This window comes from Oncorhynchus tshawytscha, unplaced genomic scaffold (assembly GCF_018296145.1).
Source record: "Oncorhynchus tshawytscha isolate Ot180627B unplaced genomic scaffold, Otsh_v2.0 Un_contig_11576_pilon_pilon, whole genome shotgun sequence".
Lineage (NCBI taxonomy): Eukaryota > Metazoa > Chordata > Actinopteri > Salmoniformes > Salmonidae > Oncorhynchus > Oncorhynchus tshawytscha.
This window is the reverse complement of record NW_024609616.1, coordinates 3,667-74,152: the sequence shown is the minus strand read 5'-3', so window position 1 is coordinate 74,152 and position 70,486 is coordinate 3,667. Positions and strand designations below refer to the sequence as shown.

Here is a 70,486-nt window from a genome sequence, read left to right as displayed (position 1 = left end):
CACGGAAACCGAAATGTATTTGTCATGTTATTCCATTACGAGCTCATAGCTCATGCTGCCAAACATACCCTTGTAAAACTGACCATCCTACCAATCCTCGACTTTGGCGATGTCATTTACAAAATAGCCTCCAATACCCTACTCAATAAATCAAGCAGACTACAAAACTACGACAGACGAGCAACATTGATTCGCTATAGAGATAATAGATCCAATATGAATCCAGACACAACTGTCTTCACCGGAGTAAGGAATGAGACACCAAAACATTCTGGACATTCCTCAGGAACACCTTTTTTTCATCACCTGGGCTGTTGTAGCATGACATAGGCTATCACAACAGCTGTTCATCACCTGGGCTGTTGTAGCATGACATAGGCTATCACAACAGCTGTTCATCACCTGGGCTGTTGTAGCATGACATAGGCTATCACAACAGCTGTTCATCACCTGGGCTGTAGTAGCATGGCATAGGCTATCACAACAGCTGTTCATCACCTGTGCTGTTGTAGCATGACATAGGCTATCACAACAGCTGTTCATCACCTGGGTTGTTGTAGCATGGCATAGGCTATCACAACAGCTGTTCATCACCTGGGCTGTTGTAGCATGGCATAGGCTATCACAACAGCTGTTCATCACCTGGGCTGTAGTAGCATAGTAGCATGGCATAGGCTATCACAACAGCTGTTCATCACCTGGGCTGTTGTAGCATGGCATAGGCTATCACAACAGCTGTTCATCACCTGGGCTGTAGTAGCATGGCATAGGCTATCACAACAGCTGTTCATCACCTGGGCTGTTGTAGCATGGCATAGGCTATCACAACAGCTGTTCATCACCTGGGCTGTAGTAGCATGGCATAGGCTATCACAACAGCTGTTCATCACCTGGGCTGTTGTAGCATGACATAGGCTATCACAACAGCTGTTCATCACCTGGGCTGTTGTAGCATGACATAGGCTATCACAACAGCTGTTCATCACCTGGGCTGTTGTAGCATGACATAGGCTATCACAACAGCTGTTCATCACCTGGGCTGTTGTAGCATGACATAGGCTATCACAACAGCTGTTCATCACCTGACTGTCATTCGGAATATTCCTTCCTGGATCAGATGATGATGTGTGAAATGATCACGGCGTAATTAAACAGCTCAACACCAAATGCGCATCCAACAAGTATTATACATAATTATTGAAGAACCATGTTAATGACAGCCTCAATTTAGGTTTGAAGCATCAAGGTATGATTATTCTTTCAGTTAGGAGCATTCTATGTGGGATTTGTTGAGCCCATGAAAACAGTTTTCACCCTGTAACATAAGGAGACACACAATGTGATGTAGTTGCAGTGCATTTCTGAGATCACTATACAAAAACCAGTTTGACAGCTAGATCCAGGACTCTTACAGGGTTCAAGTTCAATGTCTAATTGAACTGATTAATGGTTAATACGTGATATAAGGACAACTTAGACTGACATTAACGCAAGGACAGAAAAGTCATGTTTTATGTCACACCATTTAGGACAAATCCATCAAGACGACAACCATGAGAAAGGGATAAACATAGGTTTTAAATCAACTGGTGAATTGTATAGCTATGATCCCCCCCCCCTTATATCTTAATGTAATGACAAGAAAAACATTGTCAGATTATTACAATGACTTATCAACAGCTGTAACAACTCGTCCAGTGTAGGAACTCCTCACTGGTGCCCTAGTTTACACTGGTGCCCCCCCACACACACACACACACAAAGACACACACGCACTTTTACACTCATAAATGGTTGCAGCTACTCTGTTATTTATTTGACTCTTATCATTATCTATCCTCATGCCTAGTCACTTTACCCATGTACATACAGTTGAAGTCAGAAGTTTACATACACTTTAGGTTGGAGTCATTAAAACTCGTTTTTCAACCACTCCACAAATTTCTTGTTAACAAACTATAGTTTTGGCAAGTCGGTTAGGACATCTACTTTGTGCATGACACAAGTCATTTTTCCAACAATTGTTTACAGACAGATTATTTCACTTATAATTCAATGTATCACAATTCCAGTGACTGTGCCTTTAAACAGCTTGGAAAATTCCAGAAAATGATGTCATGTCTTTAGAAGCTTCTGATAGGCTAATTGACATAATTTGAATCAATTGGAGATGTACCTGTGGATGTTTTTCAAGGCCTACCTTCAAACTCAGTGCCTCTTTTCTTGACACCATCGGACAATCAAAAGAAATCAGACAAGACCTCAGAAAATAAATTGTAGACCTCCACAAGTCTGGTTCATCCTTGGGAGCAATTTCCAAACACCTGAAGGTATCACGTTCATCTGTACAAACAATAGTACGCAACTATAAACACCATGGGACCACGCAGCCATCATACCACTCAGGACGGAGATGCGTTCTGTCTCCTAGACATGAACGTACTTTGGTGCGAAAAGTGCAAATCAATCCCAAAACAGCAGCAAAGGACCTTGTGAAGATGCTGGAGGAAACAGGTACAAAATTATCTATATCCACAGTAAAACGAGTCTTATATCATCATAACCTGAAAGGCCGCTCAGCAAGGAAGAAGCCACTGCTCAAAAACTGCCATAAAAAAAGCCAGACTACGGTTTGCAACTGCACATGGGGACAAAGATCGTACTTTTTGGAGAAAAGTCCTCTGGTCTGATGAAACAAAAATAGAACTGTTTGGCCATAATGACCATCTGGAGGAAAAAGGGGGACGCTTGCAAGCCGAAGAACACCATCCCAACCGTGAAGCACGTGGGTGGCAGCATCATGTTGTGGGGGTGCTTTGCTGCAGGAGGGACTGGTGCACATCACAAAATAGATGGCATCATGAGGTAGGAAAATTATGTGGATATATTGAAGCAACATCTCAAGACATCAGTCAGGAAGTTAAAGCTTGGTCGCAAATGGGTCTTCCAAATGGACAATGACCCCAAGCATACTTCCAAAGTTGTGGCAAAATGGCTTAAGGGCAACAAAGTCAAGGTATTGGAGTGGCCATCACGAAGCCCTGACCTCAAATCCTATAGAAAATGTGTGGGCAGAACTGAAAAAGTGTGTGCGAGCAAGGGTCCTACAAACCTGACTAAGTTACACCAGCTCTGTCAGGAGAAATGGGCCAAAATTCACCCAACTTACTGTGGGAAGCTTGTGGAAGGCTACCCAAAACATTTGACCCAAGTTAAACAATTTAAAGGCAATGCTACCAAATACTAATTGAGTGTATGTAAACTTCTGAACCACTGGGAATGTGATGAAAGAAATAAAAGCTGAAATAAATCATTCTCTCTACTATTATTCTGAGATTTCACATTTTGTAAATAAAGTGGTGATCCTAACTGACCTAAGACAGGGAATTTTTGCAAGGATTACATTTTAGGAATTGTGAAAAACTGAGTTTAAATGTATTTGGCTAAGGTGTATGTAAACCGACTTCAGCTGTATCTACCTCAAATACCTGATACCTCTGCACATTGATCTGGTACTAATACTCCCTGTATAAAACTCCATTCTAGTGGATTTAACTCCTTGTGTTACTATTATTATTACATTGTATTTCACTTTCTTTTTTTTTACTCTGCATCGTTGGGATGAGCATTTCACAGTAAAGTCTACAAAAGTTGTATTCGGCGCATGTGACAAATAAAATGTGATTTGATTTGTCTCTGTTCACTTAGACCGGTGTGTCACAACGCACACACTCACACCAGTGCGTTGTTGTTATGCAGTGTGTGTGGTCAATGAGTCATGTCATAGCTGACAACCCATCATTTCTGCAGACATCATTGAATCATAATTCTGAGCAGATATTTAACAGTTTTTGGAATATCAACACAGTTCTTCCAGTAAATGTGTTTTGGTAAAATGTTCAGTGCATATTGTTAAAAGTAGTCCTTGTGCATAGAGTTGTATGATTTGTTAAACTTTGAAATCAATGGTTTTTGTTTGGCATACATTTTAAGTGAAGAATCTGAGTTGGCAAGAGCACAAACAAACAGTTCTGGGAGACCAGGCTAGAGAGAGGCCAGTGTGTGTGTGTGTGTGTGTCTCAAAGTTATTTTCTCACCATACTGTAGTTCTTCTGGAAGTGTGCACCATCACTCCGGAACATCTGAGAGAGAGCACTTTTCCCCACTGCTGGATCTCCTGAAGAGGGGAAGGGTGGCAAGAGAGAGAGACAGAGAGATGAACAAACACCATTGTAAATACAACCTATATTTATGTTTATTTATTTTCCCCTTTTGTACTTGAACTATTTGCACATCATTTCAACACTGTATTTAGACATAATATGACATTTGACATGGAATTTTCATAAGTGTAATGTTAACTGTAAATGTTTTATTGTTTATTTAACTTTTGTTTATGATCTATTTCACTTGCTTTGGCAATGTAAATATGTTTCCCATGACAATAAAGCCCCTTGAATTTAAATCGAATTGATAGACTTACATACGTCTCTTCCATGTTTACCCTACTCAAACGTGTAATCCTAGAGTTATGTAACTTGTAAATGCTTGTAAAACTGTGAGCTATCTAGGGCCTTTTCTAATTTAGCTAGTTAGCTACTCTGTCCTATCCAAAGTTTTGCAAGCTAGCCTAACTCTCAGCTACTTTCTTTACAGTACAGACGTTGTCATTCCCAAATCAACTTCTTAGCAACGAATACATTTCTAAATCTTACCTACAAGAAGGCACCTTGCTCTTAATTTCACCATGGCAGCGTACAAACAAATAAATATATTAGCAGAATGTTCAAAACTGCTTTGTGTTTTTAATTTTACGCTACAGAATCTTCCTTCCGCCTCGGCAACATGGACACGACGCGTTTCCTAGCAACCTGAGCAGAAACGCTCTCACTGATCCAACCAACAAGCACGTATCGATATCTGCGCTGTCATTGGCCAGCTGTGTTAACGTAAGAGAGTTGACGTCAACTTGAGCCCAACGTGACTGTTCCCTTAATTGCCGCTAGATGGAAGCGTTCATTGACTGTAGACCATTATTCTAGCAATTAGCCTACTGAATTTTATTCCCTTGTTAGAAAAAAAAAAGTATTAAGAATTGTTTTATGTACTGCCTCAGTGATATTTTCAATGGATGCATGCATCCCACATGCATCCCATCTTTTAGAATAGCTAATCAACATAATTTGAATACACACAGGTATATTCATATCTATAAAATATGCAATGCTTGACAGGCCATCATTTCTATCATAATTGTCTATAGTAGGTAGGCCTAAATTCTATCTCCTAAATGCCATCCCTGTTGTGTCCTAAGATTATTAGAAGCAAAAATGAGGCTGCCAAAGTCTATGTAAGTCTTCCCCTTCAACACAGTTTTCCCTCATTTTTTTGTGTACAATTTACATTAACAATCTAATTAGACAAAAAGAGACAACAGAAAAAACTGTCAATGTGAGAAAATGATGGTAACTAGTCTGGCCCTAATTCAGGTTAATGGTTGTTTTTTCCAGACCCCCCTCCACACACACAGGCTGTACTGGCTCACAGAAAGAGTGGGTCATTGTCTTTTTGGTCAAGGCTCTCTATGGCAGGTTCAGCAACTGAGGGAGCTGACTTAAATGAGTAAGCAGCTGATGAGCCAAAAAGATGCAAAACATTATCAGGCAGCTGGTGCTCATAGCAAGACTCACCAGACAGCTTCAGTCCATATCGAATGTACAGGATGGAGTTAAGGGTCTGCAAGGACATCCCATTTCTAAGTTGAATACTCTCTCGACTTCAGCATTCGAGTTTGGCAATGACATCACAGACACAGCAGCCATGGCAAGTCCTTGAAACGGGTTGATATCAGCTGCATCCCTGAACTTCCAAATCTCACTCCAGACGCTCTGTTTGTTTTTTGTCTCATTCCATTTACTAAGATGGATGGCACGCCATTGCTGGACAATCTTGTCTATCTCTGCAGGGGAGTAGCAAAGGAGCTTGGCTATGTTTTCTATTTCTCCAGGGCTCTTATTGTGCTTTAGGGTTTCCTCCACATTGAAAACTGACATGTACTGCAATGCTTCAATGTTGAGGGTGAGACTGCCGGACAACTCCTTAGTGAGGGAGATGGTGAAGGCTACACAATGCTTCGATGTTGTCCGGCAGTCTCACCCTCAACTCCGTAGTGAGGGAGATGGTGAAGGCTACACAATGCTTCGATGTTGTCCGGCAGTCTCACCCTCAACTCCTTAGTGAGGGAGATGGTGAAGGCTACACACCGCTTTCTGACATTGTTTTCATCCTCAGGCGCAAGGTGGAGCTCAGCTGCCTTTGACTCAAAAAGGTAACCAAGGTACGGGTTGGGACTGATGTATCCATCTATTGGCCCTTTGAGTACATCAACATTTGCCAGTGGATTCAGCACCCTGCTGGTCACAGACTTGAGCAGGCTGACCAAGCTGTCAAGAAGCTTAAGAGGATCTACTTGCTCTCACCCAGCACTACTGTACCTCACCCAGCACTACCGTACCACACCCAGCACTACTGTACCTCACCCAGCACTACTGTACCTCACCCAGCACTACTGTACCTCACCCAGCACTACCGTACCACACCCAGCACTACTGTACCTCACCCAGCATTACCGTACAACCCAGCACTACTGTACCTCACCCAGCATTACTGTACCTCACCCAGCACTACTGTACCTCACCCAGCACTACTGTACCTCACCCAGCACTACTGTACCTCACCCAGCACTACTGTACCTCACCCAGCATTACCGTACAACCCAGCACTACTGTACCTCACCCAGCATTACTGTACCTCACCCAGCACTACTGTACCTCACCCAGCACTACTGTACCTCACCCAGCACTACCGTACCACACCCAGCACTACTGTACCTCACCCAGCATTACCGTACAACCCAGCACTACTGTACCTCACCCAGCATTACTGTACCTCACCCAGCACTACTGTACCTCACCCAGCACTACTGTACCTCACCCAGCACTACTGTACCTCACCCAGCACTACTGTACCTCACCCAGCACTAGTGTACCTCACCCAGCACTGACTTCAAAAAAGTCAGATCCAATATGTTGAGGATCACTGTACACGGAGTATAAACCCTCAGCCATGTAGCAGTGTTCACTGTACATGGAGTATAAACCCTCAGCCATGTAGCAGTGTTCACTGTACATGGAGTATAAACCCTCAGCCATGTAGCAGTGTTCACTGTACATGGAGTATAAACCCTCAGCCATGTAGCAATGTTCACAGGACTTGGTGACTGTGAAATACAGTCTAATCTCCTCCCACTGGTCCAAAATGCGTGAAACCACGGATTCAATGGAGAGCCAACGTGTGGCACACACACCTTGGTTGTCTGTAAAGGTTTCTCCCCACAGTAGATGGTCTCATATATGGCCTTATAGGCCTCCCTGTGCTTTAGATACACAGGAAACCAGTTATAAGTCTCTCGTACCAAGTACTCCACACTACAGGGATGGTGTCATTGGTAGCATGACTTACAGCGAGCTGCAGAGAGTGGAACACAGCGAATAAGAACCAGATGAGGCCATACTCCTCCTTCAGCACTTTATGGACCCCATTGTTAATCCCTGTCATAACAGAGGCATTGTCAGTCCCTATCCCCAGGAGTTTCTCTTTAAGATAACACTGAGGAAAGCCACAACAGCACGGGCTATAGATTTGGCATCTCCTCCCTCCAACTCAACAAGCCCCTTAAATGTTGATACAATTGTCTGCTTGGTGTCACTAAAGTACCTTATCACAACCCCCAGGTACTTAGAGACACTTACAACCGTGGACTCATTGAGGAGGCTCGAAGCGGGTAACAGTGGAGTCTGAGAAAGCAGCTCTACATGCTTCTCCAATGTGATCACATGCCAGCATGGAACAGTGTTCAGCGATAGCGAATGCCATGGTAGCCTCAGCTTTATTGCAGAGTCAATTTTTTAAACCATAAATGGCAGATTGTTTTGGGTGGAACTGTTATTAGGCTTTGCCTTTTGAGTTTGTTTTTGAGTTGCCATGTGTTTTTTTACTAAGGTCGGGGTAGAAATCAGCCTTACAATACAAATCAAATCAATCTACAGGTGTAGACCTTACTTACAGGCTCTAACCAATGGTGTGGGAAAAAAAGAAAACAAAACGTGTGTGTGTGTGTGTGTGTGTGTGGTGTGTGTGTGTAGTTAAGTAAAGAAATAAAACAATAGTAGAAAGACATTTGAAAAAAGAGTAGCAAGGCTATATACAGACACCTGTTAGTCAGGCTTATTGAGATAGTATGTACATGTAGGTATTGTTAAAGTGACTATGCATATAATGAACAGAGAGTAGCAGAAGCGTAAAAAGAGGGGTTTGCGGGTGGTGGGACACAATGCAGATAGCCCGGTTAGCCAATGTGCGGGGCTCTGGTTGGTCGGGCCAATTTAGGTAGTATGTACATGAATGTATAGTTAAAGTGACTATGCATATAAGGTAAACAGAGAGTAGCAGCAGGGGTTGGGGGGGGGCACACAATGCAAATAGTCCGGATAGCCATTTTCAGGAGTCTTATGGCTTGGGGGTAAAAACTGTTGAGAAGCCTTTTTGTACTAGACTTGGCACTCCGGTACCGCTCGCCATGCGGTAGTAGAGAGAACAGTCTATGACTGGGGTGGCTGGGGTCTTTGACAATTTTTAGGGCCTTCCTCTGACACCGCTTGGTGTAGAGGTCCTGGATGGCAGGCAGATTTGCCCCAGTGATGTACTGGGCCGTACGCACTACCCTCTGAAGTACCTTGCGGTCGGAGGCCGAGCAATTGCAGTAACAGGCAGTGATGCAACCGCTCTCGATGTTGCAGCTGTAGAACCTTTTGAGGATCTCAGGACCCATGCCAAATCTTTTTAGTTTCCTGAGTGGGAATAGGCTTTGTCGTGCCCTCTTCACGACTGTCTTGGTGTGTTTGGACAAATCTAGTTTGTTGTTGATGTGGACACCAAGGATTTTGAAGCTCTCAACCTGCTCAACTACAGCCCCGTCGATGAGAATGGGGGCGTGCTCGGTGCTCCTTTTCCTGTAGTCCACAATCATCTCCTTAGTCTTGGTTACGTTGAGGGATAGGTTGTTATTCTGGCACCACCCGGTCAGGTCTCTGACCTCCTCCCTATAGGCTGTCTCGTCGTTGTCGGTGATCAGGCCTACCACTGTTGTGTCGTCAGCAAACTTAATGATGGTGTTGGAGTCGTGCCTGGCCATGCAGTTGTGGGTGAACAGGGAGTACAGGAGGGGACTGAGCATGCACCCCTGTGGAGCTCCAGTGTTGAGGATCAGTGTGGCAGATGTGTTGCTACCTACCCTCACCTCCTGGTGGCGGCCTGTCAGGAAGTCCAGGATCCAGTTGCAGAAGGAGGTGTTTAGTCCCCGGATCCTTATCTTGGTGATGAGCTTTGAGGGTAATATGGTGTTGAACGCTGAGCTGTAGTCAATGAACAGCATTCTCAAATAGGTGTTCCTTTTGTCCAGGTGGGAAAGGGCAGTGTGGAGTGCAATAGAGATTGCATCATCTGTGGATCTGTTTGGGCGGTATGCAAATTGGAGTGGGTCTAGGGTTTCTTGGATAAAGGTGTTGATGTGTGCCCTTACCAGCCTTTCAAAGCACTTCATTGGCTACGGATATGAGTGCTACGGGTCTGGAGTCATTTAGGCAGGTTGCCTTTGTGTTCTTGGGCACAGGGACTATGGTGGTCTGCTTGAAGCCTGTTGGTATTAGACTCAATCAGGGACATGTTGAAAATGTCAGTGAAGACTCCTGCCAGTTGGTCAGCACATGCCCGGAGCACACGTCCTGGTAATCCGTCTGGCCCCGCAGCCTTGTGCATGTTGACCTGTTTAAAGGTCTTACTCACGTCGGCTACGGAGAGCATGATCACACAGTCGTCCGGAACAGCTGATGCTCTCATGCATGCCTCAGTGTTGCTTGCCTCGAAGTGAGCATAGAAGTGATTTAGCTCGTCTGGTAGGCTCGTGTCACTGGGCAGCTCGCGGCTGTGCTTCCTTTTGTAGTCCGTAATAGTTTGCAAGCCCTGCCACATCCGACGAGCGTCGGAGCCAGTGTAGTATGATTCAATCTTAGCCCTGTATTTACGCTTTACCTGTTTGATGGTTCGTCGCAGGGCATAGAGGGATTTCTTGTAAGCTTTCTGGTTAAAGTCCCGCACCTTGAAAGCGACAGCTCTACCCTTTAGCTCAGTGCGAATGTTGCCTGTAATCCATGGCTTCTGGTTGGGGTATGTACATACAGTCACTGTGGGGACGACATCCTCAATGCACTTATTGATAAAGCCAGTGACTGATGTGGTGTATTCCTCAATGTCATCAGATGAATCCTGGAACATGTTCCAGTCTGTGCAAGCAAAGCAGTCCTGTAGTTTAGCATCTGCTTAATCTGACCATTTGTTTATAGACCGAGTCACTGGTGCTTCCTGCTTTAATTTTAGCTTGTAAGCAGGAATCAGGAGGATAGAGTTGTGGTCGGATTTACCAAATGGAGGGCGAGGGAGGGCTTTGTATGCGTCTCTGTGTGTGGAGAACAGGTGATCTAGAATTATTTTCCCTCTGGTTGCACATTTAACATGTTGATAGAGATTTGGTCGAACTGATTTAAGTTTCCCTGCATTAAAGTCTCCGGCCACTAGGAGCACCGCCTCTGGATGAGTGGTTTCCTGTTTGCTTATTTCCTTATACAGCTGACTGAGTGCGGTCTTAGTGCCAGCATCTGTCTGTGGTGGTAAATAAACAGCCACGAAAAGTATAGCTGAGAACTCTCTAGGCAAGTAGTGTGGCCTGCAGTTTATCACAATATACTCTACTTCAGGCGAGCAAAATCTAGAGACTTCCTTAGATTTCGTGCACCGGGCAGGATGCCCGTGTATCATCTCCAATAAATGGCTTCAACCAGCCTTTGAATTCAGGGTTTATTTCCCACTCCTTTCTGTATTTTTGAGTGTACAGTTTAGACTGAGACATGATGAGCTAGCCAGCTAGATGTTTAGCTTATGTCACAGAGCGGCACACACACACAGTGGACAAGGTGAGTAAGTGACTGAGGCTGAGTCAAATGCAGTGATTTATTTTTGTACAGTGATTTATTTTAGACAAAGAACATTTTACATTTACATCCCGCCCTGAATGTAAGCCAGGACGGGATCAGCCAGCGGCGGCTTCCCGCATGCGCGATTCATTTGTAGTCTGGACGGGAGGGGTGAACATCTCCTGCTGTGACTGCAGCTGGGAGGGACTGCTGCGCGAGGACTGGGCCTTCTGTGAGTGCTTTGGGACAGGCAGCATCCGCTGCTCGTTGAGAAGAGTAAGAACGAAATATGCTTCAACGTCAGTCTCCAAAAGTCTCCAATAACACCAGAAAAAGTCGCTAGTCGATTTTTTGAAAATGTGTGCTAGAGGGGTCTGAATACTCGCTAAATATAGGGACAAAGTCTCTAAGATGGCAACACTGTATATATACACATAATATGACATTTGAAATGTGTTTATTATTTTGGAACTTCTAGATTTGTGACCTGTTGCCACGAGAAAAGGGCAACCATTGAAGAACGAACTCATTGTAAATACAACCCATTTATGTTGATTTATTTCCACCTTTTGTACTTTAACTATTAGCACATCGTTACAACACTGTATATACACATAAAATGATATTTGAAATGTCTTTATTCTTTTGGAACTTCTGTGAGTGTAATGTTTACTGTTCATTTTTATTGTGTATTTCACTTTTGTTTATTATCTACCTCACTCGCTTTGGCAATGTTAACATATGTTTCCTATTCCAATAAAGCCCTTGAATTGAATTGAGCGAGAGAGAAAATCACAACACAGGCAGATAGACAGCAACAGACACGAAGCGGGGATTTGAGATAGGACCAAATAGACTGAAGAGGGAGTTGGCGATTGAGAAAGTGAGAGAGATAGGGTCAATACACCGGGCGAAACGGGGACATATTGATTTGATGAATATTGCGTCAAAATCGATTAGAATAGCTCTCTGTGTTCCCTGAGTGACGGGAAGAGAGATAACACACGCACGCACACACACCGTCCGGAGTCCGAAAATGGAGGGCATGGCATATGGAGCTGGGAAGGCTGGAGGTGCTTTCAACCCTATAACGTTCTTCCAGCAGCCACACACCATCCTCCGGATCCTCTCTTGGGTGAGTACCGTTACAGTTATATCGCCTATACGGTTACAGTAGCTACGTGCTGTTCATTTCAGGCTAATAACGGCGGCGGTCCCGAACGACGGTCGTTTGTTATGTGTGTTTGACTCAAAATGTGCGCCTCTCACTGGCTGCCTCCCCGTTTCTCAATTCTCACTTTCCCTCCAGTGCGTGCATGTGTACTTTAAGCATAACAGACCTGTCGTGTTAGCAACACTGTCCAAATATGTTGTAGTCTAGTTGGAACCTGAAACATGGTCAAGGTTTTGGGGATGCAAGCAACAAGGCGCACGACGCAAGTGGCCTACGATTTTGAAGCGGTTGTAGCTATTGAACCTAGAGAAATGCAGCCATAAGCACGGTGCCCACGTGTTTTGTTGTAGTGTGTGCTTTGCCCCCTGTTCGATCTGTTAAATCCGAGGGAGCGTCCCAATTGGCACCCTATTCTCTATAGTGCACTACTTTTGACCTGGGAAATAGGGTGACAACTGTAAATCAACTACAATTAGTTTTTCGTTATTCATAATTTTTTCTCAAATTCTTAACTATTTTGGCTATGCATAAAGAATACATGCCTGGGCCTCTCCAGTGGCTCAGCAGTCTAAGGCACTGCATCCCAGTGCTTGAGACATCACTACAGCCCCGGGTTCGATCTCAGGCTTTGTCCCAGCCGGCCGTGACCGGGAGACCCATGAGGACGCATAGCTCTCCTGGGTCCATACGGGAGTTGCAGCGATGGGACAAGACTGTAACTACCAATTGGGGTAAAAAAGTCCCAAAAATATACAAAGATTCATGCCTTTCTATTCCTTACTAAATTAACTTGCAACTAGTCCACATATAGTCTACATATTGTTTATTTATAGTGATCCAGTGGGCCTATAGTACAAGCAATAAACTGTCTGGCGTAGCAGCCTTCACAGGGGGGTGTGGGTGTGTTTTCAGAGGGTTATACATACCATTGAATGGTCACCTATAGGCCACAACAATGACAGAATAAGAAGTTTCACTGATAAGAAATACCCCTTTAGGAACAGACAGACAGACAGACGGAGAGACAGACAGACAGACAGACGGAGAGACAGACAGACAGACAGACGAGACAGACAGACAGAGAGACGGAGAGACAGAGACAGATGGGCAGAAAGACAGATCGACAGACAGACCGAGAGAGACTCAATGCCATGTAGTCTACTCATCCATTTCGTACCAATGCTACAGAACAGAAATAACAACTCATCCACTCCCTGTAGTTTATGTGATGGATAACCATAGAAATATAATCTATAGAAGGGACCTTAACATTCAAGGCAATTATGGTATAATGGGTGGTAGATTGTATTTCTATGGGATAACAGTGTTGAGGTCGCAGCTCAATGAATAGACTCTGATTAGAGATGACATGTTGTGGGAAGGGAAGTGTGTGTATGTGTGTTTACGTGTACGCGCACACATTTTTCACATTCACCATTAGTACAACTGTGTCACTTCCTGTTTTCACTTCGTGGATGATAATAATTTCCTGTGTAGACATCTGCAGCTCCGCCTCCAGGCGTGACCTCAGAGAAACACCTTGGTTACTGTACCTATGGTAACAGCAACAATTAGGACTAAACATATAAAGGTGTCAGTTGTTTTCATGTTTTCCCTCTTTCTTATTCTTTCTCTCAAATCTCTCTTCCTTTATTCTCTTTCTCCTTATTCTCTATCTATCGCACTCTTTCCCTCTCTCCTTATTCTGTCTGTTTCTACCTCTCTCTCTCTCTCTCCCTCTCTCTGGCTGGTGTTGAGTTACAGTATATACAGGTTAAGTAGCAATAATGTTGCAGAATCACACATAGGTAGCAGAGAGAGAGAGAGAAAGGGAGAGAGAAAGGGACAGCTCTCATCTAACATCTTTCTTTCTCGTTCTCTCTTGTTTTCTTTCTCTCTCCTCCTTCTGTAAAGTCATATGGACTGTGCATGTATATTAGCAGTATAGTACCTATATGTTCAGTAGTGGAGGCTTTGGTAGTGAGGCAACAGTGAAGAAATATAATCTCTAGAAGGGGCTTGGAACCTCTTGAATGGGCAGAAATCAGGATTCTATCTTCGGGGGCCTGTCAGTACCAATGTGCCCCACATTCTGACACCATTCTGCTAAACACATTAGGCTTAATGACTAGAGGTCAGAGTACTGTACACTCACTCACACACTGTCACACACACAGGCAGGCATGCTAATGCAGACACATACGCACACAATCTAAATTATTCTGGCAAATCTAATGCCTACTTTCAAAATGTCCCATCGGATTGTCACAAGATCAGGACCCCACGTGGTGACCTGCACAATGCCTGCTTTGATTTGGGCCTGGGGCCTTGAGATGAGAAGGCTACAGGACAGGGCCTTGAGATGAGAAGGCTACAGGACAGGGCCTTGAGATGAGAAGGCTACAGGACAGGGCCTTGAGATGAGAAGGCTTGAGATGAGAAGGCTAGGACAGGGCCTTGAGATGAGAAGGCTACAGGACAGGGCCTTGAGATGAGAAGGCTACAGGACAGGGCCTTGAGATGAGAAGGCTACAGGACAGGGCCTTGAGATGAGAAGGCTACAGGGCCTTGAGATGAGAAGGCTACAGGACAGGGCCTTGAGATGAGAAGGCTACAGGACAGGGCCTTGAGATGAGAAGGCTACAGGACAGGCTATGAGAAGGCTACAGGACAGGGCCTTGAGATGAGAAGGCTACAGGACAGGGCCTTGAGATGAGAAGGCTACAGGACAGGGCCTTGAGATGAGAAGGCTACAGGACAGGGCCTTGAGATGAGAAGGCTACAGGACAGGGCCTTGAGATGAGAAAACACTACATTTACCTACTAGGACAGGAGAGATGAGGGCTAAAGGGAGAGGGGACAGGGCCTTGAGATGAGAAGCTACAGGAGGGGAGAAGGGAGGGAAAGGGGGGGGTAGGGGCCTTGAGATGGAAAGGCTAGGACAGGGCCTTGAGATGGAAGGAGGGACAGGGGATGAGAAGGCTAGGAGGGAGGGAGAGAGGGAAAGGGAGGAGAAAGGGAGAGAGGGGTAGAGAGCGAGAGGAGAACGGAGGGAGGGAAAGGGAGGGAGGGAGGGAAAGGGAGGGAAAGTGAGAGGGGTAGAGAGCAAGAGGAGAATGGAGGGAGGGAAAGAGAAAGGGAGGGAGGGAGAGAGAACATTCCATGTGATGCCAAATACAATTCTGACCCAAGACCTTTTCTAACCCAATCAGCTACTAATTGTGAGTCCCAAATGGCACCCATTCTACCAAAAACAATACCAAAAGGTGTGCATGAACGCCTTTCATGTGTGTATGTTTGGTCTATTTTGACATTAGAATGATAGACAAGGATTGGAATGAGGTGTGTGTGTGCGTGTGCGTCTGTGTCTGTGTGTGTGTGTGCTTCCTTTCTCAAGAGGAGCAAGGGGAGATGAGAGATCAGTAGCATCCATCCCTATTCCCTAAATAGCATAGGGCAATGATCAAAAGTAGTGTACTATATAGGGAATAGGATACCATTTAATTTGTCTGTTGATCTGAAATGCAGTGTTGTGTGTGTAAGAGATCACTAAGTCCCAAGGGGGATGTTGATTCCCAAAGCATTGTGGGGGTTTTACTGGGGGAAACACCAGGGGGTTTTAATATAGAGAGTAAAAGGTCCAATTAATATGAAGGGAACTCCCCTATATACTGTATATACTCACACACACACTCTGATTTGAGTCTTCATGTGGAACGATATGCAACCTTTCAGCTCCAATGGCAGGTGTAATATTCAAATAAGGCATCAGAAACCATTCTACCAAAAACAATACCAAAAAGGTGTGCATGAACACCTTTCATGTGTGTACGTTTGGTCTATTTTGACATTAGAATGATAGACAAGGATTGGAATGAGGTGTGTGTGTGTGTGTGTGTGTGTGTCTGTGTGTGTGTGTGCTTCCTTTCTCAAGAGGAGCAAGGGGAGATGAGAGATCAGTAGCATCCATCCCTCCCTCTATCCCTCCCTCTCTATCTCTCTCTTTCTTCACAGATCACTTCAATTAGATGAGTGCTAAAGAGGGACCAGTGCTCAAGATAGAAGAAAATAAAGGCACCCAGAACAGGAAAGGGGGAGATTGACACTTTTTCTCTCAGTGGTTGAGATAGGATAGGACCTTTTCTCTCAGTGGTTGAGATAGATAGGACATTTTCTCTCAGTGGTTGAGATAGTTAGGACATTTTCTCTCAGTGGTTGAGATAGTTAGGACATTTCCTCTCAGTGGTTGAGATAGATAGGACATTTCCTCTCAGTGGTATGGTGAGATAGGACCTTTTCTCTCAGTGGTATGGTGAGATAGGACCTTTTCTCTCAGTGGTTGAGATAGATAGGACCTTTTCTCTCAGTGGTTGAGATAGATAGGACCTTTTCTCTCAGACTAAGCTAAGACTGCTTCCATTGGACTGGGAGCGTCAGACAACAACATTGACGAATACGCTGGCTAAGCGCCAGTACAGAGACAAAGTAGAATCTCAATTCAACGGCTCAGACACAAGAGGCATAGGGTCTACAGTCAATCACGGACTACAGGAAGAAACCCAGCCCAGTCACGGACCAGGATGTCTGAGTAAGACATTTAAACTGTTCCCGCAAGGCTGCAGGCCCAGAGCTCCCCAAGAGCATGCGCAACATATTCAATCAATCCCTATACCAGTCACTGAGCAGCGAGAGACTACAACACCAACCTGACACCCTTGACCCACTCCAATTTGCTTAGATAGATAGGACCTTTTCTCTCAGTGGTGTGAGATAGATAGGACCTTTTCTCTCAGTGGTTGAGATAGATAGGACCTTTTCTCTCAGTGGTTGAGATAGATAGGACCTTTTCTCTCAGTGGTTGAGATAGATAGGACCTTTTCTCTCAGTGGTGTTGAGATAGATAGGACCTTTTCTCTCAGTGGTGTTGAGATAGATAGGACCTTTTCTCTCAGTGGTGTTGAGATAGATAGGACCTTTTCTCTCAGTGGTGTTGAGATAGATAGGACCTTTTCTCTCAGTGGTGTTGAGATAGATAGGACCTTTTCTCTCAGTGGTGTTGAGATAGATAGGACCTTTTCTCTCAGTGGTGTTGAGATAGATAGGACCTTTTCTCTCAGTGGTGTTGAGATAGATAGGACCTTTTCTCTCAGTGGTGTTGAGATAGATAGGACCTTTTCTCTCAGTGGTGTTGAGATAGATAGGACCTTTTCTCTCAGTGGTGTTGAGATAGATAGGACCTTTTCTCTCAGTGGTGTTGTAGATAGGACCTTTTCTCTCAGTGGTTTAGATAGGACCTTTTCTCTCAGTGGTTTAGTTAGATAGATAGGACCTTTTCTCTTTTATCACCTAATGACTGTCTGGATTCTGGATGAAGGTATTTTGGACCATTCCTCCTTACAAAACATCTCCAGTTCAGATATGGTTTGATGGTTGCCGAGCACGGACAGCCCGCTTCAAAACATCCCACAGATTCTCAATGATATTCAGGTCTGGAGACTGGGATGGCCATTCCAGAACATTGTACTTGTTCCTCTGCATAAATGCCCGGGTAGATTTTGAGCAGTGTTTTGGGTCGTTATCTTGTTGAAATATCCAGCCCCAGCATAACTTCAACTTTGTGACTGATTCTAGAATCTGCTGATATTGAGTGGAATCCATGCGACCCTCAACTTTAACAAGATTCCCAGTACCGGCACTGGCCACACAGCCCCACAGCATGATGGAACCCCCACCAAATTTTACTGTGGGTAGCAAGTGTTTTTCTTGGAACGCTGTGTTCTTTTGCCGCCATGCATAACATCCCTTGTTATGACCAAATAACTCAGTCTTTGTTTCATCAGTCCACAGCACCTTATTCCAAAATGAAGCTGGCTTGTCCAAATGTGCGTTTGCATACCTCCAGCGACTCTGTTTGTGGCGTGTGCAGAAAAGGCTTCTTCCGCATCACTCTCCCATACAGCTTCTCCTTGTGCAAAGTGCACTGAATTGTTGAACGAGGCACAGTGACACCATCTGCAGCAAGATGATGTTGTAGGTCTTTGGAGGTGGTCTGTGGGCTGTTTTGGACCGTTCTCACCATCCTTTGCCTCTCGGATATTTTACTTGGCCTGACACTTCTGGCCTTAACAAGAACTGTGCCTGTGGTCTTCCATTTCCTCACAGTGGACACTGACAGCTTAAATCTCTGCGATAGCTTTTTGTAGCCATAATGTTGAACCATAATGTTGAAGAATCTTTGTTTTCAGGTCATTTGAGAGTTGTTTTGAGGCCCCCATGTTGCCACTCTTCAGAGGAGAGTCAAAGAGAACAACAACTTGCAATTGGCCAACTTAAATACCTTTTCTCATGATTGGATGCACTTGTCTATGAAGTTCAAGGCTTAATGAGCTCACCAAACCAATTGTGTGTTCCAATTAATCAGTGCTAAGTAGTTACAGGTATTCAAATCAACAGAATGACAAGGGTGCCCACATTTTTTGCATAGCCTATTTTTCACATCTGATTTAATTTCATACAACTTAATATTGCTACAGTAAAAATCTTTGTCTGGTTAATACCCCAGTACTCAGCTTTTATTAGAACATGAATGGCATGCCACTGTGATCATTTTCTGTGACGACAGAGTCAATTATTACGCCTCAGAGGGGCGTCCAAACGTTTTCATACGACTGTATATTCTGCCAGTGTTTATACTGTAGTGCTGTAGGTATATTCTGCCAGTGTTTATACTGTAGTGCTGTAGGTATATTCTGCCAGTGTTTATACTGTAGTGTAGTACTGTAGGTATATTCTGCCAGTGTTTATACTGTAGTGTAGTACTGTAGGTATATTCTGCCAGTGTTTATACTGTAGTGTAGTACTGTAGGTATATTCTGTCAGTGTTTATACTGTAGTGTAGTACTGTAGGTATATTCTGCCAGTGTTTATACTGTAGTGTAGTACTGTAGGTATATTCTGCCAGTATTTATACTGTAGTACTGTAGGTATATTCTGCCAGTGTTTATACTGTAGTGTAGTACTGTAGGTATATTCTGTCAGTGTTTATACTGTAGTGTAGTACTGTAGGTATATTCTGCCAGTATTTATACTGTAGTACTGTAGGTATATTCTGTCAGTGTTTATACTGTAGTGTAGTATTGTAGGTATATTCTGTCAGTGTTTATACTGTAGTGTAGTACTGTAGGTATATTCTGCCAGTATTTATACTGTTGTGAAGTACTGTAGGTATATTCTCTCTGTGTGTTTCAGTAGAGATATCAATCAAATGTATTTATAAAGCCCTTCTTACATCAGCTGATGTCACAAAGTGCTGTACATAAACCCATCCTAAAACCCCAAACAGCAAGCAATGCAGGTGTAGAAGCACGGTGGCTAGGAAAAACTCCCTAGAAAGGCCAAAACCTAGGAAGAAACCTAGAGAGGGACCCGGCTATGAGGGGTGGCCAGTCCTCTTCTGGCTGTGCCGGGTGGAGATTATAACAGAACATGGCCAAGATGTTCAAATGTTCATAAATGTAATAAAAATAATAATAATCACAGTGGTTGTAGAGGATGCAACAGGTCAGCACCTCAGGAGTAAATATCAGTTGGCTTTTCATAGCCGATCATTCAGAGTATCTCTACTGCTCCTGCTGTCTCTAGAGAGTTGAAAACAGCAGGTCTGGGACAGGTAGCACGTCCGGTGAACAGGTCAGGGTTCCATAGCCACAGGCAGAACAGTTGCAACTGGAGCAGCAGCACGGCCAGGTGGACTGGGGATAGCAAGGAGTCATCAGGCCAGGTAGTCCTGAGGCATGGTCCTAGGGCTAGTGAGTGTATAGTAGGAATAGACTATTATCTTGGTGTGTATGGCTGACACTCAACACACTTCTTTCTGATCCTTCCCTCCTCCCCTAATCTCTCCCTCCCATCTTCCCTCTCTCCCTCCTATCCTTCTCTCGTTACAGTTTTTCTCTATTGTGATCTTTGGTTCTATAGCCAACGAGGGTTACGTGAACCGACCGGACGAGGCCCAGGAGTTCTGTATTTTCAACAGGTGACACACACACACACACACTGTAGTAGTTACTGCTCCTCTTTTATGACTCTATCGGATCTCTTTGATATTCCATATGTGCATCTCATCTGTTATGGCTGTTATTACTTGTTGTTGCCCTACACATTTCCCCATTGGGACAATACAGATATTGATTGATTGATTGACAGGAACCAGAATGCGTGTAACTATGGACTGTTCATGGGAACCTTGGCCTTTCTCTGCTGTCTGGTCTTCCTGGCCCTGGATGTCTACTTCCCACAGATCAGCTCCGTCAAGGACCGCAAGAAGGCTGTACTGGCAGACGTAGGGGTTTCAGGTGAGTGGAAAGGGGGAGCAAGGAAGAGCGAGGGAGGAGATGTATGGAGAGGGAGTAAAGGGAAATGAGCGAGAGGTTGGATGGGGAGAGAGGGGATAGATGTGTGTGGAGGGAGAGGATGGAGAGGGGGAGAGATGTGTGTAGAGGATGGAGAGAGGGGAGAGATGTATGGGGAGAGGTGTGTAGAGAGATGGAGAGATGTGTGTAGAGAGATGGAGAGATGTGTGTAGAGGGAGAGGATGGGGGAGAGGTATGGAGAGAGGTGTGTAGAGAGATGGAGAGATGTGTGTAGAGAGATGGAGAGATGTGTGTAGAGAGATGGAGAGATGTGTGTAGAGGGAGAGGATGGGGGAGAGGTGTGTAGAGAGATGGAGAGAGGTGTGTAGAGAGATGGAGAGATGTGTGTAGAGGGAGAGGATGGATGGGGAGAGAGGGGAGAGATGTGTGTAGAGGGAGAAGAGAGCTGTGGGAGAGGATGGAGGGAGAAGAGAGATGTGGAAGAGGGTGGGTAATGTCTGTGTCCCACCTGCTCATTTAATGAGAAGGAGCTTAACAACAACAGAAAACAGAAAACAAAATGGTTGATCTTCAGTGGTTTTCAACTACTGGTTGTCTATTGTTGCTGCTCACTTCCTGTCATGGGAGAGAGAGAGAAAGACACATCCATTACTTTAGTTCTAGTGAGCTAACATGTAAGATTCAATGTGACCTTTCTAACTTCTGTTTTCTCCCTCCTTTCCTTCCTTTCTGCTCCCTCATCCTCCTTTCATCCCTCCCTTCCCTCTCTCACCCTGTCCCTCTACCTCCCTCTTTCCCTTTCATCCTTCTCCCTCTCTCTCTCTCCCTCCTTTCATCCCCTCTCCCTTCCTTTCCTCCCTCTCTCCCTCCTCCTTTTATATATATATATATATATATGTATCTCCCTGCAGCATTCTGGTCCTTCATGTGGTTCGTGGGGTTCTGTTTCCTGACCAACCAATGGCAGGTGGCGAAGCAGGAGGACAACCCCCTGAGGGAGGGAGGGGATGCCGCTCGTGCTGCTATCACCTTCGCCTTCTTCTCCATATTCACCTGGGTACGGTACACTTTACTCCTTTATAATACTATCACTTCATCCCTGTCTTCATTATACAGTATCTTCAAGGAAAATGTTCAGAAGAACAGCCACCAATGGGCCTAGACATCTAAGTATAGGACCCTCGTCATTTAGCAGGCACTTCTATCCAGAGCAACTTATTAAACTGTCAACACTGAAACATATTATTAGTACATGATCCATGTGGGAAGGGACCCCACAAAACTGTTGTTGCCAGCACCATGCTCAAGCCACTGAGCCATCGGGACCAACCAGCACCTCTGCCATGACCTTTGATCCCTAAGTCCTACCTGCTCTCTCTCTCCTCTAGGGTGGGCTGACTCTCTTCTCCATGGAGAGGCTAAAGAGTGTGTCCTTCCAAGAGGAATACCAGAAGCTGTTCACCCCTCAGCCCCCCATCCCACTAATATAATCTGTGTTCTTCTAATAACCTTCCAGCTCCCTTTGCTTTTAAAACTGCAGTCTGCAATTACAACGTTTCACCCCCAACTCCCCATCCCACTAATATAATATAATGTGTTGTTCTAGTAGGAAACCTATATCTCCAATCCCTCTGCAGCTAACCTCTTAATGCTTCTAGTCAGACGCTGCTGTGCCTGTGATATCTCTGTATCACACGCAGACACACACACACACACACACACATGCAGACACACACACACACACACAGCGTAGGCAGGCATCTACGGTAGGCTGCCTCCACCATTTTGTGAAAGGCTGGCAAATTAGTTTGGTGTCTTTATAACTCAAACGCCTTTAAAATGCTTTAGCTATTCAATAAATATGCACATTTAGTGAAAATACATTTTTATCACATTTTCTGCATATCTATCTTCTTGTGCTCTTGTCTTTTTTTTATCTGACGAGTGTGAATGATTGTTTGTTTTTACCAAACCAAAAGAGTGAGATGTGAATGGCTAAACGACTGCTTTGATAACTAACTAACCTGAGTGACTCAATCCTCGCATCTCAAAGGGCACCCTATTCCCTATGTAGTGCACTACTTTAGACCAGAGCCCTATTCTCTATGTAGTGCACTACTTTAGACCAGAGCCCTATTCCCTATGTAGTGCACTACTTTTAGACCAGAGCCCTATTCCCTATGTAGTGCACTACTTTTAGACCAGAGCCCTATTCCCTATGTAGTGCACTACTTTTAGACCAGAGCCCTATTCCCTATGTAGTGCACTACTTTTAGACCAGAGCCCTATTCCCTATGTAGTGCACTACTTTTAGACCAGAGCCCTATTCCCTATGTAGTGCACTACTTTTAGACCAGAGATATAAAGGGAAAAGGGTGCAATTTGGGACACAATCAAGCAATCTAATAAAGATTTAACCTGGCTTTCCAGACAACTAATTCAATTCACTTCCTTTTCTTTCTTTATTTCTTTCTTTCCTTCATTCTTTCTTTCTTTCAAACCTAATCCACAAATGCTGCATTTGTTTATCATCTCTTACACCTCTACCTAACCACACCCCATCCACCCCAAACCTCCACCCTCTACGATACCCATCCACCGTTCAACTACCCCCTCAAAACATCCCTTCCCTTCCCAACCTACCCACTCCTCTCTACCTTACCCCTTAGCCTCTTCCACCTTCTTCACCCTCCTCCCTTCTATTTACCTCCACCTCACCACCTAATCTACACACCTCTATCTCTCTCCACCTACCCCATCCCCACCCTAACCTCATCAACCCTCCCACCGCACCTTCTTCACCCCACCTCCCTCTCATTTCCCTTCATCTCACCCCCAACCTACACCCCTCTACCTCCGTCCCTCTTCCCTTCATCTCACCCCCAACCTACACCCCTCTACCTCCCCACCTCCTTCCCTCTTCACTTCATCTCACCCCCCAACCCCAACTATGCCCTCCCACACCACTCTCTTCACCCACCTCCTCCCTCCCCAAGGCGGCCCAGTCCTTCTTCGGCTATCAGAGGTACCAGCTGGGGGCAGACTCTGCTCTCTTCTCCCAGGACTACATAGACCCCAGCCTGGATGCTGGGGCGGCCGGGGACCCCTACACCTCCTTCACGGCCGGGGGGGACGATCTGGGACAAGGAGCCCCTGTGGGGGGGTCCTCCTATCAGGGGATGAACGGCGAGGGGGGGGGGGGGGTACCAGGAGTACTGAGGGAGGACAGTGGGGATGAAAGGAGGATGGGGGAGTAGAGGGGGGTGGGGCATTGGAGGGTTGAAGGGTAGGGAGCGGGAAGGAGTGAAAAATGAAGGAGGCGTGGAGGGGGAGGACCAGGGGGATGGAGGAAGGGGGAGTGGTTGGAGGGATGGATGGATGGAGAAGTGGAGGGGGAGGAGTCAGGATAAGTGCGTGTGTGGGGGGAGGGGGAGGGGGACGGGGACGACGACATTCAGTCATATAACTGACTTATAACAGACTTACATTCATTAGTTGGACCAAAGCATAGTTCTTAGGCTGTAGCGAGAAGGCAAAGCTATTGTGGTGTAGATAGTTCATCACAGCTACTACCAAAACAGATCTCTTCATCACATATATATTTTGTATAGTTAGAAAATTACAAATCCCAAGTTTCAATGTACATAAGAATGCTTAATAGATGTTAATGTTTTTCATGTATCATTGGACAAAACATGCCTCTAAGTATACTGTATATTGAAACTAATCTCTGACTGTAGTTTGACGTAGCCTATCGACCGACCAAATCTGTAATTTAATCTACCGATTTTGGGGTGTTCAAAAATAACATGACTATATTTAAGGGCATTACTATGTGCTTTCTGTAAAAAGTTTAACTTGGGCTACTCAGTCAGTATGCTGTGTTATTGTGCTCAGATACAAGGAGAGGAACTATTTTTATCTCTCCCTTGGCCTATTTCCTTTCAGGGTCCAGAGAATTCGTTTTTATTTTGGAATAAAAATAATTTCAGTTTTAGTACTCAAATGTTGTTATTTACCAAACTATGGGAAAAAAATGTTTGTTTTAATGTAACCTTTATTTAATTAGGCAAGTCCGTTAAAAACAAATTCTTATTTACAATGACCGCCTACACTGGCCAAACCTGGACGACGCTGGGCCAATTGTGCGCCGCCCTATGGGACTCCCAATCACGGCCGGATGTGATGTAGCTAGGAATGTGTGAACTTTCTCGGTGTTGCAATGAACTGCAACAAAACAAAAATATGGTGTTACATTTTTTTGTTCTTGATGTGATGCTTTTTAAACAAGAAAAGTAAATTAAATACAATACTGACAAACTTTACAGTGAATTCATTTCTGGTCTTGCTTGTCATGGTGGTGTTATATATTTTATGGATTAAGGTTGCCATCTGCTGGGCAAAGCTAACATTGCAGCCATAAACCAGTTTAGCATTTATATACGCTTACATTAATAAGCGAAACGACGTCAATAAAATCCCTACCACTGTCTGTATACCACTAGCATTACTACTAATAATACATTTTCCACATAATACGTTTGAAAATGTTACCATATCGACATAAATCTCGTGCTTCCAGCTCTGCTTTTGCATTTACGACCAGTTGGTAAACAACCTATCCTGCTTTACGGCAGAGCTTAATCTTTACGTTAGAGAGTGGCAACAGTACACATTGCGTCTAAACTGCTAACATACTGTCTAAAGGTAATTTTAGCTGGACAGTTTGAGTTGCTGTAGCATATAAATGTATTTGCTTTCCCGATATTGAAGAGCCTTTGCTTGACATGATTGTGTATTTTCGTATCGGAGGATTCTTTCGTTTCAAACAATTTTGCAAAACTCCTGTCCTGCATTTGTACGTGCCAAGTTACAGCGAGTTGAGCAAACACACAGTAAAGTCACACACAATTAGTCACTAGCTTCGTATTGTATGCTGTTTTTATCTAGTGCTAGTCCATAAGCAGAATTGTACTTTTCACTATTTGGACGTTTGCCTATGGCCGAACTTGTCATGCTATGAACTCATTGAACGTCATCTCTCTCGGGCTGCCATGTTTGATTGCTAATGCATGTATGTCACTTGCCCCTGCTGCAGAGTGCTGCATAGGCAATGCGCTTTGGACTGCCTACTACAGAAGGATTGCAGGCTGGTGGACCTCTGAGGGCATTCTTTGTGGTGAGTATGTGTCCCAAACCACAAGTAGTCAAGCTGTAGTCAAGTAGAATAGACACATTCAAGAAGTTGCTTAGCCGTCTGCAATCCAGTTCGTATGTGCTTGTTGTCTTACCAAATGTAACATACAGTGTAGCAAAATGTAGCCTCGTCCTAGCCATTGTAATATGCAGAAACAGTGAAGTGGGTGATTTGATTTAATGTATTTCTCGTGAAATATTTCCACCATAGAATGTTGTCTGTCAGTTCTTCTCCTAACCTCTGTTTACATGGCGACCCCTAGATTGCGTTGCTTAGCGTGTTGATGCTCACGCTGCTGAGGACTGTGGGATTGAGAGCATTCTCCATGGCGTCCGAGACCTACATGTCGGGCACACACTCTGCTGCCTTCGTCACCTGCCCCAACGAACAGGTGGCCAAAGATCTGGCCAGGTAACGGATAGACACAGACGTACACAAACATTCTAATCTGCTATGTATAATTGGGAATCAAGTCAGATGTCACCTCTAAGACATTTCTATCGGCAATGTTCAGAAAGTTGCACTCTCCCGAATGCGACGTTGATTCACACTATAGGGCCAAACTGAGCCAAGTTGGGCTGAACTGGTTACACATCCACCAGGGCTGCTTGAACCATGCTGGAAAGAACCCTGTCAAAAGAAAATATCAGAGCCGGTATGGTTTGCGTCGGCCCTGTAGTCTGAATCATGGATTTGTTCACCATATTGTGCTGGATGCAGTTAATCCATCCAGTCTGATTGGTTGTTGTCATTGTCCCCCCACCACCTGACAGGGGAATCGTTGAGAAGAAGCTGGCTGCTTGTGTCAACATCGTCCCCCAAATCACATCTGTGTAAGTGTGGACCATGACGGATCAGAGATTAGAAACTGGGTGGTTTAAGTCCTGAATGCTGATTGGCTGACAGCCGTGGTATATCAGATCGTATACCATGGGTATGACAAAACATTTATTTGTACTGCTGTAATTACGGCACCACGGCTAAGGGCTGTATCCAGGCACTCCACCACACATATGAAGGGAATGGAAGGGTTACTGATTGGGATTGGTAACATGTCTCTGTTTCTTGTCAGATATGAGTGGCAGGGGAAGATCCAGGAGGATGGTGAAGTGTTGCTGGTGCGTATTCACACCTTTTTATTCCTGGTTCGACATGGACCTACAGTGTCTGTAAACATTGAATGAAGACGATATATATATGTGCTTGGTTTATCTGAGCGTGGTGTAGCTAAGGTTCTAACTAGTTTCTTCCTGCTTTTAGATGATAAAGACCAGAAGTTCTAAGGTTGCATCTCTGGCAGAATATGTTAGGTAAGCAGTGTGTGTGTGTGTGTTCTTGTATTTCCCTCAGTTATAGGGATGATATGTAGTCTTCATACTAAATCAGGCAGTGGGGGTGTGGTGTTTAATCAGTCCTTTCCCAGAATTACCGTTGACATTTATCAGTGACTCATAGTAGCTGTGTACTGTGTGTGTGTGTGCGTGTGCGTTCATGCATTTGTCTATCTGTGTGTGTGTGACTCATGCTGTGTTTGCTTGCTAACAGGTCCAACCACCCGTATGAAGTAGCAGAGGTCATCAGCCTACCCATAGAGCAGGGCAACCCACCCTACCTGAAGTGGCTTGGTGACGCTGTACCAGAATGATGGGTGGATGGAGAGAGGAAGGGATAGGTGGATGGACAGAGGGAGGCTGCGAGAAATGTATTTGGAATAATAAAATCTGCAGAAATGTGACAAAGGTATTTTTACTGTTTCAGTGTTGTCCTGGTTTTGACCAATAGAGGGATGCAGTGAAAGGGTCTATCTACAGTCAGGTCCAAAATGATTGGCACCCTTGAGAAAGATGCGAAGAAAAGGCTGTATAAAAAATAAATACTACTAGTACTGAGCGTTATTGTAGCATATATTATATTTTATGCTAATAAAGATGGGGGTCAGAATTATTGTTGTCAATACCTTTCAAACCCACATCCTGTGAGGATAACAGCACAGAGCCTTTTTGTAAAATATTTTACGAGATTGGAGAACACGTTGGAGGGGCCTTGCACCGTTCCTCCATACAGAGTCTTTAAAGATCCTTGCTATCATTTGTCTGCTCTTATGGACGGCCCATGGGGTTATTTTTGGCTTACGCATCTTTTTTTCAACTCAAAACCCACCACTGGTGTGCGTGACCAAAGAGCTCTATTTTTATGTCATCCAACAGATGTAAACGCCATTGGCACATGGACTGGATCTGGTGCTTTATCCTCGCAAGGGGAGGTGTTGAAAACAGGGGCGCCAATCATTTTAGCAAAAGATAGAGGCGAGAAAAATATTACTTCTCAAAATCTTTCTCTGAGCGTATTAGTATAAAATAATATAATAACTGAGCATATCATACAGCTCAGTATTTGAATGATTTAATTTATACAGACTTTTTTGCTCATCTTTTATCAGGGGTTTCAATCATTTTAGACCTGACTATTTCCCTACGTTTCAGGCCCGTCATCATTTTCATTTTAGACCTGACTATTTCCCTACGTTACTGTCTCAGGCCCGTCATAGATCAGGGGTTTCAATCATTTTAGACCTGACTATTTCCCTACGTTACTGTCTCAGGCCCAGTCAATAGACCTGACTATTTCCCTAGTTACTGTCTCAGGCCCGTCATAGATCAGGGGTTTCAATCATTTTAGACCTGACTATTTCCCTACGTTACTGTCTCAGGCCTGTCATAGATCAGGGGTGCCAATCATTTTAGACCTGACTATTTCCCTACGTTACTGTCTCAGGCCTGTCATAGATCAGGGGTTTCAATCATTTTAGACCTGACTATTTCCCTACGTTACTGTCTCAGGCCCATAGTCATAGATCAGGGGTTTCAATCATTTTAGACCTGACTATTTCCCTACGTTACTGTCTCAGGCCCGTCATAGATCAGGGGTTTCAATCATTTTAGACCTGACTATTTCCCTACGTTACTGTCTCAGGCCCGTCATAGATCAGGGGTGCCAATCATTTTAGACCTGACTATTTCCCTACGTTACTGTCTCAGGCCCGTCATAGATCAGGGGTTTCAATCATTTTAGACCTGACTATTTCCCTACGTTACTGTCTCAGGCCCGTCATAGATCAGGGGTGCCAATCATTTTAGACCTGACTATTTCCCTACGTTACTGTCTCAGGCCCGTCATAGATCAGGGGTTTCAATCATTTTAGACCTGACTATTTCCCTACGTGACTGTCTCAGGCTCGTCATAGATCAGGGGTGTCAAACTAATTTCCCCTGCGGGCCACTTTCGGTCTTCACCCAATTTGTCCGGATCCGTCTCGTGGACCTTAAGTTTGACACGTCATACATTATCTGATTGCTTCTCCACAATCAATACTGCTGTTAATTTAAAGAGCCGACAAACCCTTAACACTCATCAATGCTGTTGGAAAGTGACAGAAGGGTTTTGTCCCGCTGTGATCAGAATATCTGATTGCTCTGATCAACATGTATCTCTTCCATACTGAGACCAATGGTATACTAGTGACTTGGAATAAATACAAAAATCACATAAGACATTTATTTTTTTCTTCAAACTTCACATTCAATTTGAGGCTTTGTAGTCAGCAGCATACACAGTACACAGACACTATCTAAACATAGAAATACAATTTACATAGCCTGGTACCAGATCAGTTTCTGCTCTTGCCAACTCCATTGCTGTTATTGTCAACCCTAACATGTTTGACATGACAATGAGTGACAAGGAGTTGGCATGATGGAACAAACAGACTGGCACTAAGGCTACCATGTACACACTATCAGAAACAGTTTAGATTTTCACCAAAGCAGGAGCTGGGTTCCATCCACACACTCTGTGTGACCAAAGCACCGGCCTGGTCCCAGATCTGTTAGTGCAGTCATCTCCTTGTGGTTGTCAACATGTTTGGCATGACAAGGAGTGGTATGATGGCACAAACAGACTAGTAACCAGGCTACCAAAGCACCACCGTGGGTGAGACATAAGCGTAGACATAAGATCGTTAGAAAGGAACTGGTCTTTCATTTAAGGTGTGTGACTTTTCCAAACATCTCTCCATACATCTCTTCTAATGCAGTGGTTCTCAAACCTCGGAGAATCTCAGACGTTCCATGTATTTGGATATTCCAGAGCTAGCACACCTGATTCAATTTGTCAACAAATAACTTGATCATTCATTTAAAGTATGACGAGCACTTTTCCCAATAACTTATCTTCTAACTTGTTAACTTCTAGCTGTGTGTAGACATAAACTGAGTGTACAAAACATTAGGAACACCTGCTCTTTCCATGACATAATCCAGGTGAAAGCACAGGAGGTTGGTGGCATCTTAATTGGGGAGAAGGACTCATGCAAATGGCTGGAGTGGAATGGTATCAAATACATCAAACATAGTTTCCATGTGTTTGATACCATTCCATTGGCTCCATTACAGCCATTATTATGAGCCGTCCTCCCCTCAGCAGCCTTCACTGGGTGAAAGCTATGATCCCTTATTGATGTCACTTGTCAGTGTAGATGAAGGGGAGGAGACACGTTAAAGAAGGATTTTCAAGCCTTGAGACAATTGAGACATGGATTGTGTCTGTGTGTCATTCAGAGGGTGAATGGGCAAGACAAAAGACAGGAGTGCCTTTGGACGGGGTATGGTAGTAGGTGTCAGGAGTGCCTTTGAACGGGGTATGGTAGTAGGTGACAGGAGTGCCTTTGAACGGGGTACTGTATGGTAGTAGGTGACAGGAGTGCCTTTGAACGGGGTACTGTATGGTAGTAGGTGTCAGGAGTGCCTTTGAACGGGGTACTGTATGGTAGTAGGTGTCAGGAGTGCCTTTGAACGGGGTACTGTGCCTGTCAGGAGTGCCTTTGAACGGGGTACTGTATGGTAGTAGGTGTCAGGAGTGCCTTTGAACGGGGTACTGTATGGTAGTAGGTGTCAGGAGTGCCTTTGAACGGGGTACTGTATGGTAGTAGGTGTCAGGAGTGCCTTTGAACGGGGTACTGTATGGTAGTAGGTGTCAGGAGTGCCTTTGAACGGTACTGTATGGTAGTAGGTGTCAGGAGTGCCTTTGAACGGGGTACTGTATGGTAGTAGGTGTCAGGAGTGCCTTTGAACGGGGTACTGTATGGTAGTAGGTGTCAGGAGTGCCTTTGAACGGGGTACTGTATGGTAGTAGGTGTCAGGAGTGCCTTTGAACGGGGTACTGTATGGTAGTAGGTGTCAGGAGTGCCTTTGAACGGGGTATGGTAGTAGGTGACAGGAGTGCCTTTGAACGGGGTACTGTATGGTAGTAGGTGACAGGAGTGCCTTTGAACGGGGTATGGTAGTAGGTGACAGGAGTGCCTTTGAACGGGGTATGGTAGTAGGTGACAGGAGTGCCTTTGAACGGGGTACTGTATGGTAGTAGGTGTCAGGAGTGCCTTTGAACGGGGTACTGTATGGTAGTAGGTGTCAGGAGTGCCTTTGAACGGGGTACTGTATGGTAGTAGGTGACAGGAGTGCCTTTGAACGGGATACTGTATGGTAGTAGGTGACAGGAGTGCCTTTGAACGGGGTATGGTAGTAGGTGACAGGAGTGCCTTTGAACGGGGTACTGTATGGTAGTAGGTGACAGGAGTGCCTTTGAACGGGGTAGTGGTGACAGTGCCTTTGAGGTGATGGTAGGGTGACAGGAGTGCCTTTGAACGGGGTATGGTAGTAGGTGTGCCAGGAGTGCCTTTGAACGGGGTATGGTAGTAGGTGTCAGGAGTGCCTTTGAACGGGGTATGGTAGTAGGTGTGCCTTTGAACGGTGTACTTTGGTAGTAGGTGTCAGGAGTGCCTTTGAACGGGTATGGTAGTAGTGTCAGGAGTGTCTTTGAACGGGGTATGATAGTAGGTGTCAGGAGTGCCTTTGCCTTTGAACGGGTACTGTATGGTAGTAGGTGACAGGAGTGCCTTTGAACGGGGTACTGTATGGTAGTAGGTGACAGGAGTGCCTTTGAACGGGGTACTGTATGGTAGTAGGTGTCAGGAGTGCCTTTGAACGGGTACTGTATGGTAGTAGGTGTCAGGAGTGCCTTTGAACGGGGTACTGTATGGTAGTAGGTGTCAGGAGTGCCTTTGAACGGGGTATGGTAGTAGGTGTCAGGAGTGCCTTTGAACGGGGTACTGTATGGTAGTAGGTGTCAGGAGTGCCTTTGAACGGGGTAGGTGTCAGGAGTGTATGGTAGTAGGTGTCAGGAGTGCCTTTGAACGGGGTACTGTATGGTAGTAGGTGTCAGGAGTGCCTTTGAACGGGGTACTGTATGGTAGTAGGTGTCAGGAGTGCCTTTGAACGGGGTATGGTAGTAGGTGTCAGGAGTGCCTTGTCAGGTGAACGGGGTACTGTATGGTAGTAGGTGTCAGGAGTGCCTTTGAACGGGGTACTGGTAGTAGGTAGTTTGAGGTGTATGGTAGTAGGTGTCAGGAGTGCCTTTGAACGGGGTACTGTATGGTAGTAGGTGTCAGGAGTGCCTTTGAACGGGGTACTGTATGGTAGTAGGTGTCAGGAGTGCCTTTGAACGGGGTACTGTATGGTAGTAGGTGTCAGGAGTGCCTTTGAACGGGGTATGGTAGTAGGTGTCAGGAGTGCCTTTGAACGGGGTATGGTAGTAGGTGTCAGGAGTGCCTTTGAACGGGGTATGGTAGTAGGTGTCAGGAGTGCCTTTGAACGGGGTATGGTAGTAGGTGACAGGAGTGCCTTTGAACGGGGTATGGTAGTAGGTGTCAGGAGTGCCTTTGAACGGGGTACTGTATGGTAGTAGGTGACAGGAGTGCCTTTGAACGGGGTACTGTATGGTAGTAGGTGACAGGAGTGCCTTTGAACGGGGTATGGTAGTAGGTGAACGGGGTGTAGGAGTAGGTGCCTTTGAACGGGGTACTGTATGCCTTTGAACGGGGTACTGTAGGTGAGGAGTGCCTTTGAACGGGGTACTGTATGGTAGTAGGTGTCAGGAGTGCCTTTGAACGGGGTAACGGGTATGGTAGTAGGTGTCAGGAGTGCCTTTGAACGGGGTACTATGGTAGTAGGTGACAGGAGTGCCTTTGAGTAGGTGGGTACCTGAACGGGGTACTGTATGGTAGTAGGTGTCAGGAGTGCCTTTGAACGGGGTATGGTAGTAGGTGTCAGGAGTGCCTTTGAACGGGGTATGGTAGTAGGTGTCAGGAGTGCCTTTGAACGGGGTATGGTAGTAGGTGTCAGGAGTGCCTTTGAACGGGGTATGGTAGTAGGTGTCAGGAGTGCCTTTGAACGGGGTACTGTATGGTAGTAGGTGTCAGGAGTGCCTTTGAACGGGGTACTGTATGGTAGTAGGTGTCAGGAGTGCCTTTGAACGGGGTACTGTATGGTAGTAGGTGTCAGGAGTGCCTTTGAACGGGGTACTGTATGGTAGTAGGTGTCAGGAGTGCCTTTGAACGGGGTATGGTAGTAGGTGTCAGGAGTGCCTTTGAACAGGGTGCCTACTGTATGGTAGTAGGTGTCAGGAGTGCCTTTGAACGGGGTATGGTAGTAGGTGTCAGGAGTGCCTTTGAACGGGGTACTGTGGTAGTAGGTGTCAGGAGTGCCTTTGAACGGGGTACTGTATGGTAGTAGGTGTCAGGAGTGCCTTTGAACGGGGTACTGTATGGTAGTAGGTGTCAGGAGTGCCTTTGAACGGGGTATGGTAGTAGGTGACAGGTGTTTGAACAGGAGTGCCTTTGAACGGGGTATGGTAGTAGGTGTCAGGAGTGCCTTTGAACGGGGTACTGTATGGTAGTAGGTGTCAGGAGTGCCTTTGAACGGGGTATGGTAGTAGGTGTCAGGAGTGCCTTTGAACGGGGTATGGTAGTAGGTGTCAGGAGTGCCTTTGAACGGGGTATGGTAGTAGGTGTCAGGAGTGCCTTTGAACGGGGTATGGGTAGTAGGTGAACCTTTGAACGGGGTATGGTAGTAGGTGTCAGGAGTGCCTTTGAACGGGGTATGGTAGTAGGTGTCAGGAGTGCCTTTGAACGGGGTAGGAGTGCCTGTATGGTAGTAGGTGACAGGAGTGCCTTTGAACGGGGTATGGTAGTAGGTGACAGGAGTGCCTTTGAACGGGGTACTGTATGGTAGTAGGTGACAGGAGTGCCTTTGAACGGGGTACTGTATGGTAGTAGGTGTCAGGAGTGCCTTTGAACGGGGTATGGTAGTAGGTGACAGGAGTGCCTTTGAACGGGGTACTTTGAACGGGGGTACTGTATGGTAGTAGGTGTCAGGAGTGCCTTTGAACGGGGTGCCTTTGAACGGGGTAGTGGTAGTAGGTGACAGGAGTGCCTTTGAACGGGGTATGGTAGTAGGTGTCAGGAGTGCCTTTGAGTAGGGGGAGTGCCTATGGGTAGTAGGTGTCAGGAGTGCCTTTGAACGGGGTATGGTAGTAGGTGTCAGGAGTGCCTTTGAACGGGGTATGGTAGTAGGTGTCAGGAGTGCCTTTGAACGGGGTATGGTAGTAGGTGTCAGGAGTGCCTTTGAACGGGGTATGGGTAGTAGGTGTCAGGAGTGCCTTTGAACGGGGGTACTGTATGGTAGTAGGTGACAGGAGTGCCTTTGAACGGGGTACTGTATGGTAGTGTCAGGTGAACGGGTACAGGGTAGTGCCTTTGAACGGGGTACTGTATGGTAGTAGGTGTCAGGAGTGCCTTTGAACGGGGTACTGTATGGTAGTAGGTGTCAGGAGTGCCTTTGAACGGGGTACTGTATGGTAGTAGGTGTCAGGAGTACTGAACGGGGTACTGTATGGTAGTAGGTGTCAGGAGTGCCTTTGAACGGGGTACTGGGTAGTAGGTGTCAGGAGTGTAACGGGGTACTGGTAGTAGGTGTCAGGAGTGCCTTTGAACGGGGTATGGTAGTAGGTGTCAGGAGTGCCTTTGAACGGGGTATGGTAGTAGGTGTCAGGAGTGCCTTTGAACGGGGTATGGTAGTAGGTGTCAGGAGTGCCTTTGAACGGGGTATGGTAGTAGGTGTCAGGAGTGCCTTTGAACGGGGTATGGTAGTAGGTGTCAGGAGTGCCTTTGAACAGGGTACTGTATGGTAGTAGGTGACAGGAGTGTCTTTGAACGGGGTATGGTAGTAGGTGTCAGGAGTGCCTTTGAACGGGGTACTGTATGGTAGTAGGTGTCAGGTGTGCCTTTGAATGGGGTATGGTAGTAGGTGTCAGGAGTGTCTTTAAACTGGGTACTGTATGGTAGTAGGTGTCAGGAGTGCCTTTGAACGGGGTACTGTATGGTAGTAGGTGTCAGGAGTGCCTTTGAACGGGGTACTGTATGGTAGTAGGTGTCAGGAGTGTCTTTGAACGGGGTATGGTAGTAGGTGCCAGGAGTGCCTTTGAACGGGGTATGGTAGTAGGTGTCAGGAGTGCCTTTGAACGTAGTAGGTGTCAGGAGTGCCTTTGAACGGGGTAGGTGTCTGTTTGATGGTAGTAGGTGTCAGGAGTGCCTTTGAACGGGGTACTGTATGGTAGTAGGTGTCAGGAGTGCCTTTGAACGGGGTACTGTATGGTAGTAGGTGTCAGGAGTGCCTTTGAACAGGGTAGTGTAACAGGGGTGCCTTTGAACTGGGTACTGTATGGTAGTAGGTGTCAGGAGTGCCTTTGAACGGGGTAGGTGTCAGGAGTGCCTTTGAACGTAGGTAGGTGTCAGGAGTGTCTTTGAACGGGGTATGTTAGTAGGTGCCAGGAGTGCCTTTGAACGGGGTACTGTATGGTAGTAGGTGACAGGTGTGCCTTTGAACGGGGTACTGTATGGTAGTAGGTGACAGGAGTGCCTTTGAACGGGGTATGGTAGTAGGTGCCAGGAGTGCCTTTGAACGGGGTACTGTATGGTAGTAGGTGACAGGAGTGCCTTTGAACGGGGTATGGTAGTAGGTGCCAGGAGTGCCTTTGAACGGGGTACTGTATGGTAGTAGGTGACAGGTGTGCCTTTGAACGGGGTATGGTAGTAGGTGCCAGGAGTGCCTTTGAACGGGGTACTGTATGGTAGTAGGTGTCAGGAGTGCCTTTGAACGAGGTACTGTATGGTAGTAGGTGTCAGGTGCTCCGATTCCAGTGTTCATGATCTGCAACACTGATGGGTTTTTCAAGCTTAACAGTTTCCCGTGTGTATCAAGAATGGTCCACCACCCAAAGGACATCCAGCCGACTTGACACAACTGTGGGAAGCATCGGAGTCAACATGGGCCAGCATCCCTGTGGAACGCTTTGACACCTTGTAGAGTCCATGCCCCGAACTGAGGATCGGAAAACAACTTGACAAAACACTCAGGCTACAGCTACAAAACAATTATGTTCAGATACAAAGTGAACTTAAAGGCCACATTTGATACATTCTCTTATTGAATATGGCACTATGTACTGCCTACATACAGTACATACAAAGAAATACTGTATAGCTCTGCTCCGTAGAAAAACAGCTTTGTTCCTATGCAACTACCCAGAAACATATTATCTCAATCTAAATATCCACAAATATGGCTCTGCAAATATCTATCATTAGTTCCAAAGGCCAACTGCCTTCTGATGGTTCAGCTGCTTCACTCACATAAACAGCATCTGTCTGAAAGGTTCACTAACATTCTCCCCAAACAAAATAGCATTCGACATCAATGTCCACCACAACGTCGCTCAGAAGATATTCAGCTGGACGCCAATCAAATGAACCGAAGGTCGATATCAGAGTGCAGCTCTTTGATATACCATCCGCCATAATTGAATCGACTCGACTCCCGTCATCATGAATATGTATGAGAGTTAATCGTGCAGGTGCACTTCGGTGACATCATTCACTTTAATGATTCCATTCATTCTGATGAAACGTTCCACCAGGGACGAGGTGAGATAGCAATAGAACGGAACTAGATGTCTGTTTGCTTTCGCTTTCAACAGAAGGACACTAATTTGCACTTGTATTGTAAAGCCTCAGACAGAGGCAGTATGAACTCTCATTGAAATAGCTTCTACGACATTTAGAAGAACTGTTACATGATGCTGTTCTTGGATGAAAGGGAACACTTCGTTCCCTGTGATTTTAGTGGTATCATGAGACTTTTATACTCTGTCTGAAGGCTACTGTTGAAAACATACTGCACAATGAAACTGTAACATAGATACATCATTCAAATACTGACAATATAGTATGTGTTTTTCTCCTTGTGTGCATCTCTGAATAGCCTATTCAAAACTGTATTATGATTCTCAAACATTTCTGTACATTTTTACATTGCGCACTAAGCGTAATACTGAAATTGTTCTGTAAAGATTTGTAAATTCTCAGTCCAATAAAATAACTGATCATCAATTTTTGGCCAAAAAGCTTGGAATTTGAGGCAAGGCAGTTGGTATCATTGTAAGTTCACAGTTGATACTCAAAAGTGTCAATTTAAATGATACATTAGCGAACTCGGGGGGTAGCCCCAACTGGGGTTTGAACCCAGGTCCAGTGACTGTCAAGCCAACACCTTAATTGTTACCCTAAGAGCTCCAAACCTCTTAACAAGGTTGCTAGGTGTTGGGTTAATGTCGCTACATTCAATCCATATATCTCTGTTCCAATCGACACAGTAGCTCACTACTTAGAATGAGTCACTGTACCGGACATGCAATCCAGCTCCTGGGTAACGTTTCCCCTTGGTACAGATCTAGGATCAGCTTCCCCTCCCCCAACCATTAACCATGAGTGGGGAAAATGCTAAACTGACCCAAGATCAGCGTCTCTAGGAGCAGCTTCACCATCATTCTATACACTGTACAGTGTCCATATTAGGACAGCCTCAGTCTCAGCAAGACGTGTCCGCATCAGTGGTTTACTAGTATGGACATTGGGAAAAAGCTTATTTATGAGTTACAGGTAGCTGATCTCTAGCTTGGGGCTCTTCTCCACTGTCTCTGGACGTGACCTGTTACTTTCACTCTTTGATCCATTGGCAAGAGTGGAGACAGCGACAGTAGGCCCCAATTCTAAGCCTGGGCCTTTCCCAGCCTCCTCCCCAGCTTTAGCCCTCTGCCCCAGGGGTACCGTCTCCACCTTTCTCCCCGGAGTGAACAAGATACTGGAGCTCTCAACTTGTCCTCCTCCGTTCCCGTTCTGTGCAATCCTGCAGTTCTCTCTAATCTGAGTGGCATCTTCTCTTCTCTCCATCTCTATCCCGTTCTCCTCTTCCTCCTCCACTTCTTCCTCCACTTCTTCCTCCCCTCCTTCATGAGACTTGGTGACCCCCAGGCCATCTCGCGGCTCGGGCACAATTCCCCTCCAGAGCTCTGCAGGGCGCTGCAGCTCGGTGGCTGCCGCCCTCTCGTGGTTCTCCACCCTCCTCGAAGAACGACAAAGAGCCTTCCGGAACCCTCTCTTAAAATTATCAGACAGGAATCCGTAAATTATTGGGTTAGCGCAGCTATTAGCGTACGATAGGACCACCACAAAGTAGTACAGCCCCCGGAATTCGCCCGGTAACAGGATTAGCAGGTTAACGATGTTGAGGATGTAGAATGGGAGCCAGCACAACACGAACACTGCTACCACGACAACCACCATGCGCGTGATCTTGCGTTCGGACTTCCTGCGTCGGGAGGAGGTGGACCGGGCCCGTTTCCCCGCGTTGCGCACCTTCGAATCAAAACAAAACAATTCAACTTTATTGGCAGTTAAAACATCTCAGCACACTTTACAATTAAATATAATATAAAAGTTAAGTCAGCAATATAACACATGTCGGGTAGGCCACTGTAGGGTAGGCCACTGTAGGGTAGGCCAATGTAGGGTAGGCCACTTTAGGGTAGGCCACTTTAGGGTAGGACAATGTAGGGTAGGCCACTTTAGGGTAGGACAATGTAGGGTAGGCCACTTTAGGGTAGGCCACTTTAGGGTAGGCCACTGTAGGGTAGGCCACTTTAGGGTAGGACAATGTAGGGTAGGCCACTTTAGGGTAGGCCACTTTAGGGGGTAGGCCACTGTAGGGTAGGCCACTGTAGGGTAGGCCACTGGCCACTGTTAGGGCCACTGTAGGCCACTGTAGGGTAGGCCACTGTAGGGTGTAGGCCACTGTAGGGTAGGGGTAGGCCACTGTAGGGTAGGCACTGTAGGGGTAGGCCACTGTAGGGTAGGGGTAGGCCACGGTAGGGTAGGCCACTTAGGGTAGGCCACTTTAGGGTAGGCCACTGTAGGGTAGGCCACTTTAGGCCACTGTAGGGGGGTAGGCCACTTTAGGGTAGGCCACTGTAGGCCACTGTAGGGTAGGGCCACTTTAGGGTAGGGGTAGGCCAATGTAGGGTAGGTCACTTTAGGGTAGGCCATAGAAGGGTAGACAACTGTAGGGTAGGACACTCAGATGTAACAGGTCAGTGTAACAGGTCAGATGTTACAGGTCAGATGTTACAGGTCAGATGTTACAGGTCAGATGTTACAGGTCAGATGTTACAGGTCAGATGTAACAGGTCAGATGTAACAGTGGACAACTACAAATACTTAGGTGTCTGGTTAGACTGTAAACTCTCCTTCCAGACCCATATCAAACATCTCCAATCCAAAGTTAAATCTAGAATTGGCTTCCTATTTCGCAACAAAGCATCCTTCACTCATGCTGCCAAACATACCCTTGTAAAACTGACCATCCTACCAATCCTCGACTTTGGCGATGTCATTTACAAAATAGCCTCCAATACCCTACTCAACAAATTGGATGCAGTCTATCACAGTGCAATCCGTTTTGTCACCAAAGCCCCATATACTACCCACCATTGCAACCTGTACGCTCTCGTTGGCTGGCCCTCGCTTCATACTCGTCGCCAAACCCACTGGCTCCATGTCATCTACAAGACCCTGCTAGGTAAAGTCCCCCCTTATCTCAGCTCGCTGGTCACCATAGCATCTCCCACCTGTAGCACACGCTCCAGCAGGTATATCTCTCTTGTCACCCCCAAAACCAATTCTTTCTTTGGCCGCCTCTCCTTCCAGTTCTCTGCTGCCAATGACTGGAACAAACTACAAAAATCTCTGAAACTGGAAACACTTATCTCCCTCACTAGCTTTAAGCACCAACTGTCAGAGCAGCTCACAGATTACTGCACCTGTACATAGCCCACCTATAATTTAGCCCAAACAACTACCTCTTTCCCTACTGTATTTTATTTATTTATTTATTTTGCTCCTTTGCACCCCATTATTTCTATCTCTACTTTGCACATTCTTCCACTGTAAATCTACCATTCCAGTGTTTTACTTGCTATATTATATTTACTTCGCCACCATGGCCTTTTTTGCCTTTACCTCCCTTCTCACCTCATTTGCTCACATCGTATATAGACTTGTTTATACTGTATTATTGACTGTATGTTTGTTTTACTCCATGTGTAACTCTGTGTCGTTGTATGTGTCGAACTGCTTTGCTTTATCTTGGCCAGGTCGCAATTGTAAATGAGAACTTGTTCTCAACTTGCCTCTTTGGTTAAATAAAGGTGAAAAAAAAAAAAAACAGGACAGATGTAACAGGTCAGATGCTACAGGTCAGATGCTACAGGTCAGATGCTACAGGTCAGATGTAATGTTACAGGTCAGATGCAACAGGTCAGATGCAACAGGTCAGATGCACAGGTCAGATGCAACAGGTCAGATGCTACAGGTCAGATGCTACAGGTCAGATGCTACAGGTCAGATGCTACAGGTCAGATGTAACAGGTCAGATGCTACAGGTCAGATGCTACAGGTCAGATGCTACAGGTCAGATGTAACAGGTCAGATGTAACAGGTCAGATGTAACAGGTCAGATGCTACAGGTCAGATGCTACAGGTCAGATGTAACAGGTCAGATGTAACAGGTCAGATGTAACAGGTCAGATGCTACAGGTCAGATGCAACAGGTCAGGGCCGGAGTAGAGAACCGCACAAGGAAGGGTTCCCTGGAAGAGGGCCAAGTGGTCCCGCCCCTCAAAACAAATGCCTCTCACAATGTCTGTCTGATTTAAGGGAAGTATAAATAAATCAGTGGTATTATGAGACAAAGACATCAGAACACATTTATTTCATGTAACAACGGAGGTGTAGCAACACCTGGGTCTATGTTACCAATCAACAATGATGTTTCCTCCAAAAGGACATACTAGTTCAGTCTAAGTATAACAGACAGGCCTCCCAAGTAGTGTAAAATAGGTATTTTCTCCCTTTTAAGTGTGGAAGTAGTCCTAGATTCTGACCTTGATCACAATGAGCAGGTAGCAGAGACAGATGACGAGTAGCGGTCCGAAGAACCCGACTGTGCACGTGTACACGATGAACGATGCCTTCCAGACCTCGGCTGGCTCAGGCCACACGATACTACAGTTCCCATCATCCTCCAGTACGTCCGCGAACACCACCACGGGCAGCACCACCACAAACGACACCGCCCACACTGCCGCGTTCACCGCCTTGGCCACGTGCGGTCGCCTCCACCACGACGACCGTATGGGATGGACCACAGCGAGGTAGCGGTCGATGGACATGACCGTGAGACAGAAGATGGCGGTGAACTGGTTGATGGCGTCCACAGTCATGACCACACGGCACATGAGAGAACCAAACGGCCAGGAGAGCAGAGCGTTCTGGACCGCCAGGAAGGGGAGGCCTAGGGGAAGTTAAATCAACTATATTGACAGTGCAATTAGTCACTTGTCCCCCACCTACATGTACAGATTACCTCAACTAGCCTGTACCCCTGCACACTGACTGTACCGGTGCCCCCTGTATATAGCCTCCACACTGACTGTACCGGTGCCCCCTGTATATAGCCTCCACACTGACTGTACCGGTGCCCCCTGTATATAGCCTCCACACTGACTGTACCGGTGCCCCCTGTATATAGCCTCCACACTGACTGTACCGGTGCCCCCTGTATATAGCCTCCACACTGACTGTACCGGTGCCCCCTGTATATAGCCTCCACACTGACTGTACCGGTGCCCCCTGTATATAGCCTCCACACTGACTGTACCGGTGCCCCCTGTATATAGCCTCCACACTGACTGTATGCCCCCTGTATATAGCCTCCACACTGACTGTACCGGTGCCCCCTGTATATAGCCTCCACACTGACTGTACCGGTGCCCCCTGTATAGCCTCCACACTGACTGTACCGGTGCCCCCTGTATATAGCCTCCACACTGACTGTATGCCCCCTGTATATAGCCTCCACACTGACTGTACCGGTGCCCCCTCCACACTGACTGTATATAGCCTCCACACTGACTGTACCGCCCCCTGCCCCACACTGTATATAGCCTCCACACTGACTGTACCGGTGCCCCCTGTATATAGCCTCCACACTGACTGTACCGGTGCCCCCTGTATATAGCCTCCACACTGACTGTACCGGTGCCCCCTGTAGCCTCCCTCCACACTGACTGTACCGGTGCCCCCTGTATATAGCCTCCACACTGACTGTACCGGTGCCCCCTGTATATAGCCTCCACACTGACTGTACCGGTGCCCCCTGTATATAGCCTCGTTATTCTTATTGTGTTACTTTTTGTTATTTCTTTTTATTTTAGTCTACTTGGTAAATATGTTCTTCTTCTTGAACTGCACTGTTGGTTAAGGGCTTGTAAGTAAAGCATTTCACGGTAAAGTTTACACTTGTGTTTGGCACATGTGGCAAATACAGTTTGATTTGATTTGATTTGAATTTAAACCGCACACTTACATTGGATTTGAAGTGCATTTAAAACTGCAACACACTTTACAGTAAAATGATCAAATGAAAGAAATACTGTAACATGATCAAAAAGCAGACTGACCGCTGCGGTCATATTTAGTTACATTTCACGTGAAACAGAATGGGAGCTTGCAAAATAAGGCTGGTTTAACAAGGCTAATAACAGAGTTGAATAAACAACACCTTGAAAAACCACAATGAAACCACAAAAGAAATACTGACCTAGCATGAATAGCTCATCAGCGATGGCCAGGTTGAGTATATAGATGTTAGTGACCGACTCCGTCCTCACATAGTGTAAAACAATGTAGATGACCAATGTGTTGCCCACCAGGCCGATCACACAGACTGCTACATAGATGAGGGGGATAAGGACCCCTGCTATAGTGAGTTGAAAACCCCCCACGCCTCCACCGCCAGGGCTGGTCCAGTTGTGGTAGGATCCATTGAAGAAAGGGTCGGGGGTGAGGAGGAAGAGAGGGGAGGGAGGGAAGGTGTTGGGCTCAGGCATTGAGGGGGCGGCTGTGGGGAGGTAGATGGTCGGGGGCACTTGGACAAGCTCAATGGTGGTCAGAGGTGATGATATGTTGTTGGTTGTGGTATAATGGGTGGGTGGGTTGAGGTTGACCTCAGTGCGTAGCAACTGGACCTGTCTGGGAGACAGTAAGAGAAGTCAGTGTGTGAGAGAAAAAATACTGATATCTTTATGCATTCTCAAAACAACAACGCTATTCTGTTAAAGCATCCAAGACACTACAGGACATGAGCAACAATCAAAGAAAATAACCCTGTCACGTTCTGGCCTTTATTTCCTTTGTTTTGTCTTTATTTAGTATGGTCAGGGCGTGAGTTGGGGTGGGCAGTCTATGTTTGTTTTTCTATGTTTGGTTTCTGTTTCGGCCTAGTATGGTTCTCAATCAGAGGCAGGTGTCGTTAGTTGTCTCTGATTGAGAATCATGAGAATCATACTTAGGTAGCCTGGGTTTCACTGTTGGTTTGTGGGTGTTTGTTTCTGTGTGAGTGTTTGTCACCACACGGTACTGTTTTGGTTTTGTAGAGTTCATGTTATTGTTTTTGTTCGAGTGTTCATTTGTCTTTATTAAAAACATTATGGACACTTACCACGCTGCGCTTTGGTCCTCCTCTCCTTCACCAGAAGAAAGCCGTTACCAACCCATTTACCACGCTGCGCTTTGGTCCTCCTCTCCTTCACCAGAAGAAAGCCGTTACCAACCCACTTACCACGCTGCGCTTTGGTCCTCCTCTCCTTCACCAGAAGAAAGCTGTTACCAACCCACTAAGATTTTTATTACATTTTTTTCTCACAAATAAAGTTTTCGCCATTTTGTTTTTCTACGTGTCCATTTCTGTCCAGTTTCCCAGGTTTTCCCTCTCAAAGTCACACCTTTTTATATAGAAAAGTCCACAAAAATGGTTAAACCACATCAGGAGACCACTTTTGAGGTCTTGATTTTTGTAAATATTTGTGCATTTTTGGGTGTAGTTACCCTTTAATTCCAGTGGGCACCAGCAAGAGGCTGTTAAGATGTGTGAAACAAAACAAATACCCACTGGATTGATGCAAATAATCCTGATATAGTTCTGCCAGGTAAGTATAGGCTACTTTGTAGTCAACATTTAATCGAGAATATTGTTGGAAAAGCCTTTCCATCTACCAGAAGACTTTTCACTAGCGTCATCGCTAACGGCTACACAAAATGGTAGACATGTTCCGCACACACACAGACAGGGCATTGTTGTTGCCTCTTCAGAAAGTTGCAGGAAATAAGAATCACTGATGCATTCTGTTCATGGTTTATAATACAATAATACATTTTCAGTACGTTAAGTTGATTCCCTACCAAGTTCAATACATCTAGTTGATTCCCTACTAAGTTCAATACATCTAGTTGATTCCCTACTAAGTTCAGTACATTTAGTTGATTCCCTACTAAGTTCAATACATCTAGTTGATTCCCTACTAAGTTCAATACATCTAGTTGATTCCCTACTAAGTTCAATACATTTAGTTGATTCCCTACTAAGTTTAGTACATCTAGTTGATTCCCTACTAAGTTCAATACATTTAGTTGATTCCCTACTAAGTTCAATACATTTAGTTGATTCCCTACTAAGTTCAATACATTTAGATGATTCCCTACTAAGTTCAATACATTAAGTGTCACGTTTGTTGGAATGAATATCGGACCAAGGCGCAGCGTATGTTGAGTCCCACATAATTTTAATGAATAAAGTGAAACTTAGCAAAGACAAAAACAAATGAACAATAAACTAACAACAACCGTGACTACAGAGACAAACTAGAACCCCACATAGAAAATATAAACTAGACTAAACTAAGGCTTTCTATGGTCAGGACGTGACATTAAGTTGATTCCCTACTAAGTTATAACATGTTGTGTCATAAAGGCTTTATGAATGCTTAGTGCATAGGACAACCACAGTAAAGTGTTACCCATTCTAATTGTGAACTACCTCAACTACAGACAGCAGCAGCAACATCAGCTGAGGTTAATGGAGAAAGAACCAGAACACAACAACAACACATACAGGACCTGGACAGGCGTGGGCGCCGGGCTAATATGTTCACAACTTGTTGTTTTTGTAGTTGCCATCATCGCTCCTTAATAAAGTGGACGCTGTACGCACACGTGCACGTACACACACACACACACACACACACGCACACACACACACACACACACACACACACACACACACACACACACACACACACACACACACACACACACACACACACACACACACACACACACACACACACACACACACACACACACACACACACACACACACTCCTGTACTGCAGTAATGGAAGGTAATTGGCTCTCTATTAGTGGACGCAACCCAGACACTCATGTCGAGAACAGGGCATGACTTCTACAACACTGTTGGTGATTAACTGCTGAACAAGGGAACAAGGGAGTGAGAAAGGGTAGGGATGGGGGGGTGGAGGAAAAAAGGAGATGGAGAGAGAGATGAGGAGTGATGTTAATATGACATGAGAGATGGAGACATGATGGCCCGCTCAGATGTGGATTGGTACAGTTTGAGAGAGACAGAGAGAGAGAGTGAGAGAGAGAGACAGAGAGAGAGAGAGAGATATGGAGAAAGAGAGAGAGAGAGAGAAAGAGAGAGAGATGGAGAGAGAGAGAGAGAGATGTAGAGAGAGAGAGAGAGAGAGAGAGAGAGAGATATGGAGAAAGAGAGAGAGAGAGATATGGAGAAAGAGAGAGAAAGAGAGATATGGAGAAAGAGAGAGTGAGAGAGAGAGATGTTAATATGAGATGAGAGATGGAGAAAGAGAGAGAGAGATATGGAGAAAGAGAGAGAGAGAGATATGGAGAAAGAGAGAGAGAGAGATATGGAGAAAGAGAGAGAGAGAGAGAGATATGGAGAAAGAGAGAGTGAGAGAGAGAGAGAGAGAGAGAGAGAGAGAGAGAGGGAGAGAGAGAGATGTTAATATGACATGAGAGATGGAGACATGATGGCCCGCTCAGATGTGGATTGGTACAGTTTGAGAGAGACAGAGAGTGAGAGAGAGAGAGACAGAGAGATGGAGAATATGAGATGAGAGATGGAGACATGATGGCCAGCTCAGATGTGGATTGGAGAGAGAGAGATGAGAGAGAGAGAGAGAGAGAGAGAGAGAGAGAGTTAGATAGAGACATGAGAGAGAGGAGACATGATGGCCAGCTCAGATGTGGATTGGACAGAGAGAGAGAGAGAGAGAGAGAGAGAGAGAGAGAGATGTTAATATGAGAGAGATGGAGACATGATGGCCAGAGATGAGAGACATGAGAGGAGACATGATGGCCAGCTCAGATGTGGATTGAGTTTGAGAGAGACAGAGAGAGAGAGAGAGAGAGAGAGAGAGAGAGAGAGAGAGAGAGAGAGAGAGAGAGATGTTAATATGACATGAGAGATGGAGACATGATGGCCAGCTCAGATGTGGATTGGTACAGTTTGAGAGAGACAGAGAGAGAGAGAGAGAGAGAGAGAGAGAGAGAGAGAGAGAGAGAGAGAGAGAGAGAGAGAGAGAGAGAGAGAGAGAGAGAGAGATGTTAATATGACATGAGAGATGGAGACATGATGGCCAGCTCAGATGTGGATTGGTACAGTTTGAGGTTTTGACCTCCTAGATGTTTGCCTTATAAAGACATGGGTGTGTTTGAAGAAGACTTTCCCAGAGGAAGTCTCATAATCTGTCATACAACCGACACGTCACGCTTCCTATGTGCTGCTCCAATACAGAAACCATTCAAACACGCTGATGAGTAAAAGCCTATTATAAATCAAGTTGTTTCCATTTCAGTCCGAAAATGTATTCCAGTTGATGTAAAAAAGGAAGATTGAATTGGTGAAGATGGTCACTAGAGAATGAAAGAATGGAAGAAAGGAGGTTTTGTAAATAAGAATAATTAAATAAAAGGTGTAATGTGTATTTTTTCCTTTATTTAACTAGTTAAGAACAAATTTGTATTTACAAAGGCTAACAAATTTGTATTTACAAAGGCCCCTATTGGACTCCCCTATTGGCCTAACCTGGACTCCCCTCCCCTATTGGATCCCCCTCCCCTATTGGGACTCTCCCAATCCCTATTGGACTCCCCAAGGCTGGATGGCTGGATGTGGTGTAACCTGGATTTGAACCAGGTACCAGCAGTGATGCTTCTTTCACTGAGATGCAGTGTCTCGGACCACTGCACCAGACAGGAGTCCAAGAGAAAGCAGGAACTAGAGAGAGAGAAAGAAAGAAAATTGACACTAATGCTCAACAGCACTCTACTGCACCTCACAGTCTATACCACTCATACAGCACAGACCTTAGATCTATTAGACAACAGAGAGAAGCTCATAGAGATAGAGGACGTGACATCACTCCACCCTCCACAGAGAGAGGCTCTTAGAGATAGAGGACGTGACATCACTTCACCCTCCACAGAGAGAGGCTCTTAGAGATAGAGGACGTGACATCACTCCACCCTCCACAGAGAGAAGCTCTTAGAGATAGAGGACGTGACATCACTCCACCCTCCACAGAGAGAAGCTCTTAGAGATAGAGGACGTGACGTCACTCCACCCTCCACAGAGAGAAGCTCTTAGAGATAGAGGATGTGACATCACTCCACCCTCCACAGAGAGAGGCTCTTAGAGATAGAGGACGTGACATCACTCCACCCTCCACAGAGAGAAGCTCATAGAGATAGAGGACGTGACATCACTCCACCCTCCACAGAGAGAGGCTCTTAGAGATAGAGGACGTGACATCACTTCACCCTCCACAGAGAGAGGCTCTTAGAGATAGAGGACGTGACATCACTCCACCCTCCACAGAGAGAAGCTCTTAGAGATAGAGGACGTGACGTCACTCCACCCTCCACAGAGAGAAGCTCTTAGAGATAGAGGATGTGACATCACTACACCCTCCACAGAGAGAAGCTCTTAGAGATAGAGGACGTGACGTCACTCCACCCTCCACAGAGAGAAGCTCTTAGAGATAGAAGATGTGACATCACTCCACCCTCCACAGAGAGAGGCTCTTAGAGATAGAGGACGTGACATCACTCCACCCTCCACAGAGAGAAGCTCTTAGAGATAGAGGATGTGACATCACTCCACCCTCCACAGAGAGAGGCTCGTAGAGATAGAGGACGTGACATCACTCCACCCTCCACAGAGAGAAGCTCATAGAGATAGATGATGGGACATCACTCCACCCTCTACAGAGAGAAGCTCATAGAGATAGAGGATGTGACATCACTCCACCCTCCACAGAGAGAAGCTCTTAGAGATAGAGGATGTGACATCACTCCACCCTCCACAGAGAGAAGATAGATGATGGGACATCACTCCACCCTCCACAGAGAGAAGCTCTTAGAGATAGAGGATGTGACATCACTCCACCCTCCACAGAGAGAAGCTCTTTGAGATAGATGATGTGACATCAGAGAGAAGCTCTTAGAGATAGAGGATGTGACATCACTCCACCCTCCACAGAGAGAGGCTCTTAGAGATAGAGGACGTGACATCACTCCACCCTCCACAGAGAGAAGCTCATAGAGATAGATGATGGGACATCACTCCACCCTCTACAGAGAGAAGCTCATAGAGATAGAGGATGTGACATCACTCCACCCTCCACAGAGAGAAGCTCTTAGAGATAGAGGACGTGACATCACTCCACCCTCCACAGAGAGAGGCTCTTTGAGATAGATGATGGGACATCACTCCACCCTCTACAGAGAGAAGCTCTTAGAGATAGAGGACGTGACATCACTCCACCCTCCACAGAGAGAGGCTCTTTGAGATAGATGATGGGACATCACTCCACCCTCTACAGAGAGAAGCTCTTAGAGATAGAGGACGTGACATCACTCCACCCTCCACAGAGAGAAGCTCATAGAGATAGAGGATGTGACATCACTCCACCCTCCACAGAGAGAAGCTCTTAGAGATAGAGGACGTGACATCACTCCACCCTCCACAGAGAGAGGCTCTTTGAGATAGATGATGGGACATCACTCCACCCTCTACAGAGAGAAGCTCTTAGAGATAGAGGACGTGACATCACTCCACCCTCCACAGAGAGAGGCTCTTTGAGATAGATGATGGGACATCACTCCACCCTCTACAGAGAGAAGCTCTTAGAGATAGAGGACGTGACATCACTCCACCCTCCACAGAGAGAAGCTCATAGAGATAGAGGATGTGACATCACTCCACCCTCCACAGAGAGAAGCTCTTAGAGATAAAGGATGTGACATCACTCCACCCTCCACAGAGAGAGGCTCTTAGAGATAAAGGAAGTGACATCACTCCACCCTTGATAGAGGAAGATACATGGGGCATAACTAGGGTGTCCAATCCAAAATGCATGTTTTCTTGTTAATTGTGTAGAAAATCCTATCAGAAGACCAATGGTCCAAACCTAATTTCTCTATCATAATCTGTTTCAAAGTTATTGGTGTTTTTACCCATGTAGGAGGGTGAATAAATCAATGGAGGCATGACAAAAGAAAGTGGTCATAAATCAGGAGAATAGCCAGGTGTCAGCTAGGCTGGAGGCTGTGAGAGAATATAGGCTAACACAGGCTCACCGTTGAACCCGTCATCTTCTTGAATCAAGAGGACATAGAACAATATAGAGGTAGGATAGTATTTTCATATTTTAGTAATTCAAAGATTTCTCACGAAAACAAGCATATCTCTGTGGAATGTCAAAGGAGCACTGAGCGTACCCCAAGCTTTTTATTTTTTAAAGGAGCACTGAGCGTACCCCAAGCTTTTATTGTCAATATGGAGCACTGAGCGTACCCCAAGCTTTTAATGTCAAAGGAACACTGAGCGTAACCCAAGCTTTTAATGTCAATATGGAGCACTGAGCGTACCCCAAGCTTTTATTGTCAATATGGAGCACTGAGCGTACCCCAAGCTTTTATTGTCAATATGGAGCACTGAGCGTACCCCAAGCTTTTATTGTCACAGTGTTACACAGTGTTACCAGAGCCCTATTCCCTATGTAGTGCACTACTTTTAGACCAGAGCCCTATTCCCTATGTAGTGCACTACTTTAGACCAGAGCCCTATTCCCTATGTAGTGCACTACTTTAGACCAGAGCCCTATTCCCTATGTAGTGCACTACTTTTAGACCAGAGCCCTATTCCCTATGTAGTGCACTACTTTTAGACCAGAGCCCTATTCCCTATGTAGTGCACTACTTTTAGACTAGAGCCCTATTCCCTATGTAGTGCACTACTTTTAGACCAGAGCCCTATTCCCTATGTAGTGCACTACTTACTACTTTTAGACCAGAGCCCTATTCCCTATGTAGTGCACTACTTTAGATCAGAGCTATAAATTGAAAAGGGTGCAATTTGGGACACATTTGAGCAATCTAATATAGATTTAACCTAGCTTTCCAGACAACTAATTCAATTCACTTTCTTTCTTTCTTTCTTTCTTTCTTTCTTTCAAACCTAATCCACAAATGCTGCATTTGTTTATCTCTTACACCTCTACCTAACCACACCCCATCCACCCCAAACCTCCACCCTCTACGATACCCATCCACCGTTCAGCTACCCCCTCAAAACATCCCTTCCCTTCCCAACCTACCCACTCCTCTCTACCTTACCCCTTAGCCTCTTCCACCTTCTTCACCCTCCTCCCTTCTGTTTACCTCCACCTCACCACCTAATCTACACACCTCTATCTCTCTCCACCTACCCATCCCCACCCTAACCTCGTCAACCCTCCCACCGCACCTTCTTCACCCCACCTCCCTCTCATTTCCCTTCATCTCACCCCCAACCTACACCCCTCTACCTCCCCACCTCCGTCCCTCTTCCCTTCATCTCACCCCCAACCTACACCCCTCTACCTCCCCACCTCCTTCCCTCTTCACTTCATCTCACTCCCCAACCCCAACTATGCCCTCCCACACCACTCTCTTCACCCACCTCCTCCCTCCCCAAGGCGGCCCAGTCCTTCTTCGGCTATCAGAGGTACCAGCTGGGGGCAGACTCTGCTCTCTTCTCCCAGGACTACATAGACCCCAGCCTGGATGCTGGGGCGGCCGGGGACCCCTACACCTCCTTCACGGCCGGGGGGGACGATCTGGAACAAGGAGCCCCTGTGGGGGGGTCCTCCTATCAGGGGATGAACGGCGAGGGGGGGGGGGGTACCAGGAGTACTGAGGGAGGACAGTGGGGATGAAAGGAGGATGGGGGAGTAGAGGGGGGGGGGCATTGGAGGGTTGAAGGGTAGGGAGCGGGAAGGAGTGAAAAATGAAGGAGGCGTGGAGGGGGAGGAGGACCAGGGGATGGAGGAAGGGGGAGTGGTTGGAGGGATGGATGGAGAAGTGGAGAAGGGGAGGGGGAGGAGTCAGGATAAGTGTGTGTGTGTGTGTGTGGGGGGGGGGAGGGGAGGGGGGGGGGGGGCGACGTTCAGTCATATAACTGACTTATAACAGACTTACATTCATTAGTTGGACCAAAGTATAGTTCTTAGGCTGTAGCGAGAAGGCAAAGCTATTGTGGTGTAGATAGTTCATCACAGCTACTACCAAACAGATCTCTTCATCACATATATATTTTGTATAGTTAGAAAATTACAAATCCCAAGTTTCAATGTACATAAGAATGCTTAATAGATGTTAATGTTTTTTGTACATGTATCATTGGACAAAACATGCCTCTAAGTATACTATCATTGGATGCCTGAAACTAATCTCTGACTGTAGTTTGACGTAGCCTATCGACCGACCAAATCTGTAATTTAATCTACCGATTTTGGGGTGTTCAAAAATAACATGACTATATTTAAGGGCATTACTATGTGCTTTCTGTAAAAAGTTTAACTTGGGCTACTCAGTCAGTATGCTGTGTTATTGTGCTCAGATACAAGGAGAGGAACTATTTTTATCTCTCCCTTGGCCTATTTCCTTTCAGGGTCCAGAGAATTCGTTTTTATTTTGGAATAAAAATAATTTCAGTTTTAGTACTCAAATGTTGTTATTTACCAAACTATGGGAAAAAAATGTTTGTTTTAATGTAACCTTTATTTAATTAGGCAAGTCCGTTAAAAACAAATTCTTATTTACAATGACCGCCTACACTGGCCAAACCTGGACGACGCTGGGCCAATTGTGCGCCGCCCTATGGGACTCCCAATCACGGCCGGATGTGATGTAGCTAGGAATGTGTGAACTTTCTCGGTGTTGCAATGAACTGCAACAAAACAAAAATATGGTGTTACATTTTTTTGTTCTTGATGTGATGCTTTTTAAACAAGAAAAGTAAATTAAATACAATACTGACAAACTTTACAGTGAATTCATTTCTGGTCTTGCTTGTCATGGTGGTGTTATATATTTTATGGATTAAGGTTGCCATCTGCTGGGCAAAGCTAACATTGCAGCCATAAACCAGTTTAGCATTTATATACGCTTACATTAATAAGCGAAACGACGTCAATAAAATCCCTACCACTGTCTGTATACCACTAGCATTACTACTAATAATACATTTTCCACATAATACGTTTGAAAATGTTACCATATCGACATAAATCTCGTGCTTCCAGCTCTGCTTTTGCATTTACGACCAGTTGGTAAACAACCTATCCTGCTTTACGGCAGAGCTTAATCTTTACGTTAGAGAGTGGCAACAGTACACATTGCGTCTAAACTGCTAACATACTGTCTAAAGGTAATTTTAGCTGGACAGTTTGAGTTGCTGTAGCATATAAATGTATTTGCTTTCCCGATATTGAAGAGCCTTTGCTTGACATGATTGTGTATTTTCGTATCGGAGGATTCTTTCGTTTCAAACAATTTTGCAAAACTCCTGTCCTGCATTTGTACGTGCCAAGTTACAGCGAGTTGAGCAAACACACAGTAAAGTCACACACAATTAGTCACTAGCTTCGTATTGTATGCTGTTTTTATCTAGTGCTAGTCCATAAGCAGAATTGTACTTTTCACTATTTGGACGTTTGCCTATGGCCGAACTTGTCATGCTATGAACTCATTGAACGTCATCTCTCTCGGGCTGCCATGTTTGATTGCTAATGCATGTATGTCACTTGCCCCTGCTGCAGAGTGCTGCATAGGCAATGCGCTTTGGACTGCCTACTACAGAAGGATTGCAGGCTGGTGGACCTCTGAGGGCATTCTTTGTGGTGAGTATGTGTCCCAAACCACAAGTAGTCAAGCTGTAGTCAAGTAGAATAGACACATTCAAGAAGTTGCTTAGCCGTCTGCAATCCAGTTCGTATGTGCTTGTTGTTTTGCCAAATGTAACATACAGTGTAGCAAAATGTAGCCTCGTCCTAGCCATTGTAATATGCAGAAACAGTGAAGTGGGTGATTTGATTTAATGTATTTCTCGTGAAATATTTCCACCATAGAATGTTGTCTGTCAGTTCTTCTCCTAACCTCTGTTTACATGGCGACCCCTAGATTGCGTTGCTTAGCGTGTTGATGCTCACGCTGCTGAGGACTGTGGGATTGAGAGCGTTCTCCATGGCGTCCGAGACCTACATGTCGGGCACACACTCTGCTGCCTTCGTCACCTGCCCCAACGAACAGGTGGCCAAAGATCTGGCCAGGTAACGGATAGACACAGACGTACACAAACATTCTAATCTGCTATGTATAATTGGGAATCAAGTCAGATGTCACCTCTAAGACATTTCTATCGGCAATGTTCAGAAAGTTGCACTCTCCCGAATGCGACGTTGATTCACACTATAGGGCCAAACTGAGCCAAGTTGGGCTGAACTGGGCTGAACTGGTTACACATCCACCAGGGCTGCTTGAACCATGCTGGAAAGAACCCTGTCAAAAGAAAATATCAGAGCCGGTATGGTTTGCGTCGGCCCTGTAGTCTGAATCATGGATTTGTTCACCATATTGTGCTGGATGCAGTTAATCCATCCAGTCTGATTGGTTGTTGTCATTGTCCCCCCACCACCTGACAGGGGAATCGTTGAGAAGAAGCTGGCTGCTTGTGTCAACATCGTCCCCCAAATCACATCTGTGTAAGTGTGGACCATGACGGATCAGAGATTAGAAACTGGGTGGTTTAAGTCCTGAATGCTGATTGGCTGACAGCCGTGGTATATCAGATCGTATACCATGGGTATGACAAAACATTTATTTGTACTGCTGTAATTACGGCACCACGGCTAAGGGCTGTATCCAGGCACTCCACCACACATATGAAGGGAATGGAAGGGTTACTGATTGGGATTGGTAACATGTCTCTGTTTCTTGTCAGATATGAGTGGCAGGGGAAGATCCAGGAGGATGGTGAAGTGTTGCTGGTGCGTATTCACACCTTTTTATTCCTGGTTCGACATGGACCTACAGTGTCTGTAAACATTGAATGAAGACGATATATATATGTGCTTGGTTTATCTGAGCGTGGTGTAGCTAAGGTTCTAACTAGTTTCTTCCTGCTTTTAGATGATAAAGACCAGAAGTTCTAAGGTTGCATCTCTGGCAGAATATGTTAGGTAAGCAGTGTGTGTGTGTGTGTGTGTTCTTGTATTTCCCTCAGTTATAGGGATGATATGTAGTCTTCATACTAAATCAGGCAGTGGGGGTGTGGTGTTTAATCAGTCCTTTCCCAGAATTACCATTGACATTTATCAGTGACTCATAGTAGCTGTGTACTGTGTGTGTGTGTGCGCGTGCGTTCATGCATTTGTCTATCTGTGTGTGTGTGACTCATGCTGTGTTTGCTTGCTAACAGGTCCAACCACCCGTATGAAGTAGCAGAGGTCATCAGCCTACCCATAGAGCAGGGCAACCCACCCTACCTGAAGTGGCTTGGTGACGCTGTACCAGAATGATGGGTGGATGGAGAGAGGAAGGGATAGGTGGATGGACAGAGGGAGGCTGCGAGAAATGTATTTGGAATAATAAAATCTGCAGAAATGTGACAAAGGTATTTTTACTGTTTCAGTGTTGTCCTGGTTTTGACCAATAGAGGGATGCAGTGAAAGGGTCTATCTACAGTCAGGTCCAAAATGATTGGCACCCTTGAGAAAGATGCGAAGAAAAGGCTGTATAAAAAATAAATACTACTAGTACTGAGCGTTATTGTAGCATATATTATATTTTATGCTAATAAAGATGGGGGTCAGAATTATTGTTGTCAATACCTTTCAAACCCACATCCTGTGAGGATAACAGCACAGAGCCTTTTTGTAAAATATTTTACGAGATTGGAGAACACGTTGGAGGGGCCTTGCACCGTTCCTCCATACAGAGTCTTTAAAGATCCTTGCTATCATTTGTCTGCTCTTATGGACGGCCCATGGGGTTATTTTTGGCTTACGCATCTTTTTTTCAACTCAAAACCCACCACTGGTGTGCGTGACCAAAGAGCTCTATTTTTATGTCATCCAACAGATGTAAACGCCATTGGCACATGGACTGGATCTGGTGCTTTATCCTCGCAAGGGGAGGTGTTGAAAACAGGGGCGCCAATCATTTTAGCAAAAAGATAGAGGCGAGAAAAATATTACTTCTCAAAATCTTTCTCTGAGCGTATTAGTATAAAATAATATAATAACTGAGCATATCATACAGCTCAGTATTTGAATGATTTAATTTATACAGACTTTTTTTGCTCATCTTTTATCAGGGGTTTCAATCATTTTAGACCTGACTATTTCCCTACGTTACTGTCTCAGGCCCGTCATAGATCAGGGGTTTCAATCATTTTAGACCTGACTATTTCCCTACGTTACTGTCTCAGGCCCGTCATAGATCAGGGGTTTCAATCATTTTAGACCTGACTATTTCCCTACGTTACTGTCTCAGGCCCGTCATAGATCAGGGGTTTCAATCATTTTAGACCTGACTATTTCCCTACGTTACTGTCTCAGGCCCGTCATAGATCAGGGGTTTCAATCATTTTAGACCTGACTATTTCCCTACGTTACTGTCTCAGGCCTGTCATAGATCAGGGGTTTCCAATCATTTTTCCCTACGTTAGACCTGACTGTCATTTCCCTACGTTCTTCACCCAATTTGTCCGGATCCGTCTCGGCCCTTAAGTTTGACACGTCATACATTATCTGATTGCTTCTCCACAATCAATACTGCTGTTAATTTAAAGAGCCGACAAACCCTTAACACTCATCATCACAAAAGACATTTATTTTTTTTTTTTTCTTCAAACTTCACATTCAATTTGAGGCTTTGTAGTCAGCAGCATACACAGTACACAGACACTATCTAAACATAGAAATACAATTTACATAGCCTGGTACCAGATCAGTTTCTGCTCTTGCCAACTCCATTGCTGTTATTGTCAACCCTAACATGTTTGACATGACAATGAGTGACAAGGAGTTGGCATGATGGAACAAACAGAATGGCACTAAGGCTACCATGTACACACTATCAGAAACAGTTTAGATTTTCACCAAAGCAGGAGCTGGGTTCCATCCACACACTCTGTGTGACCAAAGCACCGGCCTGGTCCCAGATCTGTTAGTGCAGTCATCTCCTTGTGGTTGTCAACATGTTTGGCATGACAAGGAGTGGTATGATGGCACAAACAGACTAGTAACCAGGCTACCAAAGCACCACCGTGGGTGAGACATAAGCGTAGACATAAGATCGTTAGAAAGGAACTGGTCTTTCATTTAAGGTGTGTGACTTTTCCAAACATCTCTCCATACATCTCTTCTAATGCAGTGGTTCTCAAACCTCGGAGAATCTCAGACGTTCCATGTATTTGGATATTCCAGAGCTAGCACACCTGATTCAATTTGTCAACAAATAACTTGATCATTCATTTAAAGTATGACGAGCACTTTTCCCAATAACTTATCTTCTAACTTGTTAACTTCTAGCTGTGTGTAGACATAAACTGAGTGTACAAAACATTAGGAACACCTGCTCTTTCCATGACATAATCCAGGTGAAAGCACAGGAGGTTGGTGGCATCTTAATTGGGGAGAAGGACTCATGCAAATGGCTGGAGTGGAATGGTATCAAATACATCAAACATAGTTTCCATGTGTTTGATACCATTCCATTGGCTCCATTACAGCCATTATTATGAGCCGTCCTCCCCTCAGCAGCCTTCACTGGGTGAAAGCTATGATCCCTTATTGATGTCACTTGTAGATGAAGGGGAGGAGACACGTTAAAGAAGGATTTTCAAGCCTTGAGACAATTGAGACATGGATTGTGTCTGTGTGTCATTCAGAGGGTGAATGGGCAAGACAAAAGACAGGAGTGCCTTTGGACGGGGTATGGTAGTAGGTGTCAGTGCCTTTGAGGGGTGTCAGGAGTGCCTTTGAACGGGGTATGGTAGTAGGTGTCAGGAGTGCCTTTGAACGGGGTACTGTATGGTAGTAGGTGTCAGGAGTGCCTTTGAACGGGTATGGTAGTAGGTGCCTTTGAACGGGGTACTGCCTTTGAACGGGGTACTGGTAGTAGGTGTCAGGAGTGTCTTTAAACGGGGTACTGTATGGTAGTAGGTGTCAGGAGTGTCTTTGAACGGGGTACGGTAGTAGGTGTCAGGAGTGCCTTTGAACGGGGTATGGTAGTAGGTGACAGGAGTGCCTTTGAACGGGGTACTGTATGGTAGTAGGTGTCAGGAGTGCCTTTGAACGGGGTATGGTAGTAGGTGTCAGGAGTGCCTTTGAACGGGGTACTGTAGGTGTCAGGAGGTAGGTAGGTGAACGGGTACTGTATGGTAGTAGGTGACAGGAGTAACCTTTGAACGGGGTGCCTTTGAACGGGGTATGTATGGTAGTAGGTGACAGGAGTGCCTTTGAACTGGTAGGTGACACTGTATGGTAGTAGGTGACAGGAGTGCCTTTGAACGGGGTACTGGTAGTAGGTGCCTTTGAACAGGAGTGCCTTTGAACGGGGTATGGTAGTAGGTGACAGGAGTGCCTTTGAACGGGGTACTGTATGGTAGTAGGTGACAGGAGTGCCTTTGAACAGTATGGTAGTAGGTGACAGGAGTGCCTTTGAACGGGGTATGGTAGTAGGTGACAGGAGTGCCTTTGAACGGGGTATGGTAGTAGGTGACAGGGTGCTTTGAACGGGGTATGGTAGTAGGTGACAGGAGTGCCTTTGAACGGGGTATGGTAGTAGGTGACAGGAGTGCCTTTGAACGGGGTACTGTATGGTAGTAGGTGACAGGAGTGCCTTTGAACGGGGTATGGTAGTAGGTGTCAGGAGTGCCTTTGAACGGGGTATGGTAGTAGGTAGGAGTGCCTTTGAACGAACGGGTATGGTAGTAGGTGTCAGGAGTGCCTTTGAACGGGGTATGATAGTAGGTGTGCAGGGGTAGTGCCTTTGAACGGGGTACTGTATGGTAGGTGTCAGGAGTGCCTTTGAACAGGTACTGTATGGTAGTAGGTGACAGGAGTGCCTTTGAAGGGGTACTGTATGGTAGTAGGTGACAGGAGTGCCTTTGAACTGGGTATGGTAGTAGGTGTCAGGAGTGCCTTTGAACAGGGGTTTGAACTGTACTGTATGGTAGTAGTAGGTGTCATGGTAGTGCCCTTTGAACAGGGTACTGTATGGTAGTAGGTGTCAGGAGTGCCTTTGAACAGGGTACTGTATGGTAGTAGGTGTCAGGAGTGCCTTTTGAACGGGGTACTGTATGGTAGTAGGTGTCAGGGTGTGCCTTTGAACGGGGTACTGTATGGTAGTAGGTGTCAGGAGTGCCTTTGAACAGGGTACTGTATGGTAGTAGGTGTGAGGAGTGCCTTTGAACGGGGTATGGTAGTAGGTGTCAGGTAGTAGGTGTCAGGAGTGCCTTTGAATGGGTGTCAGGAGTGCCTTTGAACTGTATGGTAGTAGGTGTCAGGAGTGCCTTTGAACAGGGGTATGGTAGTAGGTGTCAGGAGTGCCTTTGAACGGGGTATGGTAGTAGGTGTCAGGAGTGCCTTTGAACGGGGTACTGTATGGTAGTAGGTGTCAGGAGTGCCTTTGAACGGGTACTGTATGGTAGTAGGTGTCAGGAGTGTCTTTAAACAGGGTACTGGGTAGTAGGTGTCAGGAGTGCCTTTGAGGGTATGGTAGTAGGTGTCAGGTGAACGGGGTACTGTATGGTAGTAGGTGTCAGGAGTGCCTTTGAACGGGGGTAGTAGGAGTGCTGGTATGGTAGTAGTGTCAGGAGTGCCTTTGAACGGGGTAGGTGTCAGGAGTGGGGTAGTAGGTGTCAGGAGTGCCTTTGAACGGGGTACTGTATGGTAGTAGGTGTCAGGAGTGCCTTTGAACGGGTGTCAGGTGTAACGGGGTGGTAGTAGGTGTCAGGAGTGCTTTGAACGGGGTATGTATGGTAGTAGGTGTAGTAGGTGGTAGTAGGTGTCAGGAGTGCCTTTGAACGGGGTACTGTATGGTAGTAGGTGTCAGGAGTGCCTTTGAACTTTGAGTAGGTGTCAGGAGTGGTATGGTAGTAGGTGACAGGAGTGCCTTTGAACGGGGTACTGTATGGTAGTAGGTGACAGGAGTGCCTTTGAACGGGGGGTAGTGGTGCAGGAGTGGTAGGTAGTAGTGACAGGAGTGCCTTTGAACGGGGTACTGGGTGCAGGAGTGTAGGTGTATGGTAGTAGGTGTCAGGAGTGTCTTTGAACGGGGTATGTTAGTAGGTGCCAGGAGTGCCTTTGAACGGGGTACTGTATGGTAGTAGGTGACAGGTGTGCCTTTGAACGGGGTACTGTATGGTAGTAGGTGTCAGGAGTGCCTTTGAACGAGGTACTGTATGGTAGTAGGTGTCAGGTGCTCCGGTTCCAGTGTTCATGATCTGCAACACTGATGGGTTTTTCAAGCTTAACAGTTTCCCGTGTGTATCAAGAATGGTCCACCACCCAAAGGACATCCAGCCGACTTGACACAACTGTGGGAAGCATCGGAGTCAACATGGGCCAGCATCCCTGTGGAACGCTTTGACACCTTGTAGAGTCCATGCCCCGAACTGAGGATCGGAAAACAACTTGACAAAACACTCAGGCTACAGCTACAAAACAATTATGTTCAGATACAAAGTGAACTTAAAGGCCACATTTGATACATTCTCTTATTGAATATGGCACTATGTACTGCCTACATACAGTACATACAAAGAAATACTGTATAGCTCTGCTCCGTAGAAAAACAGCTTTGTTCCTATGCAACTACCCAGAAACATATTATCTCAATCTAAATATCCACAAATATGGCTCTGCAAATATCTATCATTAGTTCCAAAGGCCAACTGCCTTCTGATGGTTCAGCTGCTTCACTCACATAAACAGCATCTGTCTGAAAGGTTCACTAACATTCTCCCCAAACAAAATAGCATTCGACATCAATGTCCACCACAACGTCGCTCAGAAGATATTCAGCTGGACGCCAATCAAATGAACCGAAGGTCGATATCAGAGTGCAGCTCTTTGATATACCATCCGCCATAATTGAATCGACTCGACTCCCGTCATCATGAATATGTATGAGAGTTAATCGTGCAGGTGCACTTCGGTGACATCATTCACTTTAATGATTCCATTCATTCTGATAGATGAAACGTTCCACCAGGGACGAGGTGAGATAGCAATAGAACGGAACTAGATGTCTGTTTGCTTTCGCTTTCAACAGAAGGACACTAATTTGCACTTGTATTGTAAAGCCTCAGACAGAGGCAGTATGAACTCTCATTGAAATAGCTTCTACGACATTTAGAAGAACTGTTACATGATGCTGTTCTTGGATGAAAGGGAACACTTCGTTCCCTGTGATTTTAGTGGTATCATGAGACTTTTATACTCTGTCTGAAGGCTACTGTTGAAAACATACTGCACAATGAAACTGTAACATAGATACATCATTCAAATACTGACAATATAGTATGTGTTTTTCTCCTTGTGTGCATCTCTGAATAGCCTATTCAAAACTGTATTATGATTCTCAAACATTTCTGTACATTTTTACATTGCGCACTAAGCGTAATACTGAAATTGTTCTGTAAAGATTTGTAAATTCTCAGTCCAATAAAATAACTGATCATCAATTTTTGGCCAAAAAGCTTGGAATTTGAGGCAAGGCAGTTGGTATCATTGTAAGTTCACAGTTGATACTCAAAAGTGTCAATTTAAATGATACATTAGCGAACTCGGGGTAGCCCCAACTGGGGTTTGAACCCAGGTCCAGTGACTGTCAAGCCAACACCTTAATTGTTACCCTAAGAGCTCCAAACCTCTTAACAAGGTTGCTAGGTGTTGGGTTAATGTCGCTACATTCAATCCATATATCTCTGTTCCAATCGACACAGTAGCTCACTACTTAGAATGAGTCACTGTACCGGACATGCAATCCAGCTCCTGGGTAACGTTTCCCCTTGGTACAGATCTAGGATCAGCTTCCCCTCCCCCAACCATTAACCATGAGTGGGGAAAATGCTAAACTGACCCAAGATCAGCGTCTCTAGGAGCAGCTTCACCATCATTCTATACACTGTACAGTGTCCATATTAGGACAGCCTCAGTCTCAGCAAGACGTGTCCGCATCAGTGGTTTACTAGTATGGACATTGGGAAAAAGCTTATTTATGAGTTACAGGTAGCTGATCTCTAGCTTGGGGCTCTTCTCCACTGTCTCTGGACGTGACCTGTTACTTTCACTCTTTGATCCATTGGCAAGAGTGGAGACAGCGACAGTAGGCCCCAATTCTAAGCCTGGGCCTTTCCCAGCCTCCTCCCCAGCTTTAGCCCTCTGCCCCAGGGGTACCGTCTCCACCTTTCTCCCCGGAGTGAACAAGATACTGGAGCTCTCAACTTGTCCTCCTCCGTTCCCGTTCTGTGCAATCCTGCAGTTCTCTCTAATCTGAGTGGCATCTTCTCTTCTCTCCATCTCTATCCCGTTGTCCTCTTCCTCCTCCACTTCTTCCTCCCCTCCTTCATGAGACTTGGTGACCCCCAGGCCATCTCGCGGCTCGGGCACAATTCCCCTCCAGAGCTCTGCAGGGCGCTGCAGCTCGGTGGCTGCCGCCCTCTCGTGGTTCTCCACCCTCCTCGAAGAACGACAAAGAGCCTTCCGGAACCCTCTCTTAAAATTATCAGACAGGAATCCGTAAATTATTGGGTTAGCGCAGCTATTAGCGTACGATAGGACCACCACAAAGTAGTACAGCCCCGGAATTCGCGGTAACAGGATTAGCAGGTTAACGATGTTGAGGATGTAGAATGGGAGCCAGCACAACACGAACACTGCTACCACGACAACCACCATGCGCGTGATCTTGCGTTCGGACTTCCTGCGTCGGGAGGAGGTGGACCGGGCCCGTTTCCCCGCGTTGCGCACCTTCGAATCAAAACAAAACAATTCAACTTTATTGGCAGTTAAAACATCTCAGCACACTTTACAATTAAATATAATATAAAAGTTAAGTCAGCAATATAACACATGTCGGGTAGGCCACTGTAGGGTAGGCCACTGTAGGGTAGGCCACTGTAGGGTAGGCCACTGTAGGGTAGGCCACTGTAGGGTAGGCCAATGTAGGGTAGGCCACTGTAGGGTAGGCCAATGTAGGGTAGGCCACTGTAGGGTAGGCCAATGTAGGGTGTAGGCCACTTTAGGGTAGGCCACTGTAGGGGCCACTGTAGGGTAGGCCAATGTAGGTAGGGTAGGCCACTGTAGGGTAGGCCACTGTAGGGTAGGCCACTAGGGGCCACTAGGGTAGGCCACTGTAGGGTAGGCCACTGTAGGGCCACTGTAGGGTAGGCCACTTTAGGGTAGGCCACTGTAGGGTAGGCCACTGTAGGGTAGGCCACTGTAGGGTAGGCCAATGTAGGGTAGGCCACTGTAGGGTAGGCCACTGGGGTAGGCCACTGTAGGGGCCACTTAGGCCACTGGGTAGGACAATGTAGGGTAGGCCACTGTAGGGTAGGCCACTGTAGGGTAGGCCACTGTAGGGTAGGCCACTGTAGGGGCCACTTTAGGGTAGGCCACTTTAGGGTAGGCCACTTTAGGGTAGGACAATGTAGGGTAGGCCACTTTAGGGTAGGCCACTTTAGGACAATGTAGGGTAGGCCACTTTAGGGTAGGCCACTTTAGGGTAGGCCACTGTAGGGTAGGCCACTGTAGGGTAGGCCACTTTAGGGTAGGCCACTGTAGGATAGGCCACTTTAGGGTAGGGCGCTGTAGGGTAGGCCAATGTAGGGTAGGTCACTTTAGGGTAGGCCATAGAAGGGTAGACAACTGTAGGGTAGGACACTCAGATGTAACAGGTCAGTGTAACAGGTCAGATGTAACGGGTCAGATGTAACAGGTCAGATGTAACAGGTCAGATGTAACAGGTCAGATGTTACAGGTCAGATGTTACAGGTCAGATGTTACAGGTCAGATGTAACAGGTCAGATGTAACAGTGGACAACTACAAATACTTAGGTGTCTGGTTAGACTGTAAACTCTCCTTCCAGACCCATATCAAACATCTCCAATCCAAAGTTAAATCTAGAATTGGCTTCCTATTTCGCAACAAAGCATCCTTCACTCATGCTGCCAAACATACCCTTGTAAAACTGACCATCCTACCAATCCTCGACTTTGGCGATGTCATTTACAAAATAGCCTCCAATACCCTACTCAACAAATTGGATGCAGTCTATCACAGTGCAATCCGTTTTGTCACCAAAGCCCCATATACTACCCACCATTGCAACCTGTACGCTCTCGTTGGCTGGCCCTCGCTTCATACTCGTCGCCAAACCCACTGGCTCCATGTCATCTACAAGACCCTGCTAGGTAAAGTCCCCCCTTATCTCAGCTCGCTGGTCACCATAGCATCTCCCACCTGTAGCACACGCTCCAGCAGGTATATCTCTCTTGTCACCCCCAAAACCAATTCTTTCTTTGGCCGCCTCTCCTTCCAGTTCTCTGCTGCCAATGACTGGAACAAACTACAAAAATCTCTGAAACTGGAAACACTTATCTCCCTCACTAGCTTTAAGCACCAACTGTCAGAGCAGCTCACAGATTACTGCACCTGTACATAGCCCACCTATAATTTAGCCCAAACAACTACCTCTTTCCCTACTGTATTTTATTTATTTATTTATTTTGCTCCTTTGCACCCCATTATTTCTATCTCTACTTTGCACATTCTTCCACTGTAAATCTACCATTCCAGTGTTTTACTTGCTATATTATATTTACTTCGCCACCATGGCCTTTTTTGCCTTTACCTCCCTTCTCACCTCATTTGCTCACATCGTATATAGACTTGTTTATACTGTATTATTGACTGTATGTTTGTTTTACTCCATGTGTAACTCTGTGTCGTTGTATGTGTCGAACTGCTTTGCTTTATCTTGGCCAGGTCGCAATTGTAAATGAGAACTTGTTCTCAACTTGCCTCTTTGGTTAAATAAAGGTGAAAAAAAAAAAACAGGACAGATGTAACAGGTCAGATGCTACAGGTCAGATGCTACAGGTCAGATGTAACAGGTCAGATGTAACAGGTCAGATGCAACAGGTCAGATGTAACAGGTCAGATGCTACAGGTCAGATGTAACAGGTCAGATGCTAACAGGTCAGATGTAACAGGGTCAGATGCTACAGATGCTACAGGTCAGATGTACAGGTCAGGTCAGATGTAACAGGTCAGATGCTACAGGTCAGATGCTACAGGTCAGATGTAACAGGTCAGATGTAACAGGTCAGATGCTACAGGTCAGATGCTACAGGTCAGATGCTACAGGTCAGGGCCGGATGAGAACTACAGGTCAGATGCTAACAGGTCAGATGCTAACAGGTCAGATGTAACAGGTCAGATGTAGACAGGACAGATGTAACAGGTCAGATGTAACAGGTCAGATGTACAGGACAGATGTAACAGATGTAACAGGTCAGATGTAACAGGGCCAGATGTAAAAGGTCAGATGTAACAGGTCAGATGCTACAGGTCAGATGCTACAGGTCAGATGCTACAGGTCAGATGTAACAGGACAGATGTAAGGTCAGATCCCAAAATTTCATACTAGTTCAGTCTAACCAATAACAGACAGGCCTCCCAAGAGTAGTGTAAAATAGGTATTTTCTACAGGTCAGATGCAGACAGGTCAGATGCTACAGGTCAGATGTAACAGGTCAGATGCAACAGGTCAGGGCCGGAGTAGAGAACCGCACAAGGAAGGGTTCCCTGGAAGAGGGCCAAGTGGTCCCGCCCCTCAAAACAAATGCCTCTCACAATGTCTGTCTGATTTAAGGGAAGTATAAATAAATCAGTGGTATTATGAGACAAAGACATCAGAACACATTTATTTCATGTAACAACGGAGGTTAATTAGTCACTTGTCCCCCACCTACATGTACAGATTACCTCAACTAGCCTGTACCCCTGCACACTGACTGTACCGGTGCCCCCTGTATATAGCCTCCACACTGACTGTACCGGTGCCCCCTGTATATAGCCTCCACACTGACTGTACCGGTGCCCCCTGTATATAGCCTCCACACTGACTGTACCGGTGCCCCCTGTATATAGCCTCCACACTGACTGTACCGGTGCCCCCTGTATATAGCCCCCTGTATATAGCCTCCACACTGACTGTACCGGTGCCCCCTGTATATAGCCTCCACACTGACTGTACCGGTGCCCCCTGTATATAGCCTCCACACTGACTGTACCCCCTGGTGCCCCCTGTATATAGCCTCCACACTGACTGTACCGGTGCCCCTGTATATAGCCTCCACACTGACTGTACCGGTGCCCCTGTATATAGCCTCCACACTGACTGTACCGGTGCCCCCTGTATATAGCCTCCACACTGACTGTACCGGTGCCCCCTGTATATAGCCTCCACACTGACTGTACCGGTGCCCCCTGTATATAGCCTCCACACTGACTGTACCGGTGCCCCCTGTATATAGCCTCCACACTGACTGTACCGGTGCCCCCTGTATATAGCCTCCACACTGACTGTACCCCCTGTGCCCCACACTGACTGTATATAGCCTCCACACTGACTGTACCGGTGCCCCCTGTATATAGCCTCCACACTGACTGTACCGGTGCCCCCTGTATATAGCCTCCACACTGACTGTACCGGTGCCCCCTGTATATAGCCTCCACACTGACTGTACCGGTGCCCCCTGTATATAGCCTCCACACTGACTGTACCGGTGCCCCCTGTATATAGCCTCCACACTGACTGTACCGGTGCCCCCTGTATATAGCCTCCACACTGACTGTACCGGTGCCCCCTGTATATAGCCTCGTTATTCTTATTGTGTTACTTTTTGTTATTTCTTTTTATTTTAGTCTACTTGGTAAATATGTTCTTCTTCTTGAACTGCACTGTTGGTTAAGGGCTTGTAAGTAAAGCATTTCACGGTAAAGTTTACACTTGTGTTTGGCACATGTGGCAAATACAGTTTGATTTGATTTGATTTGAATTTAAACCGCACACTTACATTGGATTTGAAGTGCATTTAAAACTGCAACACACTTTACAGTAAAATGATCAAATGAAAGAAATACTGTAACATGATCAAAAAGCAGACTGACCGCTGCGGTCATATTTAGTTACATTTCACGTGAAACAGAATGGGAGCTTGCAAAATAAGTCTGGTTTAACAAGGCTAATAACAGAGTTGAATAAACAACACCTTGAAAAACCACAATGAAACCACAAAAGAAATACTGACCTAGCATGAATAGCTCATCAGCGATGGCCAGGTTGAGTATATAGATGTTAGTGACCGACTCCGTCCTCACATAGTGTAAAACAATGTAGATGACCAATGTGTTGCCCACCAGGCCGATCACACAGACTGCTACATAGATGAGGGGGATAAGGACCCCTGCTATAGTGAGTTGAAAACCCCCCCACGCCTCCACCGCCAGGGCTGGTCCAGTTGTGGTAGGATCCATTGAAGAAAGGGTCGGGGGGTGAGGAGGAAGAGAGGGGAGGGAGGGAAGGTGTTGGGCTCAGGCATTGAGGGGGCGGCTGTGGGGAGGTAGATGGTCGGGGGCACTTGGACAAGCTCAATGGTGGTCAGAGGTGATGATATGTTGTTGGTTGTGGTATAATGGGTGGGTGGGTTGAGGTTGACCTCAGTGCGTAGCAACTGGACCTGTCTGGGAGACAGTAAGAGAAGTCAGTGTGTGAGAGAAAAAATACTGATATCTTTATGCATTCTCAAAACAACAACGCTATTCTGTTAAAGCATCCAAGACACTACAGGACATGAGCAACAATCAAAGAAAATAACCCTGTCACGTTCTGGCCTTTATTTCCTTTGTTTTGTCTTTATTTAGTATGGTCAGGGCGTGAGTTGGGGTGGGCAGTCTATGTTTGTTTTTCTATGTTTGGTTTCTGTTTCGGCCTAGTATGGTTCTCAATCAGAGGCAGGTGTCGTTAGTTGTCTCTGATTGAGAATCATGAGAATCATACTTAGGTAGCCTGGGTTTCACTGTTGGTTTGTGGGTGTTTGTTTCCGTGTGAGTGTTTGTCACCACACGGTACTGTTTTGGTTTTGTAGAGTTCATGTTATTGTTTTTGTTCGAGTGTTCATTTGTCTTTATTAAAAACATTATGGACACTTACCACGCTGCGCTTTGGTCCTCCTCTCCTTCACCAGAAGAAAGCTGTTACCAACCCACTTACCACGCTGCGCTTTGGTCCTCCTCTCCTTCACCAGAAGAAAGCTGTTACCAACCCACTAAGATTTTGATTACATTTTTTTCTCACAAATAAAGTTTTCGCCATTTTGTTTTTCTACGTGTCCATTTTTGTCCAGTTTCCCAGGTTTTCCCTCTCAAAGTCACACCTTTTTATATAGAAAAGTCCACAAAAATGGTTAAACCACATCAGGAGACCACTTTTGAGGTCTTGATTTTTGTAAATATTTGTGCATTTTTGGGTGTAGTTACCCTTTAATTCCAGTGGGCACCAGCAAGAGGCTGTTATTAAGATATATGAAACAAAACAAATACCCACTGGATTGATGCAAATAATCCTGATATAGTTCTGCCAGGTAAGCATAGGCTACTTTGTAGTCAACATTTAATCAAGAATATTGTTGGAAAAGCCTTTCCATCTACCAGAAGACTTTTCACTAGCGTCATCGCTAACGGCTACACAAAATGGTAGACGCGCTCCGCACACACACAGACAGGGCATTGTTGTTGCCTCTTCAGAAAGTTGCAGGAAATAAGAATCACTGATGCATTCTGTTCATGGTTTATAATACAATAATACATTTTCAGTACGTTAAGTTGATTCCCTACCAAGTTCAATACATCTAGTTGATTCCCTACTAAGTTCAATACATTTAGTTGATTCCCTACTAAGTTCAGTACATTTAGTTGGTTCCCTACTAAGTTCAATACATTAAGTGTCACGTTTGTTGGAATGAATATCGGACCAAGGCGCAGCGTATGTTGAGTCCCACATAATTTTAATGAATAAAGTGAAACTTAGTTTATTGTTCATTTGTTTTTGACTTTGCTAACAACGAACCGTGACTACAGAGATGCTACGTGCAATAACTCAAAACAGTATCCCATAACTCACAGGTGGAAAAAATGCTACTTAAGTATGATCCCCAATTAGAGACAACGATAGCCAGCTGCCTCTAATTGGGAATCATACCAAAACACCAACATAGAAAAAACAAACTAGAATAGAAAATATAAAAATATAAAATATAAACTAGACTAAACTAAGGCTTTCTATGGTCAGGACGTGACATTAACTACATTTAGTTGGTTCCCTACTAAGTTCAATACATTAAGTGTCACGTTTGTTGGAATGAATATCGGACCAAGGCGCAGCGTATGTTGAGTCCCACATAATTTTAATGAATAAAGTGAAACTTAGTTTATTGTTCATTTGTTTTTGACTTTGCTAACAACGAACCGTGACTACAGAGATGCTACGTGCAATAACTCAAAACAGTATCCCATAACTCACAGGTGGAAAAAATGCTACTTAAGTATGATCCCCAATTAGAGACAACGATAGCCAGCTGCCTCTAATTGGGAATCATACCAAAACACCAACATAGAAAAAACAAACTAGAACCCCACATAGAAAATATAAACTAGACTAAACTAAGGCTTTCTATGGTCAGGACGTGACATTAAGTTGATTCCCTACTAAGTTATAACATGTTGTGTCATAAAGGCTTTATGAATGCTTAGTGCATAGGACAACCACAGTAAAGTGTTACCCATTCTAATTGTGAACTACCTCAACTACAGACCCCAGCAGCAACATCAGCTGAGGTTAATGGAGAAAGAACCAGAACACAACAACAACACATACAGGACCTGGACAGGCGTGGGCGCCGGGCTAATATGTTCACAACTTGTTGTTTTTGTAGTTGCCATCATCGCTCCTTAATAAAGTGGATGCTGTACGCACACGTGCACGTACACACACACGTACACACACACGTACACACACACACACACACACACACACACACACACACACACACACACACACACACACACACACACACACACACACACACACACACACACACACACACACACACACACACACACACACACACTCCTGTACTGCAGTAATGGAAGGTAATTGGCTCTCTATTAGTGGACGCAACCCAGACACTCATGTCGAGAACAGGGCATGACTTCTACAACACTGTTGGTGATTAACTGCTGAACAAGGGAACAAGGGAGTGAGAAAGGGTAGGGATGGGGGGTTGGAGGAAAAAAGGAGATGGAGAGAGAGATGAGGAGTGATAGAATGAGGGGGAAGGACATATGGAGAGAAAGAGAGAGAGAGATTTGGAGAGAGAGAAAGAAAGAGAGAGATATGGAGAGAGAGATATATATATATATATAGAGAGAGAGAGATATGGAGAAAGAGAGAGTGTGAGAGAGAGAGAGAGAAAGAGAGAGATATGGAGAAAGAGAGAGAGAGAGATATGGAGAAAGAGAGAGAGAGAGATATGGAGAAAGAGAGAGAGAGATATGGAGAAAGAGAGAGAGGGAGAAAGAGAGAAAGAGATATGGAGAAAGAGAGAGTGAGAGGCAGAGAGAGAGAGAGATGGAGAGAGAGAGATATGGAGAGAGAGAGATAGAGAGAGAGAGACAGTGTGAGAGAGAGAGAGAGACAGAGAGAGAGACAGGGAGAGAGAGAGATGTTAATATGACATGAGAGATGGAGACATGATGGCCAGCTCAGATGTGGATTGGTACAGTTTGAGAGAGACAGAGAGAGAGAGAGAGAGGGAGAGGGAGAGAGAGAGATGTTAATATGACATGAGAGATGGAGACATGATGGCCAGCTCAGATGTGGATTGGTACAGTTTGAGAGAGACAGAGAGAGAGAGAGAGAGAGAGAGAGAGAGAGAGAGAGAGAGAGAGATGTTAATATGACATGAGAGATGG

The 70,486-nt window shown here is 45.6% G+C and overlaps 5 protein-coding genes and 1 pseudogene across 7 annotated transcripts in view; 3 read left to right on the top strand and 3 right to left on the bottom strand.

Annotated features, from left to right (window-relative positions):
- Positions 1-4,870, bottom strand: part of ift27 (intraflagellar transport 27 homolog (Chlamydomonas)) — a 19,159-nt gene extending 14,289 nt beyond the window's left edge. Inside the window, exons 1-2 of the mRNA XM_024433472.2 lie at positions 4,716-4,870; positions 4,098-4,177 (exon numbers count right to left, since the gene is read on the bottom strand). Of these exons, the coding sequence (XP_024289240.1) occupies positions 4,098-4,177; positions 4,716-4,749 (114 nt within the window). The 5' untranslated portion in view covers positions 4,750-4,870. The remainder of the gene's footprint in view (positions 1-4,097; positions 4,178-4,715) is intronic.
- A 6,995-nt stretch (positions 4,871-11,865) lies between these two features.
- Positions 11,866-23,890, top strand: LOC112259437 (synaptogyrin-1). Its single transcript, XM_042316313.1, has 5 exons — positions 11,866-12,222; positions 20,208-20,296; positions 20,467-20,615; positions 21,545-21,690; positions 23,630-23,890. Exons 1-5 carry the CDS (start codon positions 12,124-12,126, stop codon positions 23,888-23,890), a joined length of 744 nt encoding a protein of 247 aa, XP_042172247.1. The 5' UTR covers positions 11,866-12,123.
- A 1,319-nt stretch (positions 23,891-25,209) lies between these two features.
- On the top strand, positions 25,210-27,565 carry LOC121845281 (protein CutA homolog). Of its 2 annotated transcripts, none has more exons than XM_042316310.1 (7): positions 25,210-25,340; positions 25,732-25,812; positions 26,093-26,241; positions 26,604-26,663; positions 26,903-26,948; positions 27,091-27,140; positions 27,376-27,565. In XM_042316310.1, exons 2-7 carry the CDS (start codon positions 25,747-25,749, stop codon positions 27,473-27,475), a joined length of 471 nt encoding a protein of 156 aa, XP_042172244.1. In that variant the 5' UTR covers positions 25,210-25,340; positions 25,732-25,746; the 3' UTR covers positions 27,476-27,565. The 2 variants fall into 2 exon arrangements, with proteins under 2 accessions (XP_042172244.1, XP_042172245.1); XM_042316311.1 differs by lacking the exon at positions 25,210-25,340 and adding an exon at positions 25,367-25,491.
- Positions 27,566-36,044: 8,479 nt separating this feature from the next.
- Positions 36,045-43,916, bottom strand: LOC121845282 (somatostatin receptor type 5-like). The gene is made up of 4 exons (XM_042316312.1): positions 43,909-43,916; positions 42,774-43,204; positions 41,056-41,465; positions 36,045-38,473 (listed from the first exon to the last, which is right to left on the bottom strand). The coding sequence occupies exons 1-4, from the start codon at positions 43,914-43,916 to the stop codon at positions 37,712-37,714; spliced, it is 1,611 nt and encodes a 536-aa protein (XP_042172246.1). The 3' UTR covers positions 36,045-37,711.
- An 8,758-nt stretch (positions 43,917-52,674) lies between these two features.
- Positions 52,675-55,044, top strand: LOC112258850 (protein CutA homolog). 2 transcript variants are annotated; one of them, XM_024433471.2, is made up of 7 exons: positions 52,675-52,805; positions 53,197-53,277; positions 53,558-53,706; positions 54,079-54,138; positions 54,378-54,423; positions 54,566-54,615; positions 54,855-55,044. In XM_024433471.2, exons 2-7 carry the CDS (start codon positions 53,212-53,214, stop codon positions 54,952-54,954), a joined length of 471 nt encoding a protein of 156 aa, XP_024289239.2. In that variant the 5' UTR covers positions 52,675-52,805; positions 53,197-53,211; the 3' UTR covers positions 54,955-55,044. The 2 variants fall into 2 exon arrangements, with proteins under 2 accessions (XP_024289239.2, XP_042172243.1); XM_042316309.1 differs by lacking the exon at positions 52,675-52,805 and adding an exon at positions 52,836-52,956.
- Positions 55,045-61,241: 6,197 nt separating this feature from the next.
- Positions 61,242-66,991, bottom strand: LOC121845285 (annotated as a pseudogene).
- Between the last annotated feature and the right edge of the window lie 3,495 nt (positions 66,992-70,486).

Bases quoted from the DNA above. Each gene is read 5' to 3' on its own strand.
- LOC112259437 (XM_042316313.1), top strand. From the start codon at position 12,124: ATGGAGGGCATGGCATATGGAGCTGGGAAGGCTGGAGGTGCTTTCAAC. The intron at 20,297-20,466 runs GTGACACACACA...ATTGATTGACAG, and splicing joins GAGTTCTGTATTTTCAACAG to GAACCAGAATGCGTGTAACT. The intron at 21,691-23,629 runs GTACGGTACACT...TCCCTCCCCAAG, and splicing joins TCTTCTCCATATTCACCTGG to GCGGCCCAGTCCTTCTTCGG.
- LOC121845281 (XM_042316310.1), top strand. From the start codon at position 25,747: ATGCGCTTTGGACTGCCTACTACAGAAGGATTGCAGGCTGGTGGACCT. The intron at 26,664-26,902 runs GTAAGTGTGGAC...GTTTCTTGTCAG, and splicing joins GTCCCCCAAATCACATCTGT to ATATGAGTGGCAGGGGAAGA. The intron at 26,949-27,090 runs GTGCGTATTCAC...TCCTGCTTTTAG, and splicing joins AGGATGGTGAAGTGTTGCTG to ATGATAAAGACCAGAAGTTC.
- LOC121845282 (XM_042316312.1), bottom strand. The intron at 41,466-42,773 runs GTCAGTATTTCT...AACTTCCCCTAG, and splicing joins TGATGAGCTATTCATGCTAG to GCCTCCCCTTCCTGGCGGTC. The intron at 38,474-41,055 runs GTCAGAATCTAG...TTTGATTCGAAG, and splicing joins ACCTGCTCATTGTGATCAAG to GTGCGCAACGCGGGGAAACG.
- LOC112258850 (XM_024433471.2), top strand. From the start codon at position 53,212: ATGCGCTTTGGACTGCCTACTACAGAAGGATTGCAGGCTGGTGGACCT. The intron at 53,707-54,078 runs GTAACGGATAGA...ACCACCTGACAG, and splicing joins GTGGCCAAAGATCTGGCCAG to GGGAATCGTTGAGAAGAAGC. The intron at 54,139-54,377 runs GTAAGTGTGGAC...GTTTCTTGTCAG, and splicing joins GTCCCCCAAATCACATCTGT to ATATGAGTGGCAGGGGAAGA.